The 65656-nt window shown below is 38.6% G+C and overlaps 5 protein-coding genes across 8 annotated transcripts; all 5 read right to left on the bottom strand.

The window, feature by feature from the left end:
- Positions 1-21504: 21504 nt before the first annotated feature.
- Positions 21505-23435, bottom strand: LOC131328661 (glycine-rich RNA-binding protein 3, mitochondrial-like). Its single transcript, XM_058361576.1, has 4 exons — positions 23333-23435; positions 22455-22685; positions 22174-22273; positions 21505-21517 (listed from the first exon to the last, which is right to left on the bottom strand). The coding sequence occupies exons 1-4, from the start codon at positions 23433-23435 to the stop codon at positions 21505-21507; spliced, it is 447 nt and encodes a 148-aa protein (XP_058217559.1).
- A 14062-nt stretch (positions 23436-37497) lies between these two features.
- Positions 37498-38663, bottom strand: LOC131328937 (glycine-rich cell wall structural protein-like). 2 transcript variants are annotated; one of them, XM_058361911.1, is made up of 3 exons: positions 38427-38660; positions 37883-38080; positions 37498-37834 (listed from the first exon to the last, which is right to left on the bottom strand). In XM_058361911.1, exons 1-3 carry the CDS (start codon positions 38530-38532, stop codon positions 37728-37730), a joined length of 411 nt encoding a protein of 136 aa, XP_058217894.1. In that variant the 5' UTR covers positions 38533-38660; the 3' UTR covers positions 37498-37727. The 2 variants fall into 2 exon arrangements, with proteins under 2 accessions (XP_058217894.1, XP_058217893.1); XM_058361910.1 differs by having other exon boundaries at positions 37498-38080; positions 38427-38663.
- Positions 38664-46303: 7640 nt separating this feature from the next.
- Positions 46304-49560, bottom strand: LOC131328935 (uncharacterized). 3 transcript variants are annotated; one of them, XM_058361908.1, is made up of 5 exons: positions 49190-49557; positions 49052-49096; positions 48654-48876; positions 47357-47527; positions 46306-47240 (listed from the first exon to the last, which is right to left on the bottom strand). In XM_058361908.1, the coding sequence occupies exons 1-4, from the start codon at positions 49517-49519 to the stop codon at positions 47523-47525; spliced, it is 603 nt and encodes a 200-aa protein (XP_058217891.1). In that variant the 5' UTR covers positions 49520-49557; the 3' UTR covers positions 46306-47240; positions 47357-47522. The 3 variants fall into 3 exon arrangements, 2 of the variants coding, with proteins under 2 accessions (XP_058217890.1, XP_058217891.1); XM_058361907.1 differs by having other exon boundaries at positions 46304-47240; positions 47357-48876; positions 49190-49560; XR_009200580.1 differs by lacking the exon at positions 49190-49557 and having other exon boundaries at positions 46304-47240; positions 47357-48882; positions 49052-49183.
- A 129-nt stretch (positions 49561-49689) lies between these two features.
- Positions 49690-54465, bottom strand: LOC131328936 (glycine-rich RNA-binding protein 3, mitochondrial-like). The gene is made up of 3 exons (XM_058361909.1): positions 54100-54465; positions 53710-53820; positions 49690-50042 (listed from the first exon to the last, which is right to left on the bottom strand). Exons 1-3 carry the CDS (start codon positions 54209-54211, stop codon positions 49792-49794), a joined length of 474 nt encoding a protein of 157 aa, XP_058217892.1. The 5' UTR covers positions 54212-54465; the 3' UTR covers positions 49690-49791.
- A 3406-nt stretch (positions 54466-57871) lies between these two features.
- LOC131328660 (uncharacterized) lies at positions 57872-58840 on the bottom strand. Its single transcript, XM_058361575.1, has one exon. It carries the CDS (start codon positions 58838-58840, stop codon positions 57872-57874), a length of 969 nt encoding a protein of 322 aa, XP_058217558.1.
- Between the last annotated feature and the right edge of the window lie 6816 nt (positions 58841-65656).

Genomic DNA, 65656 nt, shown 5'->3' with positions numbered 1-65656 from the left:
CTCACACCAGTCCACTCTATTTCTTTATCCACATTGGCATCAAACAAGGCATCATCATCTTCACCGAGGTCATAATCACTATCTATAAGGACATCAAAATCAGAATCATATTCTGAATTAGAGTCATGGTCAAGACGTCGTCTTCTTCTTCTTCTAGTGGTGGGTGGTTGGTTTTGTCTGGAGTTGGGTTGTGATTCATTGGTGGGAGGTGGTTCTTTGGTGGGTGGTGGGTTTTGTCTAGTGGAAGGTATGTGAGTTGACAAATCTAGACAAGTATAATTATCTTGAGAAAATGAGCCACAATCCCATTCCCAACTGGTGATGTCAATATCTAGTAGGCCATCCTCCACATCCACATATTTATTGTGTTCAACACTAGTGGACCCCTCCAAATGACTATTAACTAAGTACAATTCCAACAAGTCATTATTAAGGGAATGAACCATGCTTGTAACATCACTATCTATTTGGATAATGTTAAAAACCCATTTCCCATCTAAATGACAAAGCCTATAGTACAAAGACACTTCTTCCACGTAACCAACTTCCTTACACATTGCTCGCAACTCAGTTCTAGAAATTCTATTGTTATCACATAAGTCAAAGTAGTTCACAGTACCACCTACATAATACTCTAGCATATCTTCCTTAACTAAATTTCCATCATGATTCAACTTAATAGTAAAATACTCAAGACTAGAATCTGCAAAATTATGTCATAAACAAAACAAAAAAGAAATAAACAACCAGTTTGTGTTGACCAAACAAAGAAATTGGATAGTTGAAGGGGTAAGTATAAAAAAAAATTGGTCTTGTATTCACCAAACAAAACCGACATACAGAACACATACAAAATAGGACCACTTTATACTTTAAAAAATGAAAAACGCCAAAACTGGTAGGGTATACTTGCCCTTTTGACAGCAACAAACCACGGTTATCACTTTGCAAACCCATATTTTAATCTGTAAAGGCTAGGATTAGTATATAGCAAGTAGATTATTATATACAAAGTGGATCAGTTGCAATAAAAAACTCAGATTCCATAAAAGAAAACGGACTTATATTTCGGTTTGAATCCATTTGGTGCTCTCAAGATCCATGTCATTCCAGTCGTGCACATTGGAGTGCTCTCTCTCTCTCTCTCTCTCTCTCTCTCTCTCTCTCTCTCTCTCTCTCTCTCTCTCTCTCTCTCGTTCAGGAGTAATCCAGTCGTGATTTGAAGAGTTGAGGAATTAGGGTTTGCGGCTCAAGTGAGAAAACATGGATTGAGTAGGTTTGGGAGTAAATGACTAATGTACCCTTTTCTGTTGGTGCCAAAATAAGAAGGGTTGGGTTGAGTGTTAAGTTTTCCATCCATGGTTTGGACGGAATGGAGAGATTGTCTTGATTGTGTAACATTTTTTTAGTTGAAGGGGCAAGCGTGTTCAATTGGTAGTTGAGGGGGAAGTAAAAAATTTCGGAATAGTTTAGAGGGCAAGTGTATATTTAACTCCGATATAATACTATTGGTGGCACAATTGAACATCACACACAGAAATATTTAGGAACTTTAAATTGAAACATAGACTTACTGGTGTCCTTAGAAGCCTCAGCTAAATCCCTTGCCGTCACCTCCGAGGTAATGAGAAGAACAGTAGCCAACAAAAGGCCTAGGAACACTGTTGTTTTCGAACGCATTTCGGTCAGTACTTCGATGACTACTCTTCCAAATTAGATAAAGATTGAATGAGAAGTGCGTGCAATTTTGATGCCCATTTATAGATCTAAAGAGAACCAATGCATGGATGTGAATGGAAATTAATTGAGTGGTTCGGACATTTGGTTCATGATATAATGTTTAGTTGGCTGTTGAAAAGTTGGGGACTTCTGGTCTTTTTTTTAATTCGTGCCAAAGTCATAGTTTTTTTTTGGTAAAGTAGGCGTAGTCCTACAGCCAAGCTACTATATGGACCCAACTGCGCAACCCAAATTTTCCGGGAAGCTAGCGCAGCCACGCCAGTCACGGCCCCCCACTTACTGGAGGGTACTCACTCATTGAAAAATCGAACTTCAGACCTTAAGAAGTACTCCCTAAGTCTTGACATCCTCCTAAACCACTGGGACAATCTCTGTGTATATAGTTATTTCGACATTTCACTATTCAGGGTGGGTATTTCGACATTTCACTATTCAGGGTGGGACATGTCCATAAATGGGAAATTCAATCCATGCATGTCGGCCTAATATATATACAAAAGCAAGAAACTTAAAAAATGGCCTAGAGTCACACATACGGATCAGGGATGTGGGTGTAATTGATAGCACAAATATTATATTTGTGACGGGCCTGACGGCACGGCCAATTAATTATGTTAAATTTTTTAGAGGGTTTCAACCTAAAATTGACATCAGGAGGAGTAGTCTTTAAAATTTATTAACCAAGCTTGTGTGACTTAGATGAACGATGTTGGATAAAGTCTAACACTCCCCCTCACGTGCAACCTGGATGCATGTGGAGGTATGAATTGAGGAGATAAGAGACCACGTGAGGGGAAGTCACCCAAGACCGCTCTGATACCATGTTAAATTTCTTGGAGAGTTCCAAACTAAAACCAATTGGCATAAGGTGGAGTAGCCTCTAAAATTTATTAACCAAACTTGGGTACGTGGCTTAGATGAACGATGTGAGATAAAGTCTAACAAATTAATTTAGCGAACAAGAGCAACAAAAATAAAAAATAAAGGCCCTACATTTTAAAAAACAAATCCAAAAATCTTGGTGGATCGAATGCACCTCTCTTTTTGTAGGTTGCAACCGGGATGTTGGTATCCTGCATATATATATATATATATATATATAGAGAGAGAGAGAGAGAGAGAGAGAGAGAGAGAGAGAGAAATTAAAAGATAAGAACTCTCAAGTTTATCTTATATTCAAACAGGGCACAGAAGAAAAAAAAAAATTCTTCTATTTTCGGAACATGATTCTGAGATATTTAATTCGGGAATATATCAAACATGTTTGAGCACCTAACAACCATTAGCTCCACTAGTTATGCACAAGAGTGCTAATGAAAAGGAGAGGGAGACTCTCAAAACAAAACAAAAAAAACGGAGAGGGAGGATTATTATTTGGGACAAATATTGAAATTTGAAAAAAAAAATTGGAAAAATTTAATTACAGTCCTATTATATATTGTGAGGGGAAAAGATACAATAATAGAAACCAGAACGTAATTGTCCCATTAACTTTGTCGAAAAGTAAACACAATGGTGAAAATGCTTAAGCATAACCTAGTAGTAATAGTTTACATATATAGTTTTTTACGGTATCACGTAAAGCTGGTTCGAAAATTAACTTTTAAAAAAACACTTTTTGTCACCTTTTTTTTCCCCTAAAAGTGAAAGTTCTATCGTAGGATACACTTGCACTAGACAGAGACCTTTGCGACTCATTCTACGTTTTAAACTTTAGCCCGTAATTCTGAGGCGACTTTCAAAGAAGTCCATTTCTAAATCTTTCTACACCGATACTATTAGCCATGAAATTTTTGGAAGGCCAAGATGGGCTGCTCAGACACTACGTGGTACCCATCCCGTACCCAAAAATTTCTCAGTAGCCACTTGGATTGGAAACAAAAAGGCAGAACCCTAGAGGTACCGACCAACTTGGTACATAGGTGTACTGACGGTGTACCTATTCACGGATTCCACACAAATGATCTGATCTGTTAATAAATTTTAAAATAATTTTTTCGAATAACATTCGTGAAAAAATTAGTTCAATCGAATAACTGAAAGTACTCAATCCAAACTTCTAGCTTTTCATTTAGAATATATTGATTAGAATACTAGATCCAATATTCTGAATAAAAAACTAGATGATTGGATTGACTACTTTCACACGTTAGCAAATTGAGTTGATTTTTCACTAGGCTATTTGAAAATTTATTAATGGATCGGATCATTTTTAAGTGGGGCCTTGTGAGTGGGCCCCACACACCATCGGTGCACCATATGTACGCACTTAATCAGTACCAATAATCAGGTTGTTTGGAAAAGGTCAAAATAGCACCAATGGTAGCTAGTAGCTAGGAAACGCCCACGAATTCATATAAGCATCAGCTTTTTTTCTTTTTCAAAAATAGAAGATTGTATTAATAAACGCCTAGCCCTTTAAATTAACTAGGAATCCTAAATGGTAAATAACTTTTTTTTTTTTTAAAAGTCACTCTAGATGGTGGCATGATGGAATCACATGGAAACCCTCCTATCGGTTACAAATGAGGACACTATAAAATAACAATCAAGAAGAGTTTAATATAAGAGATCTCTAAGGAATTCCAGTCTCCATGTTGACATAATGAGCTAGCGAACCTTAGAGCACCTATTAGTAATCCGCTCCAAATGCAATCACTTCCTAAAAAATAAACGGAACACCTAAGAATGTCTCAATGTCCATATATTGGTGTGAATCATGTCCTTCTACTCACAGAAATACCATTGAAAATCGATTACTTTTTTCCTTTTCCTTTTTGTTTCATAGAAGTACCATCTAGTCTATGAAACCCACAATAGATCAGCTAATAAAATAAGCACATCTTAAGATAAAGTTTGTAAATGTACTGAAAGAGAGCCCCATTGTGGTAAAGCATTTCCCTTTGCATTTTTCCTCAACATACAGCTATGTGGATTTTCTATATTGGTGGCCATGGGTTTATTTGCCCCGTCATGACATAATATGGACATTTGATTTGTCTCCGTTTTTAAGGTCTAACAAATTTACATTTAATTATTTTTAGCAAATGGCCCCTGCCACAATGCATTTTGGAGGATTACCTCCGCATATGCGTTAAATCCCTTTGCCTACGAAATCAAATTTCAAATATACCCATCAATTCATGCCAAGGACCCAATAGAACTGACATAAATATATGACATTGACATCATCAGAGTTTAGACCCACCATTCACCACATGTTTTATGGTATCTATCCTCCTCTTGCATATCCTTTTCGTCCAATGGATCTGATGCCCATTTTCCATTCATCCTCTCTATTGACATTTACCAACAGAATTTGATTTTGATTGTAGGATTGAAAGGAAAAACCAAATACAGGAAGTTTTTCTTTTAAAAATATTTAGGAATTGCAAATAGAAATGGTTCAATCAAGAACAGTAATTCTAATTCGTAGTTGCAAAATGAATAGGCCAAACGGTAACTGATGGGTGGTTGCCAATTGTTTTACTGTTTTGCCAAATAGTCATCTAAGACAAAACAATAAAAGTTTGAAAAAGATAAATGGCTATCCATGCACGCTTATCTCACACATTTCGTCGAACATGTAAAATGCAAGTACAAATGGCAGCATATGGACTATGGAGGTTCACAGAAGGACATGCAATCACGGATTTTTGTTCTCAACAATTGTTTCAAATAAGAATTTGATGGAAGTATTGTAAAGGTCATATAGTTACCCATTTTGGCAAGAAAAATCGGTGCGGTGTTCGGAAGGTATTCCGGATTTTGGCTAGAGAAACCGGTGCGATGTTCAGAAGGTCTTGCATCTGACTTTTGAATGTTTTGGAACATTTGAAGATTGGAATGCTGTGGGGTGCTGCGTCTGAAATATCTTTTATAGATGATTAAAGCAAAAATTAAATTTAGAAACATATTCAACGGGAAAACGAAAAGGGAAAAAGAGGAAGAAATTGAACAAATGAAATCCAACAATCTTGATTACTTACAGAACTTCCAACATTAGTTTGGTGGATTGCAGAAGCTTTTGGATCCCGTGTATTTTGTTAGCAATTCTACGGGAAAACACTCCGTAACTCTGTCCGACGGCTGAGAAAACGGTTTATTGAAAGGAAAAACACGATTCATAGAGGAGATACAGCAGGGGAATGAGTTTTTTTTTTACAGATGCAACAGTTGGAATGTAGCGTATCGGATTTTTCATACTGGACCTGGTTAAGGTGGGCGTCGGTTGGGAGGGGCGGGTTGCGGGGACGGTGCAGGAGGCGAAGAGACAGGTGGTTTTTGTTTCCTGTTGGGTTGGGTGAGTAATTTGAAGTCTTTTTGAGGGGTATTTTTGGAAGGACAAAGTTTTCACACTTAGGTGCTTCACGTTTTTATAAGTAGAGTAGATAACACTTCTCTCCTTTTATGCGAAAAAAAAAATAAGGCCTAGCGGCACTTACAAAATGGAGATCATTACAAATAACTTGGACAAAGCCAAATTAATTATTTAACAAATAAAAACGAGTAAATCACAAGACAATTGATATCTTTCATCCTAATCCAGGCATGACCTGACACAACGACACTTTTAAACTGTCTAACATCTAATTAGGAGTTTCAAACGAGAAAAAGTGCAAAATTAAGGATAAAGACACCAAATACCTAGACGATCAGATAAACTCTAACAAATGATGAACGCACCAATGAACTCACAAGAACTACTGATTTATCAAGTTACCACGAGTTGCCCCTCCAAAGACATCATGTAGGGATCGATAGAACGCTAAAGCACATATGTCGTTGTGAAGCAGCCTCAATTGAGAGAATCCAATCTGTAAACAAAATTCATCAAAATATGAAACTAATAACTCTCGTAAAATGAGAAATAAAACTCTCGTTAAATGAGAGACAAAACTCTAGATTAAACGACAAGTCATTGATCTAGAGACACGGAAGAAAAAAAATAAAGCAAAGAAAGTGAGTCGGAATAGTATAAAGTTGGCCGATGTGTATTCTTGTACAAAGTTCATGTCATAACCGGCGCGTCTCTAGGATTTTACATGGGGTGATGGTGGCAGTGGAGGTGGGGCGGCGGCAGCGGTGGTCGGACGGAGGGGTTGGTGTGTGGAGAGAGAGAGAGACAGAGAGAGAGAGAGAGAGAGAGAGAGAGAGAGTATGATTAAAATCTTAGGAGGGCATTTTTGTCTTGTACAAATTCTTTTTTAAAGTAAAATGGATCTAAGGCCTTACAAAACATTATTAATGGATTAGAGGGGTTACAAACTTAAAAAGTGAACTTGATGGGTTACAAACATGCTTTAAAATCTTAGGAGGGCATTTTGTCTTGTACAAATTCTTTAAAGTAAAATGGATCTAAGGCCTTACAAAACATTATTAGTGGATTAGAGGGGTTACAAACTTAAGAAGTGAACTTGATGGGTTACAAAAATGCTATAGTAGACCTTAGACCTATTTTTTAAATATTTTACATATACACTCACCTCTTTTAATTGGCGGGGCCCACATACTGAAGGTATAGTATGTGTGGACCCCAATGTAAATATGAATGAGTTTGCGTAAATGTTTATGTAAGTGGTTGTAATTAAAGAATAATTGAATCCCCTAACCTTTATCGTTCCACTTCCATTACATGTCTCACTTGAGTTGTGGTTGATAAATGGTAGTAAAAAACTAAAAATTGTTACAATTATTATGCAACATTTTCTATATCGACCCATGTGAAATGAACACATTAATTAGTTTTTTTTTTTTTGACATGAACACATTAATTAGTTGAATGTAAAAATAATCCCGTGTATAGATCTGTCACATACAAATACGGAAAGAATTAAAATGTGAATATCCCTGGATTATGGATAAACTGACTGTCATCTCTACTTCAATAACTTGTTTTTAGCAATGCCACGTGCGGATCGACACCAGCGTCCCTTTGAACAGATTCGAATACAAATGTATCCGAAATTGTCCGATGTATGCAAAATTCAGACGATGAACTATTCCAAATGCCCGCTGCGTCTTGATAAGTTTACTTACGTCCAGTTGTGACAGTACGTAGTATTTTCGTTCCATGTTTTTTCCTTCCTTTTTTTTTTTAACAAGAAAAGCACTTCCACCATTAATTAGCACTACTACTACTACTATGAAACACACAATTTTTTGTAACTTGAAACATCACACTTATTCATATATATTACTTGATTGATCACAACCTGAAAACCAAATACACATAATTAAACACAGTTATCGTTCCCCCATGGGAGAACTAAAATTTAAGAAAGGACATGACGGGATCACCTCCCCTCATGCTTTTTATTCATGGCTCCTGATACAAAAGCAACACAATATTGCAACATTCTTCCATCCAGCGCGGCCGTCAGGCATTTGCTCCGATTAGTGTCCTTTTTCCACGGCCTCTTCAGAGCAGCACCCGCACCTTCCATAACAACAGCATCTACGACGGCATCCCCCTCCGTACGTCCCTCCGCCCGGGCCTCCTCCGTAATTCCCTCTGCCTTGATACCCACCGTACTCTCCGCCTAGATACTTGGCTTCCTCTACTCCCTTTGTCCGTTTAGCAGCTTCAGCTGCACAAATGATAGTATATCATGTTAGAATATTCTAGATTTGTGTATCTCTAGGATATTCTAGAATCATTTATTCTTATTTCCTTCTTTAGATATCACTCCTTATATATAAAGGAATCTTGTATTGACGTATAATGTACAGTTTAATGTACAATAATTTTTCTCTCCTTTGTCGCATAATTAATATGGTATAGGTTCTCAAACCTAGTTTTTCTTTTCTTTTCGCCTTGCCGAAATCCTCTCGGTCTCACTACATCATAACACCACTAAAACCTGAAGAATTTTGATAAAATTGTAGAAACTTTATATCCATGTCAAAACCAATTGGCAATGAATGGAGAGGTCCCAGATGTTATTAAGTGATCACCCATTCCACTCCCAAGCAATGTGGGATTCTATTTCCTTAACATCCCCCCTCACGTGCAGCCGCATTTGAGGTCTGTCACGTGTGGCCACTTTTTGGGTCCTATCATCGTGCAGCCTTTGTGCTGGTCTGTCATCGTGGGGTGTGGATTGTTAATTTTTAAAATGTGGGATGGAACAGGCCCCGCTCTGATACCATGTAGAAACTTTATATCCATGTCAAAACCAATTGGCAATGAATGGAGAGGTCCCAGATGTTATTAAGTGATCACCCATTCCACTCCCAAGCAATGTGGGATTCTATTTCCTTAACAAAAATGTATAAACTGAATCAAGAACACATCAAGAACAGAGAGAGAGAGAGAGAGAGAGAGAGAGAGAGGAGGAATTCTCGTTTCTTATTCTCTGAATCTGTGTGTTTACAAACAAGGGCCAAGCCCCCTTTATACATCACACCACAACAAAACCCAATAGCAACAAACTAACCAATCTGCTAACCACCCCACTTACTAACTAACTAACAAACTAATCCCTTAATACTGCTTACGTGGAAATAGAAGTGGAGTTGAGATCAGCTGTAACAGAATCCTTTGAGCCAGACTCCTTAACACCCCCCTTCAAACTCATGGGAGGATTCCCGACCATGAGTTTGGACTTCAATAGCTGAAACCTGGAAACAGACAAAGGCTTGGTGAAAATGTCAGCAATCTGAGCCTCTGAACTGATATGATACAAGACAATGTGATGATTCAAGACTTGTTCTCTGATAAAGTGATAGTCTATCTCAATGTGTTTAGTCCTAGCATGAAAAATAGGGTTGCAAGCTAAAGCTATAGCAGATTTATTGTCACACCATAGGACATGAGGTGTTGAGGAAGGAATAAGAAGTTCAGAAAACAATTGCTGCAACCAAACCAAGTCACTAGCTGTTTGAGCCATGGCCCTATACTCGGCCTCTGTAGATGAACGAGCCACAGTATGCTGTTTCTTAGCACACCATGAGACCAAGTTGTGACCCATAAAAATACCAAAACCTGTGGTAGATCTCCTGTCCACAGGGTCCCCTGCCCAATCTGCATCAGCGAAAGCTGTGAGAGATAAAGGCCCCGGAACAAAATTCAACCCTTGATGCAAAGATCCCTTGATGTATCGAAGAATACGTTTTACTGCCATAAAATGACTCAACTTAGGAGCATGCATATGCTGGCATGCTATATTAATAGAAAAAGATAGCTCTGGCCTGGTTAGAGTCAAGTATTGCAAAGAACCAACCAAAGTTCTGTACAAATGAACATCCGGAAAAGGAAAATCATTATCTGGGATCCCAGGTTTAACAGAGGCAGGAGACTCTGAACTTTTACAGTCTATCATCCCAGCTTTTGCAAGCAGATCTGTGGCATATTTGAACTGAGATAGAAACAAACTAGCAGCATTTCTATGAACCTCAATACCCAGAAAATAATGCAGAGAACCCAAGTCTTTCATGACAAACTTGTGACTAAGTTGAAGAATAAGAGATTGAATGAAGGTGGAATCACTACCAGTTATGACGATATCATCCACATAGATCAAAACCAAAGTAATATCAGACTTTTGTGTAAAAATAAACAAGGAGGTATCTGCCTTGCTAGGGTGAAAACCAAGTTCCACAAGATAACTGGAAAACAAAGCATACCATGCCCTTGGAGCTTGTCTCAAGCCATACAAGGCTTTGGAGAGTTTACACACATACTCAGGATGAGAGGAGTCCTTATACCCCAGAGGTTGCCTCATATACACATCTTCAGTAATTAGACCATGAAGAAAAGCATTTGAAACATCTAATTGCCGTAAAGGCCAACCTTTATTGACTGCTAGACTTAGTATAACCCTGAGAGTAGGCTGTTTAATAACTGGACTAAAGGTTTCAGTAAAGTCAAGCCCCTCAGCTTGTTGATTACCATTAGCCACCAACCTAGCTTTATATCTTGCCACTGTCCCATCAGAGTGTTTCTTGATTTTATAAATCCATTGGCATCCAATAACATTTCCATCAGAAGGAGGTGGAACAAGCACCCAAGTGCCTTGCTTCACTAAGGCCTCATACTCCTCAGCCATAGCCTTTTGCCACACAAAATGAGAAACAGCTTCAGAAAAATGTTTTGGTTCTGTTGTAGGTAAAGAAGGAGGGGTAGAAGAAGATGTGAACAAAGAAAATGGTTGCTTAGGCTTGAAAATGCCATTTTGAGACCTAGTTTTCATTCTCTCAGACTGGGATGAAATAGAAGAAACAGGAAAACAAGAAGTAGAACCAGAGATAGGAGCAGAATCAGAAGGAAGACTAGAGGAAGAATGAGAAGAGGAAGATGAAAAGGAGGTAGAATTAGAAGAAACAGGTAAGGAAACAGAAATAGGGATTGTGATAGGTGAGGACTCAAAGACAGGAATAGGAACAGGAGCAGGTATAGAGTGGACTAACTCAGGAGGAGACAAAGAAGGTGGAATAACAGGAATGATGATATCTGAAAAGGAGGTGAGAGGGACAGAGAAATTGGTTAACTGGTGCTCAGACTCTTGTACAGAAGAAATAGAAGAAAGAAGAGAACAATAGGGAAATTGATCTTCAAAGAATCTCACGTGTCTAGAAACATATACTTTATTAGTATGAGGATCAAAACAACGATACCCTTTGGAAGTTGGACAATATCCCAAAAAAACACAAGTAGAGGATTTAGGAATGAGCTTATGTGAATGATAAGGTTTAAGCCAAGGAAAACAAGCATAGCCAAAAGGTTTCAAAGAAAGATAGTCAGGTGTAGTGTGAAATAAAAGGACATGAGGAACTTGAAACTTTAAAGATGAATGAGGAAGCCTATTAGCTAAAAATACAGTTGTGTTTAAAGCTTCTAACCAAAATTTAGCAGGCATCCCAGCTTGATCAAGAAGAGTTAAGGTTGTGTCCATTAAATGCCTATGTTTTCTCTCCACAACCCCATTTTGTTCAGGTGTGTGAGGACATGACGTTTGATGAGAGATACCACTGTTAAGAAACAGATTAATCAAATAATGATTGACAAATTCTCCTCCATTATCTGATCTAACAGTCTTAATAGTTGTATTAAACTGAGTTTGAACATATGCTTTGAATTGAGCAAGAGTTATTTTGACATCAGACTTATAGAATAAAGGAAACAACCAAGAATATCTTGTGCAATCATCAATGATTAGCAGATAATATCTATACCCTTTAACAGAAGAAATAGGTGCAGGACCCCACACATCTGTGTGAACAAGATCAAAAGGCAAAGTAGACTGAGTTGTAGAAATAGGAAAAGGCAACTTGTGACTCTTGACTTTATTACAACTATAACACTGAACATCAAAAGAACCGGTTACAGGTAAGTTGAACTGCTTAACCAAGGACTGAAAAAGAGGAATACTAGGATGACCAAGCTTCCTATGCCACAAAGTAGCAGAAGAAGTGGACACAGATTTATTAAGATGAAAAACAGAAGGAACCTGAGATGAATCAGATTCAAAGCAACTCTGAATAGGATAGAGGCCCTTGTGGCATGGCCCCTTGAACAGAATTTGATGAGTAAGATTGTCCTGAATGACATAGCCAGAAGAGTTGAAAGTTAGAGAACAATTATTGTCCTTAGCAAACTGAAAAACAGACAGAAGATTATGTGTGATGGCAGGAGTATGAAGTACATTAGTGAGCTGAAAATGTGCCTTTGGTGTTGATAAGAAACCATTACCAGAACAAGAGACTGAGAGAGTATTACCATTTCCAACCATCACTCCTGCCCCAGCTGTGTAATTCTGAGGTTGCTGTATGTTGTGAAGATCAGAAGTGACATGATTAGTAGCCCCACTATCCAGAAACCAATTCTGTGCAGTGGTTGTGTTTGGCATTTCATTCATAATTGGTGAACCAGGTGTATAGCAAGCAGCCAAAACTGATGGAAATTGACCTTGAAAAACACTGCCTGCAGGTCCTGACCCAGTAGAGTTGAACTGTCCTTGATATCCTCCACCATATCCAGAAATAGCACCAGTTCCAGGTGAGATAAAGTGTGATTGAGATGAACTAGGAGAAACAAAAGGCACTGAGACTTGTGGAGGCATTTGAACAGAAGATGAAATCATAGGTCTCCACATAGGAATATTCTGATAACCAGCAGATGGAGGCATCTGAAATCCATTAAAACCAGACGACATACTAGCTCCTGCAAAACCAGATGGCATACTAGCACCAGCAAAGCCAGGAGGTAGATATCCAAAGGTTTGGATATCCAAAGGTAGATATCCAAAGGTTGTAGTAGCAAGTACGAGCTGAGTGATTGTCTTTGCCACATATCTGACATGCTGTCCTAGGAAAAGAGACAAAACCTTGTCCTCTTGGTCTGTTTCTATTGTTATTATTAAATCTAGAAGTGGACTGTGGAAAGTATGTGGAAGATTGACCAAAAGCAGGTTGAAACATTGGTACTGATGGTGGTTGGGGTTGAAACATTTGAAAAGACTGAGATGTCTGAGGTTGAAAGGACTGTAAAGCATGTGTTGGTGTAGGCAATATAGGGGAAGTAAGTACAGAGTTTGAGCCAAGATTACCAACAGTTTGAGACATAGAATTCTGAGTTGAACTACTTACATCAGAAACATTCAAATCTTGTAATTTCTGAGTAGTAGTCAGAAACACACTACTTGCCCTATTTTCCACCTTATTTTTGCCTTTTCGTGACTGATGTTCTTCAGCTTTCAATATAGACACCAGTTCATGAAATTTGAGATCTCTATGAGTTCTTAGAGTTTGTTTCAAAGAACTAAACTCTTCTTCTGGCAAACCATTGATAGCATGAAAGACCATGTCATCATCATCTACCTCATAACCAACAGCACTCAACTTTTGTGCACACACCTTTATATCATCAATGTATTTATCCATTGATTCAGTCTTTGTGAAATTAAAGAGAGTTCGTTTGAGCTCATGCAGATTTGACCTAGAAAGAGAATTGAAACGATTCTCCAAATTGTTCCACACATCAGATGCATGTTCTAACCCTAGAACTAGAGGCAACGTAGAAGATGATAACGTTGCAGTCAGGCAAGATAGTAACTGATTATCGATAAGCGTCCAAGAAAGAAATGCAGGATTTGTTACCAAATTGTTGCTTGAATCTCTGATTTGTGTAGGAGGTGGCCCAACGGTGCCTCGAACGTACTCAATGAAGCCATTTGCCCGCAACGCATTCAATACCTGAGTTTTCCAGAGGAGAAAATTCTCAGCATTCAACTTGATTGTTACGAGCGAGTGAAAGTTCGACACCAGAAAAGCTAGGGCTGCTGGCATGGTGACGCCATTCTCACTTTCGTTTGAAGTTGATGGAGTAGACATTCTGATCTAACAAATTGAACACACGAATCAAGGATCGAAGGTCAGACTTTCGTCATAAGGCTCTGATACCATGAAGAATTTTGATAAAATGTATAAACTGAATCAAGAACACATCAAGAACAGAGAGAGAGAGAGAGAGAGAGAGAGAGGAGGAATTCTCGTTTCTTATTCTCTGAATCTGTGTGTTTACAAACAAGGGCCAAGCCCCCTTTATACATCACACCACAACAAAACCCAATAGCAACAAACTAACCAATCTGCTAACCACCCCACTTACTAACTAACTAACAAACTAATCCCTTAATACTGCTGACGTGGAAATAGAAGTGGAGTTGAGATCAGCTGTAACAGAATCCTTTGAGCCAGACTCCTTAACAAAACCCAACCCCAAATCCCTTTCTTCTCCACTGGCCGAATAAACCAACCATACTCAACATCATATACCTTCTTTTCCCAAATTCTCTTTTATTGCCTAATCAAAGGAGCAAATAGAATTGCTCCAATCAGTACACTTGTCCACTATTCATAGGAAATCGTCTCTCTATTGTCCTTATTCCAAACACAGTCCTGCAATAGCAACAGGCGATCTCAATTTCCGAAACCCACTAGCGTTACACCCACTACCGTCTCAACCGATCTCTTTTGCATTAATTATGGAGAAAATTGACGCTGCTCAACCTATTTCCATCACTCTCGATGGTTCCAACTATATTCTTTGGGCTCAAGCCATGACCAGCTTTCTGAAAGGGAATAAATTGTGGCGTATAATCATAGCTGATGTGATTAAGCCTGTCAAAGCAGCAGAAGAAAACCAATCTAAGTATGAAGAGCGTCTTGAGGATTGGGATAGCAAAAACCATCAAGTTGTTACCTGGATCCGCAACACGTCCGTCACCTCCATTAGCCTGCAATTTGGCCATTTTCAGAATCAGAATGCTCCGGCCAAGGCTATTTGGGACTTCTTAAAAGATCGCTACCAAAGTAACCAAACTACCTGTCTCTCTCATCAGTACCAACTCCTAAGCCAACTTGATCGAATGGGACAAGAGCCCTGGCAGTCTATCAATGGCTTCTTATCTCAGATTTATGCTGTTTGGGATCAAATCCCTCTCACAGAACCTTCCTGGACAAGTACTACCGATGCCGCGTTATTTGCCGATTATCGTGATCAGCAGCGTCTTATTTACTTTCTTATGGCTCTTACCACTAACTTTGAGCCTGTGAGAGCTTCACTTCTTCATTGCAATCAGCTTCCCACCTTGGATCAGGCCATCTCTGAGCTTCTTTCTGAAGAAACTCGCCTTGGGACTCTCAAATCAAAAAGTTTGGATTCTGCTCTTGTCGTACACCGCCCACGCGATGTCCAACCATCCCAGTCTTCTAGCCCTCCATCCTAGTTTCTAGGCTCTTGCACTTACTGTCATAGTTTGAGCCATGAGTTACTTCGATGTCCCGTTGGTACCCATAAACATTGCCACAAGACTGGACCAGGGCACTATCAGAGTGATTGTTGGAAGAATCCCAACAAACAGTCACATGGGTCTAACTCTCGCGGTTAGTCACGCAACACCTACTCTCAAGGAAGCCAATCCAAATCCAGTTATCAGTACAAATCCAACATTGCTTCTCGCCCTACTGCTGCTGCCATTGAGGATTTTTATTCTCCTGATTCCACGTCTACTCCTCAGTTCTCTATGACTGATGTAGAGGCTATCATTGAACAGGTTCTTGCCAAATCTGGTACATCTCACTCTACTGCTCTCTCAATCACTCCAGGTACCTCATCTTGGTTCTTCAATTCTGCATGTTGCAATCATATGACTTCTGACCCTACCATTTTTTCTTCTATATCCTCTGCTTCTCATACGCCTACTATTCATACCGCTGATCATAGTTTTAAATATCGGCCGATACGTACCGTATCGGCCGATACGTACCGGAATTTTCGGCTTCCGATACGGATATTGGCCGATATATCGGTGAGATTGAAATTCACAGGCGTATCGGCCGGTTCCCGATACGTATCGGTCCGTAACCGATATTTGGACCGATACGGCCGATACGGCCGATACGTATCGGTGCTGAAAAAAAAAAAGAAAAGCAAAAAACAAAAAACTCCTTCCACACAGCTTTTTTCACAGCTTTTTTCACAGCTTTTTTGCAAAAATTTTGGATCTTGTCTTGGAAAATAAGTAAATGTGATAATTAAGCCAATGTTTGGGGTAAAAGTATATTTTTCAAGTTTTATACATGTTGCTGATGATTTTTAAAAATTCACGACCGCGACACCCGATTCCCGCGACGTATCACCGATATGTCCCGATACCGATATACCGCGACCGATACCGCGACGGCGACCGATACCGCGATTTAAAACTATGCCGCTGATGGTTCACACATGCCTGTTACTCATATTGGTCATGTGCTTGATGATTTACTAGACCTAAATTAATGGGTTGCCCCAAGCGTAAGGCGGAGACCGACGCAACATAATATCCGGTAACACCGGAGTCGAATCCACAAAGACGGTAATGTGTGCTAAACAAAAACTCGGGTTGTTATTATTTAAACGGGCTCTTAGGTAGCCACCCCTTGTCGATTTGGTTGAGATTAATAAAAACTAACAAATTAATTGTACTTTTCAAATAATTAAAAGAGGTACGGTCGTAGGGTTCATAGCACTCGCAACCAGTTCGGATTTACCTGCTCCATTCAATGTTCTTAAAAACATTCAATTTTATATTGAAAAAGATACCCCGCAAGATGCGAAACCTAATTGTCGCCGTTTACCCATGCGCAGCGGAGAAGGAGTTTTGGACCCCCATTCCCCCATTCACATGGGCTCCGACAATACCTGGATTCGTCTGCAGGAAGTATTTTTCAATCTAAAATCGTTTTTTTTTTATTATTTGAAAAAAAGAACAACACCCGAACTGGCCACGGTGTGCTATTCACCCCGCGACCCTACCTAAACGACTACTCACTCAACATCAAATAAAAAACGAAAGAAACCCTGTATTGATACATGCTTCTATTACACAACATGAAAAATAAACAAGAAATCTAATTTAAATAAGAACCAACAAGCAACTTTTGTAAAGAACATAAATTAAAACGAATTACTAGAGTGCGAGTAACTAAACAAGACTTTAAATAACTTGGTGAAAAGAAAAATACGAAAAAAACTTAACGATATTCGAACCAAAGAATGGCTGCCCCCGTCCGTCGTACGGTAGTGTCGAACCAATTCTTGGTTCGCCTCCTCCATTATTTTCCACGGCAGCAGCACCCTTTTTCTTTGAAGTCAGTACCACTGACTTATATAGGAGTAGGTTTTTTCAATCCCTAATAACATAAAAGACTCTTCGGCTTCACATAATAAGATATTAGTCATTCAACTTCGAACTTTGCATTTTGATTCAGAACTTTTATAAATTCTTCTTTTTATCCAAATTATTGGAAACCGAGCTCGAGCAACCTATAAACATAAAAACACATAATAAAAATCAGTTAACAAAAATAAAAAACTAATAAATGTAGATTAGATAGCCAAAATATGTATATTTTGGCACTTATCGTCATGCCTCTACATCTCACATTTATCTTCCGGAAACATATCTCATACGTGCTCTCACCTTAAATCTAATTTCCGTTGGACAGTTGTAGATGCTGTTTCATGCACATTCTATTGTGCAAAGGCGATGCGGATTTCTAGTCCATTGTACGTTAAAGTTAGAGCATGCCATATGAACGTGAAATTTGAGAATGTGCATGTTCAAGTTTGGGGAGGCTTGTATGTAGAAATATTCATATATGTACGAGTGGAAAGTCCATGTGCATGAATTCAGACAAGTCCCCCTTTGTTCAATCAATTAGCAAACTAGAATGAATCACAAGAACCCATGCATAAAAATCAAATCAAATATCAAGTCCAGCACAAAAGAGCAAACACGCATAGAACCTTTAATTTGATTACAATCAACACAAAATCCCCCCCAAAAAATAGAGATCAAACCCTTGCTGTTTTGGGGCGAATTAGCCCATGCTAAGAATTCTTCAAAGCTCATATCTTCTTTCATATTTTATCACCGGTTTACTAGATTGTTCTGGTTCCTCTTTGGGTAATGTTGCTGCTCATGCGCTTCTTGGAGACAGGAAAAAAAAAACCTTCTTGGAGTTGAAGGATGAGGAAGAAAAGTCGGAGAAGTTAAACAAAGAAAACGCCAAAGTGGTATTGTAGAGAGAGAGGAAGGAGGGAGACAGCATTCCCAACTTACCCCAAGCTACGTCATTTTTTAGGGGTTGGAAGTTCCAGCGAGACCTGCTCGTTGCAGGGACTCACGGCAAAAATGATCTCCCCCCCCCCCCCCCCCCCCCCAGGTTTACACGGAGAGAGAGGGCAGCGGATCCTCTGTCCGGAATCGCCTGTCCTACTCCTCTGTCCCACTCTTGTTCATCTACCACGTTACACCTTTTTACTTCTCCCGTTACCCCTATTTACTACTCCTCTCCGTTATGTTACTTTCACCGGTTAATCATTACTATTCGCCTTTCAAAAAAAAATTACAATTCTTATTTTCTTTTAAGCCCCATTTTATAGAGGGTGAGATTTGCAAGGAGATGAGATTAGAATTGTGATAGTAATGAGAAATAATTAGTAAAAAGTATATTTTTTTGAGATGAGATTAAATGATAGGATTATTAATATCATGTTTGTTTCATATGGGATAAAATTGGATTGATAGTATACATTTTCGTTTTCATCCTTATGCAAAATTGAAGAATAACATATGATTAAAAATAGTGCTCCAATTTTGAATCCATAATTGGTTCGAAGATTTTATTTTTTTAATCATATTATTTAAAAGAGTCATAATTAATTTTTGTCTCTAAGCTCTTATAATTAAGTTTCTACTCTATATTTAGTACCCTATGGAGTAGAAACAAAATTATGAGTCCTAAAGCAAAAAGTTAATTACGACCATTTAAGATAAAATAATTAAAAAATAAGATTTTCGCACCGATTTAAACAAATTGAAAATTGAAGCACTTATTTTTTTAGACGGTTTATATATTAAAAAAATATGGTTAAAAATTAAGTGCTCCAATTTTTAATCCGTTTGAACCGGTGCGAAAATATTATTTTGTTGATCATATTTTCTAAAAGGTCATAATTAAATTTTGATTCTAGGGCTCTCATAATTTTGTTTTCGTTCTTTATTTGGGACCCCATGGAGTTGAAACTTAATTATGAAAGCTCTAAAGACAAAAAAATTTATGACCTTTCAGAATAATATGATTAGAAAAATAAAATTTTCGCATCGGTTTAAATAGATTGAAAATTAAAGCACTGAATTTTGTTAATTATATTTTTTAAATATATATAAACTGCCCAAAAAATTAATTGGGGTTATCAAACGGGATTTAAACCAGTAAAAATAACAGAGAGGAAAAGTAGTAAACAAGGGTAACAGGAAAAGTAAAAGGGAATAATGTGGCAACTGAACAAGAGGGGGACAGAGGAATAGGACATGTGATTCCGAACAGAGGATCTGCTGCCGAGAGGGCGGGAGAGGAGATGAGGGCCTGGCCCGAGATAAAAAAAAAAAAAAAAGAAAATTTGGGTTTGTGGGTGGTCCCACGTGGATGACATCATCTTTTAAAGTTATTTTTTCGGATTTTTTCACTGTTCCTATCATTTTACTTTAAAAAATTTTAAATTGTGTTCAAGGTTCCGGTCCATGAATTTATGTCAAGGTTTCTGGTGCCAATCCAATGTGAACTATATATATATATATATATTGGTATGTCAAAAATTCATGTACATATACCTCAAATTAGATACGCTAAATAAAAGAACAAATTAAATAGGCATCATATCTACAATACTTATTTAGGTGTCCATTCTAATAGATTTGAATACTTATGTTCTTATCCTCAAATGTTATGTTACTCTATTATACCCATATCTACACATATTATATATATATATATATATATATATATATATATGTGTGTATGTGTGTGTGTGTGTGTGTGTGTGTGAGATTTAATTTATACCGTTTCCAATTTCCCCATTTATAGGGATTATGCAAATCCCAATAAAATTTGTATCTCTCTCCTATCTCTGGATCAAGAAACCCATATATTGCCGATCAATTTTACCGTCGCCGATCAACTTCACCATCGCCCTCAATCCCACCATCGCCGTCAACACCATATATAGTTGCCGATCGACACCGTCAAACCTATCATCAGCTCGGATTTCTCTCACTCTCTTGATCGATAACTACCACTGCCGCCGCCCGACGCATTAGCCCCTGGTCGCTGATCAGCCCCTTTGTCGCCGTCAACCACATCGTTGCACCGCCACCCTCCCATGCCTTCAGGCCATTGCCGCCGCCCGCACAGTGGCTTTGTTTTGCCATTTCACTCCGTTACGTTGGCGATATGGCGATCTGGTTCTCTCTGTGAAATGCCTTGTCATTGATCTAGTGGATGGAATACTGACAATCAGAAGGGGCAAAAACAATTAACCTTGTTTGCGGCGTAGATATGTTATTTGATTATTATATCTCAAAGAAACTAACCATGTGGATGAACAACCACATGTTTCCCCGTTAAAATATTGTGGAAAGGTGTCCGCTGTGGAAATGGAATCACACGAGAAAGAGGATGAACAACCAAAGGTTGAGTCACATCGCTTTCATACTCTTAATCACCATTGTTACTGGATTTCGTTGCCAGAATATCAGTTTTACGTATTATGTTTTTCGATTTTTGTCATGTTTGTGAATTGATGATGTTTGTTCATCTATCCCAATTGAAACCTACACTTCTCAAAACTTGTCATGTTTTGTTCATCTATCTCGATTGAAACCTACATTTCTCAAAACTTGTCATATTTTCTGATTTTTGTCATGTTTTTATTTGATTATTTTTTGTTCATCTACCTCAAATGAAATCTACACTTCTCAAAATTTGTCATTTTTTCTGATTTTTTTCATTTTTTTATTTGATCATGTTTTGTTCATTTATTTCGATCGAAACCTACACTTCTTGAAACTTGCTATGTTTTCCAATTTTGTCGCGTTTTTTGATTAATCTTATCTTGTTCATGTACCTCAATCAGGTTTTGCTATGTTTTGTGAATTGATCATGTTTTCCCATGTTTTCGAGCTTACACATTTATTTTTATGAGAGTCGTGTTTTCTTTTTAGATTTTAGGGGAACGAAAATATGAGAGAGAAGATTAAGAGAGAGAAAAAATTCAAAAGATTAAGTGAGAAATGTTTGAAAGAGGAGAGAGAATTAAGATAATTAGAAAAGATTAAAAAAAAAAAGAGAGAAAGATTTAAAAAATTAGGAGAAAGAAATGGTAGTTTATGATTTAATTGAATTTGATGATAGAAAGATAAGTATTTGAACAAATTAGGATGAGCACCTAAAAAAGTAGGGTAAAAAGGATGACTAATTAAGTTCCCGTAAATAAAATAGGCTAAGCCATATATAGCCGATTAATTTCCTAATCTATTGATTATGCATTCCGCTGCCCTATTAATTCCTTCACTGTCAAGACTTTTTTATTTTATTTATTTATTGGAACTGTCAAGAGACTGAAGACTTTCGTATATTAAAACAAATTCATATTCTATCTAAGCCTAACGCAATAAACCTAATGCAATAAATTCATATTCTATATATTAAAACAAATTCATATTCATATTCGAGTTTTATAAAATGTTTCATTTGCCGAGAAAAAAAAAAACCTAAATTCCATCCATATTCTCTCTCTTTTACTCAGCCAACTGTAAGGATTGACTCTTTGCTAGCCTCTATCTTCACTTTTTGTAGTTCTCTCTTTTTTATAATATTTTTTATACCCGATAGAATTGGTTTTAATACAAATTTTGGTTTGATTTATCTCTGCATTTCTAAGTACTTTGAACAATTTTTAATGAGTATATATCAGGTTCAAGCAAATCATAGTTCAAAATCAAAACCAAACCGTATTTTGATGATTTGAATTGATTTGGTTCTTAGTTTACAATAATAAAACCAAATCAATCCGGTCAACACTCACCCAACTTATTACAATACCAATATATTATGTCCTTTTCGACAAGCTGAAAACCAAATATACGAACACCCACAGCATTCTCCCATGGAGAATTGTAACGTTTATACGTATATGGAGTATCTATCAACAGGGCATGAATATTAGATCACCACCACTCATGCTTTTTATTTCATACATACATATATACTTACGACACACACACACATTGCACAAAGATCACTTGTGAGACAGTAGCTTCGTACGTAAGATCGACACCCTCCATAATAACCCCGTTCGCAGCATCTAAAACGTCAACCCCTACCCCCTCCGTATCCACCGCCCGGGCCTCCAGGATATCCTCCGTACGTGTTTCCGCCCGGGCCTCCAGGATATCCTCCGTAAGTGTTTCCGCCCGGGCCTCCTCCGTACGTGTTTCCGCCCGGGCCTCCTCCGTATCCTCCGTACGTGTTTCCGCCCGGGCCTCCTCCGTATCCTCCGTACGGCCCTGGATACTTGGCTTCCTCAACTCCCTTTGTCTGTTTAGCAGCTTCAGCTGCACAAATGATAGTATATCATATGCATGCATTAAAATAATTAGCTGTTTCATGCACATTCTATTGTGCAAAGGCGATGCGGATTTCTAGTCCATTGTACGTTAAAGTTAAAGCATGCCACACGAACTTGAAATTTGAGAATGTGCATGTTCAAGTTTGGGGAGGCTTGAATGTAGAAATATTCATGTACGAGTGGAAAGTCCAGCTCGAAATTACTTTGAAGATATTGCATTGAAAGAAAGCCAAGCGAGGTTGACTCTTGCATTGGCTGGCCAGTAAACGTGATGTATATATACCGCTACTACTATCTCTTTGTCACATCGAAGTGTTTGGTGGCAAGGTTAAATCATTTAATTTAGACTCATATAGGGTTAATTAATGGGCAGAGGCCGGCGACTAAATTCCTATATATCAGCTAAATACCCTGATAATCATGCAATCTTTTGGCTGAATCGATCTTTTGTAAGACACATGAAAAACTAAATATAATGTCCCCTTTATTATATATACATAAGAACATGCATAGTCTAGGCAAATAATTAGAGTGGAGATATATATAAGACTAAAGATGACGGTGAAATAATATTCATCAAACCATGCCTTCATCAAATGTGAAGAGTAAATTAAATTTCAAATATGGACTCACTAGTTTTCTTGGAAGTCTCAGCCAAACCCCTTGCTGCAACCTCCGACGTAACCAGAAGAACAGTAGCCAAAAGGCCTAGGAAGACTACTGTTTTGGAACCCATTACTAGATGACTGACTACTCTTTCAAATTAGATGGAGATGTATGGATGACATTTTAAGTACAATTTCGATGCCTATTTATAGACCTAAAGAAAGCAAGTGCTGGGGACCGATGTGAATGGAAATTAATTGGGTGGTTTGGACAGATGGGTCATGATGTATTTCACGTGAAGCTAATTAAATGGACAAGAAAAAGAGAGAAACTATTTTACGGAGCTTTCCGTAAATAGTGGTTTACGGAGCTGGATTGCGTGACTCGCACCCATCCAATTCCTAAATGAACGGCTGAGATCGTGCAGCTCTGCAAAATGTTTGTTCACGGCTTCTCCGTGAATAAACCAATCTCCCGGAGAAAAAAAAATAGAAGTATTCTTCAAGTCAACTTTGGAAAGTTACATGGTAGTACTACTGTACTAGTATTACGTACATGGACTTCATTGCATGGAAAATGAAAGGCCAAGTCTCACTGTTTCCAATTAATCCAACATTTTCCAGGAAAATGAAGGGCCAAAGTCCTTGGCTAAAGAAAATTAAGGTGCTTGCTGTTGGTCCAAATAGCAACCCAAGAGGGGAGTGAATTGAATATTTCAAATATAATGCGGAATTTAAAAAACTAATTGACTGATTATTCAAGATATTCTACCACAACTTGTTATTCAATAATATATCAATTTACTCATGCGATATAGATATGCAAAACTGAAAGTAAAGAGAGTAGGGAAGAGAAAATTGAACGCAAAGATTTATAGTGGTTCGGTCCGTAACTTCACGGCCTAGTCCACTCCCCAGGTGTCCAACTCGGGATTTGCTGCACTATCTCCAATAGTTACAATTTTCTAGCTTCGCGGGTGCTAGACAACCTTTACAACGAGCAATTTATTCCCAATCGCTCCAACTAATTTTGACTCCGGTGCTAGTCACACCTAACCCAACTAGTTTTGACTCCGGTGCTAGTAACACCTAATCACCAAGTGATTTTCTCTTCAAAACCACTCACAAAAAGATCTCTCACACAAGTATGAATAAGGGTGTACAATTCCCTCTTACAATGAAGATCAAAATAAGAACTCTCACACGAGTGTATATCAAGATGAAGATTATAGTTGTATGACTGATAGATTTTCAAGTAATGGCTCACAGCAATTTTCTTCAAGAATTCTATCAATTGCTTCCTCTGTCAGACTTCTCTTTATAACCAAGAAGAATAAATTGAACGTTAGAGGCACGCCCTCATATTTGGAAAATTATCCCCATGCAAGTAGTTTCTTTTTCTTTTGCACTAGCCGTTAGAACCAAAATCAAGTTAACACAAATTCATCCATTACACTAGCCGTTAGAATCAATTTAGGTACCAATCAACCATTGTAGTTTCCATTTCTTTGCCACTGAGACATTTGTAACTTGGGAAGTTCCATTAGCGGATGGAAATATAAAATCATGAAACCAATAATTCATCCATTTGAATCAATCTCTAGCCAATGAAGTTAGGAGAAGATTTGTCCTTAATCTTCCTCCTTTCAATTTATCTTAGCTATTAAAGATAGTGATTCGGTGTAGCAATGTTTCTAGTGTACTTCAACCAAATCCTATAAAATAAACATGAATTCAAATGAGTACCAAATGTCACAATATTAATTATATTTCAATTCCAATATGTTTTGTTATCATCAAAATCAATAAGGTATTCTATAGAAACCTTTGGGCTTAGGGTTAGCATCGTGTCGTGTTCATGTCGTGATCAAATTGAGTTCTTATCAGATAAATCTCAACACTAACCCGACTTGTTTAGCAAAATGTGCAAAATCCTTTGCTTTCCCCTCACCTGTTTACATAACCCGTTTGCACCTGTTTGTGTTTTAAGTTTTCAACCAATTTCAAAACAACAATTAGCCCTTCTCAAGGACTGAATAATAATACTACTACTTATATAATTCAACATTTAAGGAAAATACTATTGAATAACACTATAATTTTTTAACCTGGTCGATAAATAGGTTCGGGTTAATGTGTTAGGTTCGGGTTTAATGTGTGGTTCGGGTTAAAGTGTCGACACGGATAGATAAACAAGTTAACTATGTCAATTTCGGGTTATGCGGATTGAACCCGACCCCGACTCTTTTAACAATTGTGTTCTCGTGTCGTGTCATATACATGGTTCGTGTCAAAAATAATAAAACGCATAACCCTGCTAACTTCATGTGGAGTTCGAGTGGTGTTATATCGTGTCCTGTCAGAATTTGTTCCACTGTGATCTTAGAGCTGTAGCACTAGAGTGAGAGCTAGCTCCTCAACTAAATGGACAGTCTGATCTTAATCACGTATGTGTAGTTGTAGAATTCACGTTTTTCTTGACACCAGTATCTTAACCACCCATGCAATTTAGGATACTTAATCATGGTGTATATGCTTATTAATACAGTTTTTTTTTTTTTTTGGTCAATCGAAAATTCCATAGATTAAGCTACAAAGCTAGAACCGAGACATAGAGTCAACATAGCATTACATGAAACAAGGCAATCAGATGCCAAAACGATAAGATTAAATATGTACGTAGGTGACCCACACCCAACGCGTGATCAACCAAAACAAACTTCCTAGCAGCCAGGGAAACATTGGTTGTAACAATCATGCCCGTCTTCATCTTGTTGAGATCCCAGTCTTGCCGGGCAATTGCCCTCTTGTTTCTTGAACTTATATTTGGCCCTTTTTGGCCTTTCCACACCCTCCACTGGCTTGTCTTGTCATTGGACGACTTGAGTCTAATTCTGTTGGGTTTTTCCCATCTGATACTTTCTACGTCCCAAATTGGATGTCAATTTTTTATATCTGTGTCAATTTCAATTCCTCATATATTTCAATAAGGATCTCAAAAAATATGCAATATAGATCTTGTTTGATAGTTCTCGATTAGTTTTATTATACAAGTTTTCAAACTCATGAAAAACATTATAAATTGAAAGATATATGCGATAAAAAATAACACGAGTTTCAAAAATTGTCATGCTTTTTGAGACAGAGGGAGTAATAGATTTGAAAAAGATAAAGAAAAATAATAATGTTTGCAAGTTGATTGTGTATTAATTGGCTACAGTAAATGCCCTTGGATATTCTCTTGAGATGGGTCAATTGGTCAAACCGGCCGGCTGAGCATTTGTGTGGATTGGAGTAATTGTGATGTTTGGCTCCAGAACCAGAAGCATCTGGCCAATTCAAGAGGTTTCCGTGCTAGCTCCTCTTTTGCTTAGTGCAAACAACAAGTATTTGTGTGGTGAAGTCACGGTGTGGTCGAGTGAGTCAAAGAAAAAATAGTGAGAGGGCAGTCCCTTGGGAGGCTGCCGGATACACCGGCCCGGGAGCTGAGAGGAGAGTAATGTAAGGAAAAATAGAGATATTGAGGGTGAGTGAAAAACGCAGTGTGAGCCAAGTGTTAGGAGCTCAAGAGAGAACTTTTTCATCTCACATTGTAATCGTTTGTTTTTCATATGGTAGAATATCTCTCTCATTTGTGAATGTACCCGAGTTTGAGGAACCACATATTTCTTGTGTGTTGTTCACTTGTGCGCATTATTATTTTTATTTATTTTTTGTTACGCTTTCGTTGCAGGTGGAATTCGGGTATAATCCCATCAAATTCTTAAGGCTCCACTCCTGTACCAATCAAGAACGAGATGGGGAGGACCAGTCCTTCCAAACAGACAATTACTATGTGAATTTTATTTTGTTTCCACTAACAAAAAACTTTTAACATTTTCACATTTCGTTTCTACTAACTAAAAACTTATCAACAAAAACAATTTTGATACAGTAACTCTACTCACAAGCCATCAACAATTTATTCACTATCGGAAACAACTTAACATTTTTTCACAACTTATTTACTACCGGAAACACCTAACAACTTTCAACTACAAATAAAAATTTATAACTTGTTCACTACCGGAAACACCTCCTGAATTTACAAGAACAACAATAATAATTGTAGCGGGCCAGGCCAAATTGACTGGGTCCGTTTAGGGCTCCTAAGGCCACGAATAGATTGGTCACGGACTGAATCTAACGGTTTGATCCCCTTGACTCAGGCAATCGAGCACACTATCGGCCTAATAAATGCAGTTTTACCTGGGGATGCTGCCAAGCACACCCCATTGTTAAGCGGGGTGTCGAGCGGTATCTGGTTGTTCATTTCAGCTCGATTTGAATATAAGTGCATACAGATCTGAGTCGTTCATTGTTCGGTTAAGATCCAAGCCGTCATTCTCACCTATGTATGTAAAAATATGTGTAAAGCGCATGTTTTTGTAATAAATTTAATACTGTATTGCTTAGAAACAACAAAACTGATTGGCCAATTAATAAATTTGTCTAGGTTAAAAGAGAAGAAAATATAAATGATTATTTAAAAGCAAATAAGCAACAATAACCAAAACGGTTACTACGGGGGCGTTTAGTAATCTTTTTGTTTTCAGTTTTTGGTTTTTTTTTTTTTTGCTCGGCAAAAGGAAATTTTTATTAATCTCGAAAGGGTACATCGAGGAGGAAGCAAAACATTAATGCAAAGAAAATATCCAACCGAGGTTGGATAATACAGCAATCTACACCTTCACTTTTCGAATCCCATTCAAATAACCTTTGAAATCCTTCACAGTGTAGATCTTGATGTCGAACTTAGCCTTCATCCACATAGCTACTCTTGTTTTAACTAAATCCGCCACTTCTGAAGCCTGTTGTGTTGCCCCATTGAAAATAAACCCGTTCCTTATCAGCCAGATAGACCAAAGTGTAGCAAAGAAACATGCTTCCCAGATATATTTCTCCAAGTTTCGAAACTTGTTCCCAAACCACCATAGAGATAACTCTGCTATAGAAGACGGGCATACCCATTGAATGTTCCACCAAGCCGGAATTTCAGACCATACCACCCACGAAAATTGACAGTGTAGGAGTAAATGTTGAGGTGTTTCCACATGCAAATCACACAGAGGGCACTTTGCCAAATGAAGATCAGAAATTAAATTCCTTTCGAAAAGTATCGACCTTGTAGCAACTCTATTTTGGATGGCCATCCAGGAGAAAATTTCCACTTTGGGGGGACTCAGATTCTTCCACAACGAACCAAGTAAAGCATTCCGTGACTGAGTCTGGGTTTCCCATTGTCTATAAACTGATTTACCGAGAAGACTTTATCGGCTATCCAAATCCACTGTAACAGATCATGCTTTGAGGGATCTAGCGTCACTCCATCCAATCTTTGTTTCAAAACCTCGAGTTGCTGTGATTCCCGAACCCTTAGTATGCCACTAAACATCAAATTCCAATCACCACTGGCCCCTACTCCACGACAGTTGCATAAGACCTCCTCCTGTTGAATTGAACGCCTATACAGTGTGGGGTATTCATCTTTAAGCGTTGTAGGACCCAACCACGTATGCTCCCAAAATAGAGTATCTCGACCAGAGTTCACCTGCACCTTGAACCCCTCTTGAATAGAGAATCCAAGTGCCGAATCTGCATTGCCAATTGCACAAATATACATTAGACATCGACCCATAGCCAGGCGAATACGGGAGCCAACTCTTCTGATCCAAATTGTATTTTCCTTTAATGACCTTAACCCATAGTGAGTTTTTGTCGCTGCCAAACCGCCACCACCACTTAGCAAGCAAGGCCAAATTATGTTGTAACAATCTCTTGATCCCAAGGCCCCCATTTTCCTTCGTCAAAGTGATCCTTTCCCAATTAACCATGTGCATTTTCTTCTTATCCGGAGTATCACCCCAAAAAAATTGCTTTTGTAATTTCTCCAGCGATTTGGCAACTGCCACAGGCATTTTGAAAAGGGACATAAAATATATCGGTAGGGTGCTAGAGTTGTGATTGATCAAAGTAAGCCTACCCCCGGTAGAAATGGTTCTCGATCTCCATACACAAAGCCTCTTTTGAGTTCTTTCAATAACTGGTTCCCACGTTTTCACTTTCCTCGGATTGGCACCTAACGGAAGCCCTAGGTATTGCATGGGTAGAGACTCCACTTTGCACCCCATCACCTGAGCAAGAGCTTGAATATCCTGCTGTTGGACTTTTACCCCACAAAGAGAGCTCTTGGAGTAGTTAATCCTCAGACCGGACATTAATTGAAAACACCTAAGGATTCGCTTGATGTTTCCCATTTCCTCCAAATCATTATTGCAAAAACGAATTGTATCATCGGTGAACTGGAGATGAGAGACAGTCACTCCATTATTCCCCAACTTAACACCTTTAATGATACTTTTCGCTCTAGCTCGTTCCAACATAATATTAAGAGCTTCAGCCACTATGTTGAACAAAAATGGGGATAAGGGATCCCCTTGCCTCAGTCCTTTTTGAGTTTGGAACTCTTGCGTGGCTGCCCCATTTATTAGAACAGACATGGACACCGTGGAGCAACATTCTTTAATCCATCTACACCACCTGACCCCAAAGCCTACCTTCTTAAGCATATCCAATAGAAAACCCCAGTTAACACAATCATAAGCTTTCTCAAAATCCAATTTCAGAATTAAACCACCTTGTGAAGAATGTTTCCAACTATGAATAGCTTCATTGGCAATTAAGACACCATCCAATATCTGTTTTCCCCCAACAAAAGCAGCTTGGGCTTCACCAATGATAGAAGGAAGATGATCTTTAAGCCTATTAGCTAACACTTTGGATAAAATTTTGTAAATGCACCCCATCATGCTAATGGGCCTAAAATCCTTAAAAGAAGTAGGACAATCAACCTTAGGGATTAAAGCAACAAAGGTGGAATTAATACCTTTCGTAAGCTTTCCATTCTGATGAAATTCTGAGAAGAATTGAAGTATTAGATCCTTCATGAACTCCCATCCCTTCTTGATGAACGAGAAGTTGAAACCATCCGGACCTGGAGCCTTTAAACTGTTGCACCCTTTTAGAGCAGTCACAATCTCCCTTTCATCAAACACTCTTTCCAAATGCAATGATGCTTCCCTAGGCAGTTGTCGCTGAAAATGCCCCCCCAAGGTAGGTCTAACCTTTCTTTCCTCCGTGAAGCTACTCCGAAAGTGGATAACTACAGCTTCCTTAATTTGGTTAGGGTCCTCCACTGTACTGCCATTAACTTTGATTGAGCCAACCATATTCCTCTTGAACCTATTATTGGCCATAATCTGAAAAAACCTTGTATTCTTATCCCCCAATTTGAGCCACTTAACCCGTGATTTTTGTCTCCATAATGATTCTGAAAGCTTATAAAGCCTCCAATATTCAGCCTTTGTTTTACATCTCAAAGCCTTTTCCTCCGGATCAAGTGATCTACCTTCAGCAATGATGTCAAGCTGATGTAGTTTGGCTTCATTATCCTGTAAAGCCGAATTAACATCCCCAAATTCTTCCTTATTCCAAACTTTCAGCCTCTCTTTGACAACCCTCAATTTTTGAACTAGAATAAAGCCAGCCCACCCTACCTCCTGAACTTCATTCCATGTTTCTTTGGCCAAATTCATGCATTTAGGTTAGAAAGCCAAATGTCCATAAATTTAAACTGTTTAGGGCCCCAATCCTTGTTATCATCCATAATCATGACTAGGCAGTGATCTGAGATTGGTCTTGGGAGACCCCATTGTAGTATATTATACTTATCGAGCCATTGTTGCGACAAAAGAAATCTGTCCAGCCGACTATGGATAGCATGATTCTGAAAATTAGTCCAGGTGAACTTCCTACCAAGCATAGGGATATCAATCAACTCCATATTTTTACAAAATTCTGAAAATTCTCTCATGCTCCTTTCCAGTCGTGAGCAACCCACCCTCTCATCGATTACCCTAATTTCATTAAAATCCCCCCCTAAACACCATGGAGCAGTAAGACCATTCTTAAGATCCAATAATTCCTCCCAAAGCACTCTCCTAGACGCTGCTTCATTTGGAGCGTACGCATTGCCAATCGTACACGGGAATTCATTGGAAAGCAAACCACTCATTAATATGAAGGATCGTTGAACCACAATATTAGAAGCCGTAAAGAAATCCTTATTCCAAATGATAAGTAAACCCACCGAAGCCTCCACAGAACCGGAGTACACAAACTCCATATTGGCATTCCCCCAAATTTTCTGAATAACAAACCTCTCCACTGCCTCCAATTTCGTCTCTTGAACCAAAACCATGTCAGGTTTCCTTTTCTTAATGAGTTTAGACAGAAAACGTTTTTTAACAAGACTCCTCAATCCTCTAATGTTCCACGTTGTAATCTACATTAAAACAAAAAACCCAAGTGCACTACTCCACCGAATTAGCAGATGCACTAATTCCCCTCACCCCTCTCTTTCACTAGAGAGCATTCTTTCACCTCCATTTCTATCATTCTCTTAAGAGTCTCATTATCATTAGGCAGAAAATTAATATCCAACTCACCTCCAATTGCCATGGTAGCTCTGACCTCGTTGACAATCGTCGGGCTGACTTGGCTAATATCCTCTGAAAGTGATTGAGAAGCTTCCTCTGAATTGGGATTTCGGTCCCGATCCGCACGAATCCTCAGCAAATTGGTCAGCTGTCTTCTTCTTCGTTTCCTGCACTCCGTATTGTTTAAGTCCACTAGTAAATTGATGCAAGGCAGTTGAGACGATCGGACCAGCTGCTGGTTCGAGAGGTTCTCCTCTGGTGTCTCCATGATCGGAGACAAAGACTCCAAATGGGAATTTTTAGACCGAGACCCTGTTGAAATGGGCCTCTCACGGGCTGCTCCTAACTGATCCCCAAGCCCATCCATGGAAATATGATTAGCCTGTGGTAGTACTTGGGCTATGGCTTTGGTGGGGGCTAGAGTTTCCAAGTGGGCCGGGAGGCCTAGCTGAGTCTTGAATGGCCGACTCTTCAAACAAGGATTCAAAATCCTCTGGGTAATGTTGAATATCTCTTTTGTCAAGCATTAATTAAATGCCCTCCTGCAGCTGAAAGCTTTGGGCCACCAACCCTCCCTTCCTTTTTCTCCTTCCCATGTGCAGTAGCTGAGTCTGACTCCCTTGTACCCTCACCTACCCTGCCCTTCTCATTGGTTGGCCTCTTTTGAAGTACAATCACGTCATCATCTTCCTCCGAAAACCTTTTTGCAACAATGCCATTGCCAACCTGCACCTGAGAATGAATCAACGGGTTTGCACCTGCAACTTCATCTGGGTTGACAAAGGATGAGATCTCCTTGACCAGAACATCATACTTTACACCTTTTACCACCACTTGAATCCAACTTTCTATCTTGGACATTTCCTCAGTAGCTATCAACAATTTCCCCTGAGCAAAGGATACACCTCGTAAAGTATCCTCATGTACTAAAATGAAATGGCCCCATACTTCCCCGATTCGTTGGAAAGTGGTATTATCCCAAGCGTTAAGTGGAAGCCCTTGGCAACCCAGCCATACAAACCGTTCATGGCTAGTAGGCTCGCCACTCCACGGTTTCACCGTCTCGAACCACCTTTTCATCCACGGGTCTTTGATGAGTTCATCTCTAACTACTTGGCTTTGGAAAGTTATCAAAACAGACCTCCCCCCCAATGCCCTAAACTGGGCAGTCTTATCCATTCCAAACGAAAACTCACCTTTAGAGTCATCATCGGGACTACTCTGTGCATTACCGCCACCGCACTTCAGAAGAGCCATCCGTTCCCAACAGGATTAACCTGAATTGTGACATTTGGGCTGGGTTTTTTGGATGATTCCCCATTAACCACTTGAACAAAAGTCCTACCGGGATCCTTGTTGCACCATACCTGCCGAGAAAGGCCAGCCTTCGAGTTTGCCCCATGACCATCCTTATGGCTAAGTTGGTCTCTGTTTCTATAATCCTGCTCCCTCCTTTCATGGGCCCTATTGTCCTTCATCTCCTCACTTCGACCAAAGCTTGCCTCTTTGACAAATAATTTTTTGTCCTCCACCCAAACTCCATTCAACCGAGATACAGCCATGGAAGCAGAAACATGACAGTCGTACCTGACAAAACCAAACCTATTGCCTGTACGTTTGCTTCTCTTCCATGGAATAAACACATCCTTAACTACTCCGAACTTGTTGAAAGTTCGTCGTAGCCACGGTAGACCTTGATTTTCAGGAATGTTATCCACAAACAAAGTGTAAATCTCCAGCGATCTTCCTCCATTGAAAACTTGAGCCCTGTGGTTCTTGATCACAGGGATCCAACCACCTTCTTCACTGGCCTTGCCTTTGGCTGTATCCCGGACTCTCTCCCTGTCTCTCTTTGTCTCTTTCTCCCTCTCTCTATCCATTTTCAGATGAAATTAATTAGTTTTTGGTTTTCGTTTTTACTTTTTTTGAAAACTAATGAATAACAAGTTTCAACTTTTTTGTTTTTTATAAACTTTTTCAGAGTTTTTGTAAACTATGAAAACTACAAAAACATGTTTCTCCCAGGTTTTTTTTTTTTTTTTGAGAAACACAAATTTTACCAAACATGTTTCTTATTTTTGTTTTTATGAAAGCATAAACCTTTTTCTACTCCTTGTTTCTTAAAAACAAAAAATTGAAAATGAAAAAGTTACCAAACGCACCCTATGCTTTTGAAAAATCCCAAACCCAGAAATCATAGATTAACTGCATTCTTTTAAGTATAAGTTTGGAACTTATTTCGATATTTTTTATTTTTCATAACTTTTTGTTTAGCTTTTCTACGTAATTTTAGGGGTTAATCATTTGTCTCGATGAGACGGAATCAGAAAACTATAAAAATATGGACTGATGTTGAAAAAATTCAAATAAGACGACATTTCAGCTTCAAAAGACAGCTATTTGATACTTTTTCGCCTTTAGTGAACTTTTTTTCTTTTTTTTTTTTTGATTTTGGTCATAATTTTATAATTTTTAGACTCCTCTCGTCGAGATGGACGATAAATCCAAAAAAAAAATCATGCAAATCCAACAAAAATTCAGAAAAGACAAATAAAATATAAAAAACAAAAAAATAAGTTAAGTTTAAAAGAATGAGGCACCTCTTTTGTGAAGGTAGCGATGCGACTGGAGTTTTCTTTTGGGAATTTTGTCATTTCAGGCTGCAACATACCGGTGTGTAGTTCTCCTGCAATACAGTATTATTATGGACGTACAACAATAATTACTTTAATTCTTTCAAAAATAATGTAGAAGAAATTAGGTTAAAAGTTTTTGCATTCCCGTTTTTTTACATCATATATGAATTACAGAGTACAAACTCGAGATAGTACATCAGTTGTGAGAGCCCACGAGACAACCAAGACTAACAATAAAAGAAAGAAAAAGCCCCTCTAAAGGTCACTCACACGCAGGTGGCCGGGGAGTCTCGAACTCTTAACCTCCTAATGAGATGCAAGAATTCTGATCAACTGAGTTAACCCCAGTTGGTTTACAACATTGTCCTTTAATAATTTCACTTTTGAAATATTTAAGGACAATATTATATTTTTACACAGATAAAAAAAAAAAGAGAGGATGATGTTATAAAAAAGGGGTCAATGCCAAAATCACTCCTCTTTTGTTTTTGCAATGAGACTCTTTTGCAATACTATACTTGCCAAGTGGCCATGCAGTTTCTGCTATCCCAATGTTAAATGCAAGTAGTCTTTCATCAGAGCTTGCTTTCGATGAGATACGGCTCATTTGGTAATCAGAAAGTCTATCCTACTCTTCTGTTCCACCTGCTTCCTCTATCACTCTCAATTTTATCGTCCAAAAGTGTTTGAACAGTTCGAAGTTTAAATGATTTTTACATGTAAGAGTTAGATGTTAATATAGAGCGTTGAGATGAGAGAAGTGGTGAAATAGAACGATGGAGTAGTCTTGCTCTTTGATAATCCGCCAATTGGGATCAATCCGAGGGAACCATGAGGATCCACATAATTCCTCTATATTTATAGCGCGGTGTTTGTCGAACATGGATTTAGATCTCCAAAATCCGGACTAGTATGTCGATCGTAAACAAAAATGCGACAACCACACCCACATATATACAGCCTTACTCACATGAGTGTGTGGGTCCCACACATAGTAGTGGTGTAACGTTTGTAGGCCCCCACACCCTTTTGAGTATTGGTGTGTATTAGGTGTGATTGTTGAATGATTGTTTCGTAAAATAGTGTCCCATACGGAGTATTAACTAATACTCCCTGTTCTCCCCTTCCGAATTACATTCCCTACTTATCCAATGGTTAGAGTACCAAAATTAAATAAAAAATTGCTTCTCATGGTATATATAATCACTAAGGATCAAGTCAGGATGCCTTGATTTAGGGGGTGTTCGGACAAATAAGCCATTTTGGCTTATTTTTTGTCCTTATTCAAATTTTTTTCGTATCACTTGGTTTATTGTCATTTTTTTGGGGATTATTGCATCCTCACGTCAAGAGGAATCTAAAAAGTAAAAAATTTTGACCGAAATCCAATTTTTTTTGAATAAAGCCGAAAAAAATCAACATGCCAATTTTTTCGTCTTTATTCAAAAAAAATTGGATCAAAATTTTTAACTTTTTAGATTTCTCTTGTCGTGATGATGCAATAATCCCAAAAAAAAATGACAATAAGCCAAGTGATGCGAAAAAAATTTGAATAAGGACAAAAAATAAGCCACTGTGGCTTATTTGTCCGAATGGGCCCTTAGTGTTAGGTCTGGACTTTTGATCTTAGCTGTTGAATTGTATTTTCAAAATCTAATTCCTGAGGGCCAATCGGTGATGTGCCCTCGTTGCTCATTTCTCTTAGAAACGCCTGAGCATCTTTTCCTTCATTGTCAATTCTCTTGGCTTGTGTGGTCATTGATTTTGGATTGGTGGCTTGTTAGTTGGGTGTGCCCGACCTCTCTGGTTGATCTTTTTTCCTGATGGCTAGGGAATGGCTTCAAAAACTTGGAGAAGTATATGTGGGAAACAACCTTCCATGCTACAATTTGGTCTTTATGGTTTGTATGGAACAATCTTGTGTTCAACAATGCTACATGGTGAGTGGAGGATCTTTTTTTTTTTTGCTCAGCAAAACGAAAATATTATTAGCTCGAAGAGGGTACATCGAGAGAGAAACTCGCTAAGCGCATACACTTATAAACGAGGGAACATAACACCAAAGACAAGAGAAAATTAAACAAAAGCTGTCCAACAGAAAATTGGACTGCAAATCCCCTTCCAAAACGACTACACCTTCACCTTTCTCAAGCCGTCAAGATAACCCTTAAAGTCCTCCACTGAGTACACCTTGATATCGAACTTCGCCTTAATCCACATAGCTACCCTGGTTTTAATTAACTCTCCAAGATCCTCCACCCGCCATGACGCATTGTTGAAGACAATGTCATTCCTTACCAACCATAAAGACCAAGTGGTGGCATGGAAAGTTGTTTCCCACATAAACTTCTCCAAATTTTTGAATCCCAAACTCAGCCACCAAGTGAACAAGTCTAATAGGGTAGCAATATGGGTTAAGGTGAAGTTCGATATTAAGGTGCATTCGGTGGAGGACTTTAAGGTTATCTTGACGGTATGAGAAAGCTGAAAATTTAAGTGCTTTGGAGAGGGGTGGGGCGGTCTAACTCTCTGTTGGATGGGCCTCTTCTTTCTTTTTACTGCTTTCTGATCTTATTTTCCTTTGCTCGTAAGCGTGTGCTTAGTGAGCCTCATCTTGATGTACCCCTTTCGAGCTAATAAAATTCTTCGTTTTGCCGAGGAAAAAAAAATGGTTCACATCTGCGGAAGATTTATGATCGGTCACAATTAACTTTTTTCCAAAAAAGTTTCATTAAAATCTGGACCATTGAAAACACGATCCAACGGTTGAGTGGTGGTCCGGACCTAAACTCCGGTCAAGGCATGATAGGAACCGGACTGATTATTATTGCTATATGCATTATCTTGTGAACCACACATGTCTTCTCTGTCCACCTCTTAATTTCATCTTTTTCAATCCTTTCCACTTGTGGCAGGTCATCAATTTGGTCACTTTGAACACCCAAAACAATTGTTTTAGAATACATGTAATACTTATAGTTTTATTTTAGTTTAGCTAGCACTTCTTGAATATCCTATTCAGAAATATTAGAACACTCAATCCAAAAATCAACCCACAAATCAATCCAATGCAAACATATAGTTGTAGTTTTTAGAGGTGGCAGAGATATCTAAACACTTTTTTCAGAATTTTTTATTGCACAAATGTCATAGTTGGGCTTTTAGGGTACATCGGCTCTGAGACATGGCTTTATTAGTTCCATCCTCCATGACCACCACCAGGCCCACCACCACGGGAGACATGGTTTTATTAGTTCCATCCTCCAGGCCCACCACCACGGCCACCACGATTTCCACCTCCTGGGCCTCCTCCATATCCCCCGCCTGGACCGCCTCCATAACCCCCACCTGGGCCGCCTCCATATCCCCCGCCTGGACCGCCTCCATAACCCCCGCCTGGGCCGCCTCCATAACCCCCACCTGGGCCTCCACCGAATCCTCCTCCGCCACCACCTGGATATCCACCACCAGGGCCTCCACCATACCCGCCACCCCCGCCAGGGCCGCCTCCATATCCGCCGCCTCGGTTTCCTCCATATCCGCCTCCTGGGTACCCTCCACCACCATACTTGGCATCCTCAACTCCATTTGTCTGTTCAGCAGCTGCACAAATGGTATTCATGCATGTTAAGTAATTGAATGTCACATGCAAGTACATGTTCAAGAACTGATTTTCTTTCACTTCCCCAGTCATTTGGCAAATCGAGAATGTTTTTAAGTTTACAAATGATGGACAATTGAGATCAAGTATGTACACGTTCATTTTGAGAAGATATCGACTTTTATATGTGTAGTATACAAGTGAAAAGTCAGCTTGAATTAGATTAAGTTGAAATGCACTGAAAGATAGCCAAACGAGGTTGACTCTGGCAATTGGTTGGTCATGGTGGCAAAATTGAACATCACACACAGAAATATTTAGGAACTCTAAATTGAAACATAGACTTACTGGTGTCCTTGGAAGCCTCAGCTAAATCCCTTGCCGTCACCTCCGAGGTAATGAGGAGAACAGTAGCCAACAAAAGGCCTAGGAAGACTGTTTTTTTGGAACCCATTTCGCTCAGTACTAGGATGACTACTCTTTCAAATTAGATCAAGATTGAATGAGATATAAGTGCAATTTTGATGCCCATTTATAGATCTGAAGAGAACCAATGCATGGATGTGAACGGAAGTTAATTGAGTGGTATGGACATTTGGGTCATGGACATGTGTAGTTGGCTGTTGAAGAGTTGGTGACTTCCGCGGTCTCTCTCTTTTTTATTTTTTGTGAGGGAGGAACAACCTACAACCCTACAGAAAATTCACTGTATTGACCCGACTGCGCAACCCAAACCTTCGGAGGAGCTAGCGCGGCCTATACTAGTCACGACTCCCTACTTACAGAAGGGTACTCACTCGGTGGAGAATAGAACCACAGACCTTAAAGAGTAATCTGAAAGCATTGGCATCCGCCTAAACCACTGAAACAACCCTGCGTCTATAGTTATTGGCATCCGCCTAAACCACTGAAACAACCCTGCGTCTATAGTTATTTCGACAGTTCACTATTCAGGGTGGGACTTGTCCATAAATGGGAAATTCATGCATGTCGGCCTAATAAACACAAAAGCAAGAAACTAAAAAAATAATGGCCTAGGGTACGTCACACACACATGGATCATGGATGTGGGTGTATTTTTTATTTTTATTTTTTGTCAAAAATTGATAGCAGAAATATTATATGCGTGACGGGCCTGACGGCCAATTAATTAATTTAGCGAACAAGAGCAACAATAATCAAAATTAAAGGCCCTACATTTTGGAAAACCCCAAATCCAAAAATCTTAGTTGATCGAATGCACCTCTTTTTGAAGGTTGCAACCGGGATGTTGGTATCCTGCATTGCAATATTATTGTGGATATATATAGCATTAATATAGAAATACAAATTAAAAGATAAGAACTCTCATGTTTATCTTATATCCAAACAAGGCACAGAAGAAAAAAAAAATTCTTCTGTTATCTATTTCGGAACATTCTCAATTTCGGAACATTCTCAGATATTTAATTCGGGAATCAAACGTGCTTATTGGACATGAATTCAAGTTTTAAACAAAAAAAAAAAAAGAAGTACTTGACGAACTAGTTCGTTTCGGAACTCTAGACTCAAACTTTTCTCTCTATGCACGATTTTCAATAAAAAAAAATTTTATTTTTATATCTATCTCTCTCCACTCATTATCCATAATCAAAATTCAAAATCCCAAAACGAACTAATAAAAAGGAGAGGTGAGACTCTCAAAAAATGAAAGAAACAGAAAGAGGATCGATTATTATTTGGGACAAATATTGAAATTTGGAAAACAAATATTGGAAAATTTTAATTGCAGTCCTAATATATATTGTGAGGGAAAAAGATACAATAATAGAAACCAAAACATAATTGAAGCCACTATTCTTCGTCGTCGACACAGAGAGTTTCTTTCTTTCTTTCTCCTGTACATAGACAATTTTTTACCTATGTACAATTCTTTAGAACTCGACGTAGAGGCGCTGCTAATGAATTTGCTTCCTCTTAGATTTTAGATATAGGCGCTAAATGAATTTCCTTCCTCTTAGATTTTAGACTTTGTCCTGAGTTTTATTAGTTTGCCAACTTATAGATAATGGGTTTTTTTTTTTCCCGAAGTCGATTCGAAGCTTGCTTAAGCTTTAATGCCGCATATAGACCATTGACGCATTAACTTTGTTGGAAAGTAAACAAAATGGTGAAAATGCTTAAGCTTAACCTATTGGTAATGAATTACATAGTTTCCTATGGCATCACGTAAGCTGGTCCGAAAATTAACTTTTACAAAAACATTTTGTCACCTTTTTTTCCTGAAAGTGAAAGTTCTATCGATCATAGGATACACTTGCACTAGCCAGAGACCTTTGCGATTCATGTTTTAACTTTCAGTCATGCTACAATCACACACATGCACTTACATACATAATCACACAAACTCACTCACATCAAATATGGAGTCCACGGTAAATGTGTGTGGTTATATAGTAATTGTTTTAACTTTAACTCGTAATTTTGAGGCGACTTTCAAAGAAATCTTTCTACACCGATACTAGTAGCCACTTGGATTTGGAAAAGCGGAATCCAAGAGGTACCGACCAACTTGGTAAATATGGTGTGTAGGGTCTATTTACAGATTTCACACAAATGATCTGATTCATTGATAAATTTTAAAATAATTTTTTCGAATAGTGCTCATGAAAAATCAGTTCAATCAAATAACTGAAAGTACTTGATCCAATATTCTAGCATTTCATTTAGAATATTGATCAGATTACTAGATCCAATATTTTGAATAAAAAACTAGATGATTTTTTTTTTTTTTTTGTCAATCGGCAAGAGCGTACCGGTTCATTGATATAAGCCATACGGCATGTACAAATAAAGCAAATACAAACCAACCATACAAATATTACTGATAACCACCCTAAAGTTAAGATACAGAAAAGCCACCAGTCTGAATCTAAGACGACTCCGTCGCCCTCCACGATTGTACCAGAATGGAAACTCCCATTTTGAGCCATTATAATGTACAGGGCCATGCCTCTGCGGGAAGCCACCACCCTTTCCACACCGTTAAAAGCATGGGCCGGGAAACGTGGATCAGATGTAAAGACAGCAGACTCCCCGGGAATAGGGATGGCAATCCCAGTCGCCCCACCCCGCCCCGCCCCATTCCCAGCCCCAAATGGATTGGGGATTCGGGGATTTTTCGAGGATTGGGTAGGGAATGGGGATAATTTTTTAAAAAAAATGGGGAACGGGTAGGGGATGGGTATGAGCCCCGCCCCGCCCCGCCCCGTTTGTGTGTGTGTGTGTGTGTGTGTGTGTGTGTGTGTATGTATATATATATATAATAAATAAGTTATATACATAAATGAAAATTATATAGGAGTACTATATATACATAAGTGAGGAAGAAAGAAAGAAACTAAATTTCACTGTCAATTAACATAGAAGTAATTGATCATTCACTTACCACGGATAGAAGATTAGTATAAAAAAGAGCTCAAATCGATAGTTCTAGTCAGATAAATATTGTTCACGTCTGATAAATATTGTTCACGTCGGAAACTCATGAAATAACGTCGTGTTGAGAGACTAAGAAACGAAGCTTTAAAGAGCTTTGCGTGTGTTGTTTGTTCTTGGCGTCTTGTTGCAGGAGGGATACCGGATTAAAAATATCGATTTTGCCTGTGGTTCCAGTTGGATCCCCGATTCCCCACGGGGATCCCCATTCCCCGTTTGGGAGGGGATGGAGGGTAAAAATAATTCCCCGATGGGGATCGGGGAGGGGATGGGAATGGATTTGAATTCGAGGATCAGAAACGGGGATAGTGGTATCCACCTCCTACCCGCCCCATTGCCAACCCTACCCGGGAATGCAGATCTCCATAACAAAGATAATGATAAACCTGTGGATATCAGCCGGAACCGGACAAAATCCTGACAAAATCAGAATAAATCCGAATATAACCGAAATAAATCTAGATATAACTGGCATAAAATCGGATTATGGCGGACTCTGAATTGAATTGATTTTCACCGGGATTATTTTAAAATTATTAATGGATTGATCATTTTTGAGTGGGGCCTTGTGAGTGGGCCCCACACATTGTCAGTGCACCATATGTACCCATATGATTGGTACCAATAATCGGATTGTTTGGAAAAGGTCAAAATAGCACCAATGGTAGGAAAGGCCCATGATTCATAACCGGTGGCGTCTGCAGGAATTAATGTTCAAAAATTACTTTGATTTTACTAGCTCTCTTACCCAATTACTATCTACAACGATCCAAAAACAATAAATAAATAAATAGAATTTTATCGTCACGAGTTCTTATATTTTCAACTAAACAATATTTTCGGCAATTGGCTGCCACCACCTTCCAAATTTTAACAGGAATAAGTATACTTTTGACCCATTTTTTACTGTCTTGACCCCATTTTTAAAATTCTAATTTGTCCCGGCCCATTCAAAGATTTGGTACTAATAAGTAAATAAAGAGGGCAAAATAGAATCTCCTTTATCTCTTTCCCCACAAAAATTCTCAAACGTTTTATTTCATCACCGATGATTTCTCAAATGCTAGGATTCATTAGAGGTATGAACCCCATCTCTCTCTCTTTGGTAATGAACCCCCGGACTCCACTTTGAAATTAAAAACCCTAAACCGAAATTAATCTGGGGTAAAATTGGTTGATTTCTTAGATTATTACCTTTTTTTTTGTCAATTGTAGAATTTGTAAATTAAAATTGGTTGATTTCTTGCATTATTACCATTTTTTACCCCAATCGGTGTTTTCTGGGTTGGTTTCTTGCTAACTTAGATTTGGGTTTTGGATGGACAGAAGATAGTGTTTAACTTTGCTTAGGATTTGATCCCATCATTCATGTCCTTTTAATCTTAGTAACATTTTCAAGGGTTAATAAAAAAATTCTCATTCAAAAAAAGAAAACCTTGAAGGGCGGGCTTGGCACTACAATAAGGTAGCGTTGTTTTCACGGGTTCGAGTCACGGAAACAACCTCCCTTGCAGAGGTAAGGTAGCATTATTTTTTTGACAAATTTCCTAATAATCGGTTGGGTGATGATATATATTTTATGGTTTGAACGAATTGAATCTTAGGTCTATTAAAGAAGCATATCCATATTGATCTCTTTGCTCTGTTTTCAATGATGTAGAAAATTCTCCCTCTGCTCCTGAATCACTAGCTAAAACTACGTGATTTATCGCAACTTGAAAAGCAAATGCACAAAATTCACACATCAATCCCCAAGGCTCCGTTCAGTTGCCAGGAATATTGTACGGGAAAGTTATTCTCAGGAAAAGTCAAGTAAAGTGAAGTAAAGGAAAAAGAAAATTATTTTCCTGTGAGTGTTCATTTGACAAAAGAATTTTCCAAGAATAATTAGGCTCCGTTCAGTTGTCAGGAATGTTGTACGGGAAAGTTATTCTCAGGAAAAGTCAAGTAAAGTGAAGTAAAGGAAAAAGAAATCTATTTTCCTGTGAGTGTTCATTTGACAAAATTTTTTTACAGGAAAACTCAAGTTTAGTGGTTCATTTGTCAGAAAAAGACATTTATGAGAAACTTCTTTATTTTTCATGGCTAAAAGTAACTTTGAGAGCTAATACATATCGGAAAATGTATTTTATCTAATGCAAAGCCTTAACATGAAGCTTAAAAAATAAGTAGATGATAACTAAATAAACAAATTTTAAACAATTATGCTTGATTAGTTGCCGATACAAAAACTCATTGATAAACTGATGATTAGTAATTACAAAACAAAACTGAAGACTAATGACAAGATAAATAAATACTTTCAAAAAAAAATCAATTACTAATTTTTTCCACAACAATTATCTCAGAAAGCACCACAGTAGTCGAAATTGTTGTTACTCACGTAAATCTCAAATTGCCTTTCTAAAAATCTAATTCGTATTTTTTTGGTATTGGCGTCATTTGCTTTTTTTCTTACCCGCCAATTATTTTGGCCCCACAATGGAGAAAACTTTCCCGCAAAATCCTATGCTTTTGGCCGGATCACTTTTGCAAGAAAGTAAATCTCGCAGGAAAACTTAAGAAAATGTTTCCCACTACTTTCCTGGCAACTAAACACTACAAAAGTTATGGGAAAATTGATTTTTCCATCCTTTTCTATACTTTCCTGACAACTGAACGGAGCCTTAAGGTTTAGTTGTTCATTTGTCAGGAAAAAGAAACTTTCGGGAAAATTTTGTGAGTGTTCACTCATTTTCCTTTTTCCGCGACGCAAAATCCTGTGTTTTTTGCAGGATCACTTTTGCAGGAAAGTAATTCCTGCAGGAAAACTTAAAATTATGTTTCCCACTACTTTCCTGCCAACTGAACACTACAAAAATCATGGGAAAGTTGATTTTTCCATCCTTTCTTGTACTTTCCTGGCAACTGAACGGAGCCCAAAGGAGAACTTTAAGATACACTAGGTGCACCTTTGTGCACAGCACGAATGCATGCCCATTGAAGGAAATAATTGTTAATATAGGCTAGATATGTCTTGTTTGTAATTTTAGAGCTGAAAGTAATAGAAGAGTATGGAAATAGGTAGGAAGATAGATTGATCAAAATAGCAAAAGCATTAGTTGATTTACATACGGACGATACAGTGCGTAGTCTATTTACAAACGCTGAAGGAGCTTAACACCACTAAAGCTTGCAATAATCATAGATAACAGTGCAAAAGTACTTGCAAAGGGAACTTTTCATGATAAAATATTGTTCATGGAAGCCTTTGTGGCCTCAGTTGAACAATTGACTGAAATAAAAACCAATCAGTAATTCATAAGCAACGATTTACAATTCTTTCACCCAATATTGTAAATCATTTTATGAAAATTGCGTGTTCAAAATTCTAACCTAGAAAAGACAATTTTGGACAATCAAAGGAAGTTGACGTCCCAAATTTTTTGACAAGGGTACTTATCGAGCTTGGAGTGTTCGGTAGTACCAAAGCAAGTCGTTGGCTATAACAAACAATAATACAGAATATACAGAAAGATATGTCCATGGTGTTGCAAAAGGAGATGCATTTGAGCTCTCAAGTCAATCTCTTGCCAAAGCTTGGAACATCTGTACATTATTAACAAATGTGGATTAAGATATAAGCTAGTTAAGTTCTTCCATACACACCGAACCTACAACTTGAAATGCAATCCAAGAACGTGTAATGAACGAAGGACTATAAGCCATGTGGACCATCGGACGGCTTGAAATATCATTGGTGGGATGAGCAATGGAAGAAATGCCTGCTACTCAACAGTCTTCAAACAATTAGAGAACAACACCGACTTTTGATTGACAAGAATGAAAAACAACTTATCCGAATTATTGCTTGTAGCCGTAAAAAAATTACAGAATATACACACCAAACACCACTCCTTGATTTCTAAAATATTAAATCTATTTAAGCATCAAAGGGTAAAAATACCACATTCTGAAAGGAACTCAACTACCACAGCACAACTTGGTAATAATGATAAAATGGACAGATAACCTCAAATGGCAAACAATAAAGTATCATCACGACAGCATTGTTAGTGACACAAATGAGAAGCCGAAAGTATAAATACGGAAATGCATTTCATATCTTTGAGACAAATTAACAAGCTTTACCTTGTAAATAACATAGTTAATAAGTCTCTCCCCAAGTTTTGAGTTTTAGATGAGTACAACTTCACGAAGAATATACTCTGCATGAATAGAACAATGAATATATCAATCAAGCAACAATGCCTCTGTAAAAGGCTACTTTGACGAATAAAAATAAATCTAATGTAGACAAAATCAAAGCAAATCCATCAATCACAAAGTACCCTACAATAATGTTGCACTTATGACATGTTCACAATGCATATTTTGAGATCTAAGTTACATCAATTTGATATGAGTGAAGATAAATGATAATTATCAAGCTATGGGAAAATATCTCTGGTGTTGAAGAACCACAGACCTGAAGGTTGAGTTTTTGCCTTTTTGGCAACTATATGGGATTGATTACCCAAGTGACGGAGAACTCACAGGCTGCTGATTTCTTGATGATCTAAACAAACATACTATATCACTTTCTGGAATATTACGGTTAAAATTTGCCGGTTTCATTAGTTCCAAGCTTCTAGCTATTCTAACCAAAAAAATGTCTTTACCTGGTGTGATGCTAGCTAGGTAGCACAAACTTTGACAATTTTTTATGTTGTAGGGTTTTGTTAAAGATGATAGATTCAGAAACCATTAGCAAATCAAACGGCGTGTGCATTCTTCTCTTGTGCGTGGTAAAATTCTCATAAGAACTAACCTTGTCATAAGCTTCGTTAAAGGATCGGGCATCATCATTAATAGCCCCACCAAATCGGGGACCAATTGCTAGCAAACTTGTTTCGAAAAGGCATTTCAGCTGTGCCTGTTTTGAAAACAGCCCCCAGGAAAAACTTTTTTGGCTAACATATCTTCATTACATACCTACAACAAGGCTGGACACAGAGCCGGGCCTGGCACAAGGTCCAAGAGGTCTGCGCCTTGGGCATCCAAAAAAATCCCAAATTTTAAGGGCACTCCAATATTTTTACTACTTGGGTTTGAGTAGGACTCTTTTTAACAATTTTAGTGATACTCATGCGTTCTTGAGATAATATGTATTTGCCTATTTGGAGACTTTGTATTTTGTATTCGTATGTAATAATTACTATAACTTTATATTGGTTAGGTCTTCTCGTATTGTGATTGTTGTAGTAAAAATGGTCAGGTATTAACTCTAAAGGGCATAGTTTTTTTTTATTAGGCTTTGGGTACTAAAAACTCTTAGGTCGGCCCTCTAGACAGAAAATCTTTTCCTGTCCTTGTAGTTACTATGGTGTTATGAGCACCAAACACACAGGGACCATGGTTGGCACATAACATTATGCAAATCTGGCAAGGTCACATGTGAGACTGAGAAATAGTAGTCTACAAAATCTCTTTTACAAGCCCACGACCTAATTCAAAAAGTAAAAAAGCAATTGGAAGGAATTTTTTATAGCACATGTTATTAGGAGAAAAATCAGACCTCAATAAACTCTGTGCAGTAATGGGGGAGACTGCGTTTGAACCACAACAGGAAAATAACATCACCCACCCCATACTCCTGTTCAACAATGGAAGGCATAGGGATACCAGCGTATCATGACTCTTCACCTGCAAATAGAGAGAAAATGACAAATATAATAGACTTATTTCCAGTTAAAAGTGAAATTCTGGTCTGGTTCCTTCAAGTAGCGAAGACGAAACAAATATAAAGGTTCAGATCATACCTTTGACATCGAAAATTGTAGAAATAATATGAGTTGGCGCTTGGAATTTTTCACTCTTAATAACAGGATTAGGATCCTCAGGGATTTGTGGAGGCCTAACTTCCTTTACAGGATAAATCTTTCCCTCCCAATCCATAAGCGCAACAAAGTTAAAATCTTTCCCTCCTCAGCCTAGGCAATCCATAATAGGATCCATAAGCAGTGTTATTTCATCATAAAATTCACCTCACCCATCCTCCAAACTATCGTTGATGACATGCAAATTCTTACAGTATTGATTCAACATCCTAGTCCTACACTGTATTGGTTGCTCCTTCAAAGTTCCAATTGCCAAAACAACATAAAAGTGAACCTTAAAAACAGAAAACAAAATACATTTAAACTATCTCCAGATTTCACAGCTACCCAATATCCTAATAACATCACAACAACTACCAAAACCAATGTCCTGAAATTGTAACTAATTTGATCTGTCAGTTTATGCACCTCACACTCATGAACACGAATCCATAACCTCCATAAAATTTAATTCAACCTGCAGTCTTTCTTATCGCTTCCAAATTTTTTTTAAAAAAGTGTAAACTAATTTGGAATCTTGTAAATAAAGCCAACTCATAAGGGAAAAATCTAAACTTGTTATGCATGTCACACTCGTGAACACAAAACCGTAACCTTCATAAAATGGGATCTAATTTATACTTATCCCAACAACCATACAAAAACTACGTGTATGTGGTTCAGTAAACGAATCACTCATCAAAGGTTTATTAAAAACACCCCTGAACAAACCAACTGGAAGCTAAGTGAACCACCCTTATAGTCCTCCCATAGGAGTCAATCCTTGCCAAGAGCAAAGACTTAAAAAATTACCACCTGAATGGGGTCATTTATAAGGGTTTTTTTTCCTCGGCGGTTATTTGTTCAGTTGTTTGGTCCCCTAATGGGCTATCAGTTAGGTTTAGTATTTGTGGGCTTAAGTTGATTTATATAATTCGTTATTTATTTGTATTCTTTTACCGGTCCTAATAAAAAATAAAACATCCTTGAACCAAAAACATCAAGAAAAGAAGGAAAATATGCCAATTTAGGAGTCTAAATTAAACCCAATTAGAGATTCAAAATTTTGAAGAAATTAAAACCATTCCTCAGTAATCTAGGCCCAATTTCCTTTATTTTCTCTCCATGACAATCAAAATATTTTTGAAAAAAAAAACCCCAACTCCAGAACCAAACTTACAAGGGAAAAGGAAATAATAATCGATGAAAAGAAGCACGCAGAAACGAAAAGAAGGAAAACCTCTGTTCTTCACCGTCGAGCTGATGTGAGCATGTAAAATAGAGACTTCTCCTGGAAGCCGTACTCCCAGCAGTACTCCCTGAACTTCAATTTGACATTCTCCATCATGGACCAGTAATGGTCTCCGTACACCTTGGCCAGTCGCTTGCGCGCGCTTTAGGACCTCTTGTCGGGTCAAGAACTCGGACTGGGGCAAGGCGGCTGTGGGCCGATTCAGGACCTCCTAAATCTTTAGTAAGAAGAGAAGACATAAGCCGATAAAAAAGAGAGAGAGAAGAGAAGAGATAAGCAAAAGAGAAACAACAAACCCTAAATCGATTTAACAAAACCCTGGAGTAAAAAATTAAGATAAGATACGAACAACAATACCATTCTGCAAAAGACGAAGAGCTACTCACCGGCGGCGTTGGAACCTCCATCTCGATCGCCTCCGCAACGAAACCCTAGAAGACAGCAAGAAGGACTGAGAGAGTAAGAATATTACGTGGAAGAAAACTCCAGATATAGCGTGAAAGACGCGAAGATCTTGCATCTACCTCTCCCTTTTTCGGTCTCCAAACCTGTTCGTCTTTCGCTGCCTCTGTTCGTCTGTGCTGTGTGGGGGCAAAAAACTGGGCGAAAGGGAAGGGGTGCGCCGGTGATCGCTGGAGGCGGTGGTGCGCGCTACTGTTAGTGGTGGTGGTCGTCGCTCCGATGGGTGGGTCGGTGGTGGTCGGCATTGGTCCTCCTCCTCCTCCTCCTCCTCCTCCTCTCTTTCTCTGTGTCTCTCTCTCTTTCTGTCGAATCCGCCGTATATTTGTGCGCGTGGGTCGTGTGAGAGAGGGGGAGGGGAAACTAATCTGGTTACGTGGCAACATGTGGTCCATATGTGGTCCTCAGGGCGAAATTACAATTATGGGCAGCCAAAGAAAGCTGAATGGATTGCAATTGAGGGATACGATTGGAAGATTGAGCCAAAAATTGGCATCCCTCAAACCGGTTCTTATTATTTAAGAGGATGGATATATATGCATATTTATCAAAAGGACGTGGTCTGATCTCCTTCAGTACTCATGCTTTATATTCATACTTCGAGAAATACATATTGCATAATTATCACACTTAGGTTTTCTGAGTATATCAGTTGTGATACAAGGCTTCAGTTCCATCCTCCATGACTGCCGCTACTGCGATTTCCTCCTCCAAATCCTTCACCTGGGCTTCCACCGTATCCGCCTCCTGGAAATCCACCGTATCCACCACCCGGGCTTCCTCCATAACCACCGCCTGGATATCCACCGTATCCTCCTCGCCAACCTCCACCATATCCGCCACCTGGATATCCACCACCGTACCCACCACCAAGGCGTCCACCGTATCCGCCACCTGGATATCCACCGTACCCGCCAACTTTGACGCAAAACTAACAAATGCGATTTTTTTTTTAATAAAGCCAAAAAATAAGCTACTATTTGACTTTTATAACCAAATCCACTCTTAGCCAACTTTGCCAAATGATCTGAGTGGGATGAGTTCAATTGATAAGGACTCTTGGAGGAGTTCAAATCTCCACATGTTCTTTTCTCAGACGGGCTCTTCCTTTCTCTCTTTGTTATGCGTAGAGAGAGAAAGAAAGAGAGAGACCTGATGTTGAGTGGGTCTGTGGAAGGAAAGGCATTTGGTACTGTCGAGGGAGCTGGAGACAGCAAGTGAGGGAGAGGAATCACGTTCGGGCTAGAATAAAAGGGGAGGCTATTTTGGTAAATATACATATGACACTCTCTTTTCTTTTCTCACTTATATTTTGTCCATCCAAATGAGATGGTGAAAAATCACACTACTTTCTTTTCTTTTCTCACTCATAAGGGAGACCACACCTCTTTCTTTTCTTTTCTCACCTCTGTTGCGAAAAGGGCTTTTAGGTCATGTTCTTTTGAACTTAACTTATTTTTTCTCCCCTCTTGAAACTTAAATGAAAATAAGTTAAATTCATCTATTCTTCTAAACTTAAACATATATAATTGCCTAACACACACAAAATTATAATATTGCTCTTCCATATTTAAATGAAAATAAGTTAAGTCCATGCATTCTTTAAAATAGAGGGATATTTTGAACATTTCACATATGCCTTGAGGCTTGTTTGAGAAGTATGAAAAATAAGTTAAAGGGTAAAAAAAAGAACTGAATTAAAAAAAAAATTTTAAAAAAAGAAGAAGAATAAGAAGAAGTTAAGTTTAAGTTAAGTGCAAAAGAACGCACCCCGTCTGGAAAGTGGAGTCCAAGATGGAAAGTGGTGGAAACCCCATCTGGACGTAACAATCTGTGTACGGTTGGCACTCACCTTTGGGAGTGCGGTTATCAATTTAAGGAGTGCTAAAATTACTTGAAATTTGAAAAAGCGAAATCTAAGGGTCATCATCGGGTCGAGTCGGCCCAACAAGTCACTACCCAAGCCTGCCCGCGGGCTTTTATTTTTTTGCAGGCCGGGCTATCTCTGAAAACTTAAAGCCCAAGCCCACCCATAGGCTTATCCCAATCAACGGGCCGGTGGGCCAGCATTTGGGCAGACCATCTCATAACGATTAGAATTAAAAAATTGCCTCAAAAGTGGGGTTTTTCTTTACATACACACACTGTTTGTGCATGGACAGTTTTTAAAACTCCTCAAAGTTGGTTTCTTGGTCCCCAAATAGATAGACAACTTGAAAACAATGAATTATTTTTTCCAAAAAATACGAAGATTTTCGGGTTTGCAGCAAGAGGGCTCACGAGCCGGGCTGACGGACGGGCTGAGTAAAAATTCATAGGCCCAAGTCCCACCCATAAAAACTTCAGGCTGAGCGGGCTTCGAGCAGGTCACGGGTCTTCAAGCTAAATGATGACCCTTAGCGGAACCCTAGAGGTACCAACCAAATGGGTGCATACGGTGTACCAACGACGTGTGGGGCCCATTCACAGGCTTCACATAAATGATCTGATCCATTGATAAATTTTAAAATAGTTTTTCGAGTAGCCTCGTTAAAATCAGCTCAATCGAATAACTGAAAGTGCTCGATCCAATCTTCTAGTTTTTCAATTAGAATACTGGATCCATACACGGTTGGTACGCAGTATGTACCCATTTAATCGGTACCAATAATCGGATTGTTTGGAAAAGGTCAAAAATAGGACCAATGGTAGGAAAGGCCCATGGATTCATATAAGCGGCAATTGGCCGACGTATTCTTGTACAAAGTTCACGTCATACCAGTGGCGTCTCCAAAATTTTGCAGGAGGTTGTTCAAAGACTACTTTGTTACGTCCTTGTCCTTAACAAGGAGCTCTACAACATACAAAAGTCCAATCAAACGAAGTGAACCGGAAATGGGGTCGAAAATGGCCGGTTGCATCCCATGAAGTTTTCTCCCAAACCTGAGAAATGTTGGGTCTGTAAAACCTGATTCATCTAAATTGACGCTTCGGCGACTATGTCAGCATTTGACTACGCAAAAACGTGTTCTGTATCGTAACGAGAGAACCACGTACAAATCTGTCTTTTCTGTTTTGTGTTCTCTACTTGACCATTGTGTTGTGTTTTCCATATTTCTCAAGAGGAGCCGCCTCCGTTTGCAAAACTCGACCCTAAAACAAGTTAAGAACATGAAACTCAGGTTGGGTTTGGGATGAGAGATATTCCGCAGGACTTGGGTAGGCTCATACGATTAGTGTTTTACTTTGTCAGATTCTTAACCCAATTGAGCCTGCTTGAGTTGAACCCCTAATTTTTGTCTCTCAGTAGTCAGTACCTCCTCGTCTTCCATAGTATTCAGAGAGAAATCGTTAGCAAAGAAAACAGTAGGCTGAAAAGTCCCCTGCGTGCATGTAAACAGGACACATATTTCTTATGGGCCAACTGATCCAAAAATCTTCTTAAATATGATAAGTGCCTTACTGTCTTGCCAGTAACAAAAGAAGTTTTTGAATTTTTGTTTCGGTGAGTGTTTTTTTTTTTTACGTCTTTACCTTTCAATTGCTTCTTTTTTTTTTAACTGCGAGATTATAAAATAACTTCTTCTTTTTTAAACTACGCAAAAATAACTAATGGATTCATGGAACGAGAATAAATTCTTTACACCGCCGATGTAAACATTTGTTTCCTCCAAATCAATTGCATTGCGCTGCGTCGCCATATTTTATTAATTGAGACCACTGTTTTGACATGTGTCGCAGTTTAATTGATTTGAAGGAAACAAATGTTTACACTAATGGTGTAAAGAACTTATTCTCTTCATGGAACACGGCAAATTCATTTATAAGGGTCCGTTTGATTACGAGCTCTCGAGTCTTCACTTAATTGTGCCTCTCTGTTTTTCTAATATGAAACACTAAAAATAAAGCAGGATCTATAGATTCTGCATCCGAGCGTCCGAATAGACTTAACCACCATCTGGAAGGCAGGCCCCGTCGGGACGGAAAGAACTCCAAAAACTCAAATGTGCTGTAAATCGTCCGACGGAGTAATGAGCATGAAAGGTTTAATTAAGACAGACTCAATTACTATATTTCATAAGATGCATATCGTCGCGAATGGCAATCCTCTTATTATTTTTTTCAGAAGAAAAATGATACTGTATCATTGTTACATCTATAAGGTCCAGTACTCATGCTTTTTATTCATACTTTGAGAGATACATATTGCACAATTATCACACTAAAGTTTTCTGGGTATATATCAGCTGTGATACAAGGCTTCAGTTCCATCCTCCATAACCGCCGCCACCACGATTTCCTCCTACAAATCCTCCACCTGGGCCACCTCCGAATCCCCCTCCTGGGCCTCCACCGTATCCGCCTCCTGGAAATCCTCCGTAACCACCACCCGGGCCTCCTCCATAACCACCACCTGGATATCCACCGTATCCTCCTCGCCGACCTCCACCATATCCGCCTCCTGGAAATCCTCCGTAACCACCACCCGGGCCTCCTCCATAACCACCACCTGGATATCCACCGTATCCTCCTCGCCGACCTCCACCATATCTGCCACCTGGATATCCACCGTACCCACCACCAGGGCGTCCACCGTATCCGCCACCTGGACCTCCTCCATATCCACCGCCTCGATATCCTCCATATCCGCCACCTGGGTACCCTCCACCACCGTACTTGGCATCCTCCACTCCATTTGTCTGTTCAGTAGATTCAGCTGCACAAATAATATTCACGCGTATTAAGTACAGGTTTCATGGGCAACTGAAAGTTTTCGAAAAACTGATTCTCTTTCACCTTTTCGTGATTCGGGAATTTAAGAATGTTCTTATGTTTAGAGATGGTAGATAGTAAGTGATAGCATACGTGCAAGTTTGGATTGGTTGGTCAGTGCTAAACGCGGTGCATAAGCAGCACAACACTATAATGTTAAGCAAATTCAAAGTGATTGGTGACACAATTGGACATATGAAACACCAAATTCAAATGTACTCACTAGTTTCCTTGGAGGTGGTAGTCTCAGCCAAATCCCTGGCTGTCACCTCTGAGGTAATGAGCAGAGCAATAGCCAGGAAAAGGCCTAGGATAACAATTTTTTTGGAACCCATTTCGCTCGGTCAGTGTAATAAATTTCAACGAGTACTCTTTGAGAGGTATAGCAGTAGATAGAGATGGAATGGATTTCAAGCACAAATTTGATGTCCCATTTATAGATCCAAAGGATGTGAGCAGAAATTAATTTGAGTGGTTCGGACATATGGGTTCATGATGTATGTAGTTGGGGTGTTTGAGGATTGAGAGTTGGGGTCTCTTTAATTCTTGCAGAAGTCAGAACTTATATATACCAGTGCTTAGAGAGCAATTTCTTCTGATCATCAAATCCCGTGAAATTATTTCGATAGTTGACTTCTCAGAGTACGCGGGACGTGTCGATAAATCCAACTCATGTCGGTCGAACACGGCCAATTAATCATTGGGACCTTTGAGCAATCCCAGCCCCAAAAAAACTTGGATCAAGTCCACCCTCTGCATTAATTGGAGTATATATTTTACTGGAGATCGAGCCTATGGTAACAAAAAAAAAAATTTTGGTTACTAAAAATATGCCTAACTAACCAACAAAAATGCATAACTACAATGGGGTGTACCATATGCTTTGATTTGTAATGTTATGACAACCACAAACAGAGCTGGTTCTGAGTTAATTAAGCCTACGAGACAGTCGCTTTATGCATGTCTCAAAAATTTACAAATTTTAAGGAATGTCTTCCTATTTCAGCACCCCTTATAATAGTAAAAAAAAAAAAAGGCCCTTCATCTTTCATCCTCGTTTTAAATCTCGGAAAAGTCAAGGTCGGGTCTGACCACAAAGTAACAATAAACAAATTAAACAACAAGCAATCAAAATAAGGACACAAAGGCAAGAACGCCACTCCATAGGAGAAGAGCGAGAGATGATTCACTATGAACGAGGAGAGATTACAAAGAGCCAACTATATTCGTAACTCTCAATGAATAACCACACAATTTTTAAGGACAAATTTCAGGTGACACTCAAAAGTGATCAAAAACCCTAGGTGAAACTCCAAGAGAAATTCTTTAAACCCTAATATCAAGCCCCGATAACAAAAAGAAGACAGAAGTCCACGATGATACCCAACGAAACCTCTTCATCGTATCCAAAGGAGCTAGCCTGAGTAGCCTCTCCTTAACAAAGCACTGAAAATAAGGGACAAACTTTAATACTCCAAAAGTACCTATTTACAAGAAAGCACTAAAAATAAGCATTAACCGACATCGAGTAGAAATTCTAGTCATTCGAAATTCTAGTCAAATAAGCCTAAACCAACTTAGAGGCAGTTTCCCAAATTGGCTAAAAGTACTACATGCAAGTGCTTTTTTCCATCACTACTAAAGAAGATTTTTTCCTTCACTACTAACAAAACTTTTAGTACTTTTAACACTTTTAGTACTATTAGCAATTTTGAGAAACTACGTTGCCTCTTTTAACACATACTACTAGATTCTAGTCACTTTCTGGAACCAACTTTGCAAAATGATGTGATTTGCATTATTTTTGATGTCCTAATCTCTATCGAGTCGATCCCCTCACAATGGCTTCGATGGCCTAACTTAGATGAAACTGTAACCAAACAAAATCAAACCAAATCGAGCCTTACGTCCCAATCACTTGGGGTAGGCTACATGAATCTGTTTCCTCCATTGGACTCTGTCAAGTGCCACTTGTTCACACAAACCTATTATACTCATATCTTTGTGCACTACAGTATCTAATGTCAATTTAGGTCTACCCCTCCACGTAACATTGCTACCTAGACCTATCTTATCCACTCTCTTAACTACTGCATCTTCTGGTCTACGGTAGATATGCCCAAACCACCTTAGCCTATTTTTCCTCAACTTCTCCTCTATAGGTGTTAAACCTACCATCTCACGAACTGTTTCATTTCTAATCTTATCTCGTCTAGTCTTATACCACACATCCACCTCAACATTCTCATTTCTGTTACACTCATTTTGCTCACATGTTTTTTCTTAATAGGCCAACATTCTGTCCCATGAAGCATCGCTGATCTTATGGCAGTTCTATAGAATTTTCCTTTCAATTTTGTAGGTACACTCTTGTCACATAGTACACCAGTAGTGTTTCTCCACTTGAGCCACCCCACTTGGATTCTATGGGGTCACATCATCAGCAATCTCTCCATCTCTACTAATAATTGATACTAAATACCTAAAATTATCACTCTTTGGTATCTCCTGGTCTTGAATCGTCACTCTTTTTTCATGCGCACTACTGGTACCACTAAACTTGCACACCATATACTCAGTTTTACTTCTACTTATCCGAAAACCCTTTGACTCTAATACTTCTCTCCAAATTTCTAATTTCGTATTAACACTTCTAGCGATTTCATTTACGAGGACAATGTCATCTGCAAACATCATACACCATGGGATATCCTCTTAAAATTGTCTGGTCAATTCATCCATAACTAAGGCAAAGAAGTATGGGCTCAGGGCTAACCCTTGATGCAATCCTACGGTGATAGGAAATTCACTCATTTCCCCTACTGGTGATCTAATGGTAGCGACGGCGCCTTCATACATGTCTCTAATCACCTCGATATACCATTTGGTCACTCTTTTTCTCTCTAGAACCCACCATATGATGTCCTTAGGCACCCTATCATAAGCCTTTTCTAAGTCTATAAAAACCATATGGCCAGAGATCCTTCTTCTTTGCTCTGTATTTTTCTACCAATCTCCTTAATAGGTAGATAGCTTCCATGGTTGATCTTCCTAGCATGAACCCAAACTGTTTCTCTGACACCGTAGTCACCATCCTCAAGCAATACTCAATAACTCTTTCTCATAACTTCATCGTATGACTCATCAATTTAATACCTCTATAGTTATTGCAGCTTTGAATATCCCATTTATTCTTATAGATAGGTACTAAAGTGCTCCTTTTCTATTCGTCGGGCATCTTCCTAGTCATAATAATCTTGTTGAACAACTTCGTCAACCAAGTCACCCCCAAGTTACCTAGACTTTTTCACACTTCAATCGGGATACCATCTGGTCCTAGGGCCTTACCCGGTTTCATTATTTTCAAAGCTTTAACCACTTCGAACTTTTGCATTCTTCGATAAAACTCATATTCTATATTCTCGCCAGGTACATACACTTCCTCCCTACCAAAAGCCTCCTTCATGTTTCTCGTTTAACAACTTATCGAAATACGACTTCCATTTATCATTGATCGCCTCGTTTTTCACCAACACCTCCGAATCAATATCTTTTATCCACTTAACTTGAGAAACGTCTCTAACTTTTCTTTCTCGTAACTTAGCAAGTTTATAAATAATCTTTTTTCCATCTTTACTATCGAGTCTAGCGTAAAAATTCTCATAGGCTTTCAACTTAGCATTCCTAACAGTTTTCTTAACTTCTTTGCTAGCTTACTTATAGCCTTGAAAATTGTCCACATTCCGGTCCTTTTGCAATTTTTTAAAGCACTCCTTCTTTGTTTTTACCATGATTTGAACCTCATCATTCCACCACCATGTCTCCTTAGAAATTGGATCTTTTCCATTCGACTCGCCAAGAACTTCTTTTGATATTCTTCTAATACCGTCAGCTATCGTATTCCACATATTGTCACTATCGCCTTCCACTCCCCACCATACTTCTTGAGACATTCTTTCATTGAATACCTCTAGTTTCTCCCCTCTTAGGCCCCACTATTTAGTCTGTGGGCATCTAGTTTCCTTTCTCCTTCTATTATTCCTCATGAGACAAATATCTAACACTAAAAGTCTATGTTGTGCTACTAGACACTCTCCGAGAATAACCTTACAATCCTTACATGTCAAGCGGTCTGTCCCTCGAGCAAGAAAATAGTTGATTTGGCTTCTATTGGCTCCACTCTTAAAAATAATTAAATGCTCATCTAGCTTCCTATAGAAAGTATTCCCAACTATAAGGTCAAAAGCTGCCGCGAAATCTAAAATCCTCCTACCACCTTTGTTAATGTCATCAAATCCAAAGCCACTATGTACCTTTTCATACCATTGCTTATGCACTCCCACATAACCATTGAAATCGCCTCCTATAAATAACTTCTCCTTAAAAGGTATCCCTTGAACCACGTCATCCATTTGCGCCCAGAATTGCTCTTTAATAAAATCATCCAAGCCTATTTGAGGTGCGTAAGCACTAATAATATTAACTATACTCTCTCCGATCACAAACTTAACTAAAATAATCCGATCTCCTTTTCTCGTTACCGTAACTACCGAATCTTTCAAGTGTTTATCTACTACGATACCTACCCCATTTCTATGTCTATCCTTACCCGTATAGTAAAGCTTATAACCTGTGTCCTCTATCTCCATAGCTTTCTCCCCTACCCACTTAGTCTTCTGAAGGTAAGCTATACTAATCCTCCTCCTAAGCATGGTGTCAACTAGCTCCTTCGTCTTACCCGTTAATGTCTCTATATTCCAAGTTGCTAAACGAATCCTATAGTCCTGGGCTAGCTTTTTTATCCGCGCTCGTTCAGGCACGTACGAGAACCCTTGCTCACTTATCACCACACCCGAGCGCCGGTGTGGCCCCCCTTGCTCATTTTTCGAAGCACCCAAAGGCAGGCACAACGTTTCGCTTAAAGGGAACGCCTTAGCATGTCTCGTAATCATATTTGGATTCATGTCAGAAAGATCTGATAGGTCTTTTTTACGTGCTGGCTGTCAGCTACCTAACGCACAACCTTCCTCTTTTATCCGGGCTTGGGACCGGCTGGGAAATATAGATAAGACTCTAAGCACGAACCAGGAGGAGTTAACTTAGATGAAACTGTATTAATTTTTTTTAGTTTCATAACAATCTGAACGCCATAACTGTTTTACCTATGAGGCAAATATCTAAAACATAAGTGCATGTGGTCTTAATTCAATTCCCTTCCCAAACAAGCCAATTTCCAGAGATGTATGCAGCCTGGATATATCCAGACAACCTTGACAAGTTAAATTCAGCTTTGGCTCAAGTACCCCATTATATATAAGAATGCAGGTGGCACAACTATTTGGTTCCACCATCCTTTGGAGATTGATCAAATTACCTCTCGAACTGTACGTCCGTTGCAATTCGATCTCGATCGGAGGAATAACAATGGAAAAGCTGCTTCTCCAGCTTGTGTTCAATTTGGTGCTTGTGCTGCTTGTGATCGCGTTGATCATGACAACCATTTCACCAGCTGCGGCAGAATCCACACCGTGGGGCTGGACCACGGCTGCGACTACTGGAAGGGCTGGGCTTAACGTAAAATTCGGTTGCTGCCCCAAATTCCCAGATTGTTGCCCGCCATGATAAAAAGATTTCTATGCGTTACTAATATGGCTCTCTGTGGTTCTTTCTAATGCGATACTAAATAAAGGCTTTATTATGTGTTGTCACAATGGATTTTAGAACTTGAATTAAGATTCTTTTTGTTTAAATTCTGAATGAATTTATGGCAATAATATATATCCACGAACTTAACATTTTAGATTTTACGAATCGAATATCCTAATACAGTCTACGTTAAAGTGTCAAAAACCTCATGGATTCATTTATGAGGAAACTTACAGATGGAACAAATAATAAATGGAATACGCTAAATTCATTTATCTTGCAACAAGACAATTTGGCGTTGAGGCTCCATTTGTTTCGATGTAAAATATTTTTCATGTAAAATGTTTGTTCAGAAAACAAACTTCAAATTTTGATTTTTCGGTGTTTGGTTGGCACATGAAAAATATTCTCAGAAATCAACAAAATAGTGTAGAGAGAGGAGGGCTTAAACAGTGGAATTCAATTCAGGAGAGAGAATAAGGGAATTGAACGAGAGAAAATAAGGGAATTGAACGTGGGTCAGGACGATCAAGGAAACTTAGCAGTGAGAATTGCAGTAGAAGGTAGCGGGTTCATTTCGAAAATAACTTATGGAAGATTTAAAGGTAAGTCATTTTTATTCAATTAATGGAAAATATGTAAAATATTTTTCTCATTTTTTATACATCCAAATACCAGAAAATAGGTAAAATATTTTACCGGAAAAGATTTTACGCCCAAGCAAATAAAGCCTTAATATTATTAGGAAAACTAGTGGATCTTCAAAACACAGTATTAAAATTATTGCGAATTCCACATAATTTAGCCAACTTTGCCCCAAATGATCTAAGTGTGGCAAACTCTTTTTGATCAGGACTCTTACATCTCACTAGGATGAGTTCAAACCTCCCCACTTGTTCTTTCCTTAGACGGGCTCTTCCTTGCTCTCTTTGTTAGTGTCTCGTAGTTTATACAATACTTTTGTAATTTCTTACATGATATAAATGATGTCTTCTATGGATTGACAAAAAACTTTGAATGTGATTTGGATTGTTTTTGGTATCTCTAAACTTATCGAGGCAACCCGCTCAATTACTTATGCATTTGGCCCATGATACCTTTTGGACACCATCATAGGGATTTTCCAAACGGATTAAAAAGGAAAAACAAATGGCAAAGAGTTTGTATTCGAATTCAATCCGGTCCATTGACTGACCAAGTTTGAACATCGTAATCATAATTATATTACCTATGAGGCAAATGTCCACAACATTAGTGTGCTCTTAATACAATTTTAATTCCCTTCCCCAAAAAACCAATTTACAGAGATGCACGTAATTAATCTGGGTACAGATTTTCTTGACAAATCAAATTCAACTTTGGCTCAACCCATATAAGATTGGACGAGCAAAACTCTTCGATTCCATCACCCTTTCGAGTTCGATCCAATATCTCTCAAACCGTCAGCGTTGCAATCCAGAGGAGAGACAATGCAAAAGCTGCTCCTTCAACTTGTGCTCAAGCTAGCCGATGCTTGTGCTAGCTGCTTGTAATTGTGTTGATGACAACCATTTCACCACCTATGGCAGCATCCACACAGTGGGGCTGGACTACGACCGCAGCTACCGGAAGGGTTGGGCTCGGCCTCAAATTCGGTTGCCCCTGCCCCAGGTTCCCAGAGTGTTGCCGACTTGCCGCCCTTGATAAAATCTGTTCTATGTGAATTTGGCTGTCTCTGGTTCTGTCTAATGGAGTACTAAATAAAGGCTTGTATGTGTGCTGTCACGATGGGTTTGCGAGGTGTATCTCTTTTTTCTTTTATGTTTACGTGAAAAGCAAAATTTTATCAATCTATCACAAGAAAAATACCAAGCTAAAACAACTAAAAATTAAAGACGAACACAAAAACACAAAATTTTCATGGTTCGACACATGGGCTATTTATTCTTAGAAATTGTGTCTCTTAATTCTTATAGTTTCTCTCACAAAAAGATGGTTACAAGAAACCCTAAAACTAAAGCTTTCATAAAATATGGATCTCGCATCTAAGCGTCCAGACGAAGTTCGTGTATCCGACCATCCAGATGAAATCGATCAAACCAGATACCAGATGGGAAAAGCAGAAGATCTAAAAAACTCAAGAGCTGTCAACAGCCAAGACGACCCCTTAGCCTCGTCCAGACAGATCTCCCAATCATTTCCGAATCGAACCACATGTAACACTTTTGCCTCATCAGTTACAAAAAGAGAAAAACTTTATTACGGTTGTTTTCTTGAATAACGTTTATGGAGGTGAATCGCACGTGTCTGTTTCGGCTTTACAGTCTATATTTAAATGAAACCTGGAAAAAGTTTCAATAAATCGAGACCGTCCAAAACTCAAACAGACGAGCGAGATTGCACGACTCCATGAATAAGGAAGTCACGAAGCCTCCATAAATAAGTCAATCTGATTATAAGAAACAAAAATGCTAAGGACACATACATTTGTACACATATCTTGCACATACACTTCTATGGGGCCCACCTCGGGTCCCACCAATATGATCCGAACCGCTCATTATTTTTAAAATAATGTTTTAAGAGTTTTTGTTAAAAATCAACTTGATAGGATATCGGTAAGGGCTTTTTCAGAAATCGCAGTGCGAATCAGACTGTTTCACCCTATGATTTCTGAAAAAGCTCTTACCGATATCCTATCGAGTTGATTTTTTACAGGAGCTCTTAAAAAATTATTTTAAAAATAATGAGCGGTTCGAATCATATTGGTGAGATCCGAAGTGGGCCCCATAAAAGTGTATGTGCAAGATATGTGCAAAAGTGTATGTGCAAGTAGCATGACTGAAATTGAATTTTTGTTTATAATATATATATATATAGTCATGAATAGTTTAACTTTAAAAAATTAGTGACAGTTAAACTTAAAAAACTAGTGATAGAATTTCATTTTATAAACAAAAATCTAATTTTTAATATAAATATCATTATCCGATCAAGCAAATTTTCGACGTAAATATATTATTTTGCGGATTCTAAAAAAATGATTTACTAGATTACTAGAGTAAACACTTGGTAAGACCCACAATGTACGCCGTACGGGGGCGGAAACCCGCTTAAGTCAAAAGATAGTAATGACCCCAATGGTTGTAACCAGGGTGTTTTTTTAAGGAGCAAACAATTCTTTTTCGGTTTATCTACTGTTTTGGTCCCTACAAAATAGGTTCAGTTTCAATTTCGTTCTCACAAAAAAATTTATTTCAATTTTACCCTTCTAGTTTCTAACCAATTTTAATGTTACCGGCCTTTCTGTCAAAGTTGGACGGAAAATCCCTATAAGGAGCTAACTTTTTTTTGGTACACAGGAAAATGAAAGGGGCTAACGGATTATGTGATTTGGCAAAATTTTGTACAGCATGGCACTATCCCCACGTCTCTTCCCCCAATTCGTTTCCCCCATCTTTAAAATAAATAAAAAACAAAAAAAACAAAAACCTAATTCCCAAAATCATTTTGTACGGTTTTCGGGTGGCGAGAGGGGGGAAATGGGTTGAAGCTAATTCGAAGAGAATGACGAGTCGATTCGTGCTTGGGGCTTCCATTTCGAAGAGGAAGACTTCGTTTTGGCGAGTACTTGTTTTCGTCCGAGTCCGTGTTGGAATGACGAGCCCATCCGTGCTTGAAGCTAATTTTTTTATTTTTTTTGAAATGATCAATGTCATATATCATTCAAAGCCTAAGGTATTACAGAATTCATCGAAAGATTAGGAAAGAACCCTAACTACCTAGTCCTGGATACAGACACTTACTACAAATGTAGGCCGGCAAAACGTCAGAACATAAGAACCAATTGCAGAATAGGTAGCAGAGAACCAACAGTGGTCCCCAGTTCAAACCTTAAAAGGTTCTGATCATATCCATGTGATATTTTTCTAAATAATATATGTTTTTCCGGTTTAGTTGAGTCACAGACTTGTTCCTGACTCAGGAGGAGTGAGCATGGGTGAATCAAACTAATTTTTAAGCATTACAGATTTTCAGAACCAAACAAATCGATTATGAAACCCATAGCCGAACCAATGGAAACCAATCAGACTAACGTTCGATATTGGTTTTGGTTTTTTTCTTGGCAAAAGAAATTTATTAATCTTTGAAAAAGAGATACAAAGACGCCAACAAAAAGACAAAGACTCTGCAAAAACCGCCCAAATCAAACCTCCTAATTGTTCAATTCTGTTTGGGACCATATATAGTTCATTTCAAATCAAGATATTCTTTTTGCCCACTATTCAAGACAGTCAAAAATTATATTACTAATAAAAACTCATTTGAAACTTGTACTGAATCAGTTCCATTAGAATCATCGAAACCAACTAGAATTTGTTAAAGTCACATTTCTTTTTCTTTTCTTTTCTTTTTTTGTCATTTGTTTAACCTGATCTATGCTATCCAAGGGACTTGGGAGAAGGGAATGGGATTTACGGAAACGAACATTGCCCAGGTGCATGGGGGCGTAAGACCTCACCACTGAAATTCATTAAAGTCACATATACCGGAGTCTATTTTCATATTGTCTTACCCAATACATATACCATTGCGCGAAAAAGAGTATGTATGTATACACGTATATCACGTTTCGATCAAACTCCGAACAGAAACTGTTAAGTCTATATAAATCCATTGACCAATCCATTTGATCCGTGTAAACACCCCAATTTGTTTACGTAAACGACTAAACCTTGCTTTGAGTGATCCATATGATAATAAAGCTAGTTACACACGCCGCAAGGCAAGGTTCTGGTTGAACCAAGGTTTGATGAGGATGACCCTAGATCATAGCCTAATACTATTTTATATAGGGAGTGAGACAGGGGAGTCCTTAGGAAGCACTTAGGAAGCTTTTTTAGATGACTGAGAACGGAAAGAACTAAAGTTTGCCACTTTGTTGGCGCGGCCGGATGATCATCAATATATATCAGAGAGAGACTGGGGCACCGCGTGTCACACCCTGGATTTTTAACATATTACTGATTGTATTTCCGATAATAGTCCATCACAGTAGTACTTCTTAATACCCCAAATTATCTCCCATAATCCGTTCAAAAGAACCATTAAGTTAAAGTTTACAATTTATGGCACTCCGGCCCCAAATACTTAGACAATAATCCCAAAAGAGCAAGTCAAAAGAATATGATAGGAATTACGATTACATCTTCAAAAGGATTTTACAAAAGATGCCATGATAATTCCTCGGTGTTAGCTTTCAAAAGAATGGAGTCATATGCACGACAAGCGCTCCAAATCAATGGCTTTGAGGTGTACCTGAAAATAATAGTAAGTTGAGCTATACTAGCCCAGTAGAGAAATCTTTGCTCAAACTATATGCATATGAAATGGACAATGCACCGAGATGAACATTGATACAAGATAGTTTCCCACGTGGACAAGAGCAAGAGAATAATACTTGATAATCAACCCCATTCATATTCACGTCACTTAATGATCTCTAAATTCTTTGTTTTCATAGTAGCAAGTGTTTTCGATTCCCTTTCCGGGCATTTGGGACCCCGTGCGTCCCGAATTTATTCCGGCATCGCACCATTTGGTGGATCCGTGGCTTTCTTGTGCACTTCCGGGCATTTAGGACCCCGTGCGTCCCCTTTCCGGCATCCCACCTCATAATGGATCTGTGGCTTTCTTCATTTCGTTCTGTCATTCTAAGTCGTGACTTTTCATTTTTTAGGCCTCAATATGGTAAAGCATGATGTATGTCAAGTCCGTATTATTCATAAAACAAGTCACACTACTCACGCAATAACCCGAATGCATAGACAAACGCACAAGTATGATATTCATTTAAATTCTACACTTTCTTTAACTACAACGAGAGCCAAATGAATGAGTATGATCTACGAATCATTGGAATACGAGCGATCAACCTTAGAGATGATTTGAAGGTGTTTAAAAGATATTAGAAGTGATCGGAGGTCCAAACCATGGAAGGAGAAACTTTTCAAAAATTTCCAGTTTGGTACATGTAGCAAGATTAAGGCGCTACATGTAGCCAGCGAACAGAAAGTATAATTTGAGTTTGGTACATGTAGCGGTTAATGGTGCTACATGTAGCCAGCGAACATAATGTATAATTTGAGTTTGCT

Source organism: Rhododendron vialii, chromosome 6a (genome assembly GCF_030253575.1).
Source record: "Rhododendron vialii isolate Sample 1 chromosome 6a, ASM3025357v1".
NCBI lineage: Eukaryota > Viridiplantae > Streptophyta > Magnoliopsida > Ericales > Ericaceae > Rhododendron > Rhododendron vialii.
This window is presented reverse-complemented; position numbering and strand designations above follow the sequence as displayed.

Bases quoted from the DNA above. Each gene is read 5' to 3' on its own strand.
- LOC131328937 (XM_058361910.1), bottom strand. From the start codon at position 38,532: ATGGGTTCCAAAAAAACAGTCTTCCTAGGCCTTTTGTTGGCTACTGTT. The intron at 38,081-38,426 runs GTAAGTCTATGT...CCATTTGTGCAG, and splicing joins TGAGGCTTCCAAGGACACCA to CTGCTGAACAGACAAATGGA.
- LOC131328660 (XM_058361575.1), bottom strand. From the start codon at position 58,840: ATGAATCCAAATATGATTACGAGACATGCTAAGGCGTTCCCTTTAAGC.
- LOC131328935 (XM_058361907.1), bottom strand. From the start codon at position 49,519: ATGGACCACATGTTGCCACGTAACCAGATTAGTTTCCCCTCCCCCTCT. The intron at 49,097-49,189 runs GTAGATGCAAGA...GCTGTCTTCTAG, and splicing joins GGAGACCGAAAAAGGGAGAG to GGTTTCGTTGCGGAGGCGAT. The intron at 48,877-49,051 runs GTGAGTAGCTCT...CTAAAGATTTAG, and splicing joins TGGAGGTTCCAACGCCGCCG to GAGGTCCTGAATCGGCCCAC.
- LOC131328661 (XM_058361576.1), bottom strand. From the start codon at position 23,435: ATGGGTTCCAAAACAGTAGTCTTCCTAGGCCTTTTGGCTACTGTTCTT. The intron at 22,686-23,332 runs GTGAGTCCATAT...TCATTTGTGCAG, and splicing joins TGAGACTTCCAAGAAAACTA to CTGAAGCTGCTAAACAGACA. The intron at 22,274-22,454 runs GTAGGGGTTGAC...CCCTGTTGATAG, and splicing joins GGGCGGTGGATACGGAGGGG to ATACTCCATATACGTATAAA.
- LOC131328936 (XM_058361909.1), bottom strand. From the start codon at position 54,211: ATGGGTTCCAAAAAAATTGTTATCCTAGGCCTTTTCCTGGCTATTGCT. The intron at 53,821-54,099 runs GTGAGTACATTT...TTATTTGTGCAG, and splicing joins TACCACCTCCAAGGAAACTA to CTGAATCTACTGAACAGACA. The intron at 50,043-53,709 runs GTGGCGGATACG...TTTGCGTCAAAG, and splicing joins TGGATATGGAGGAGGTCCAG to TTGGCGGGTACGGTGGATAT.